We start from the raw sequence: 71,272 nt of genomic DNA on the forward strand, positions 1-71,272 counted from the left end.
CACCCCCCAAAAGGGTTACGACCCACAGGTTGAGAACTACTGGTCTGGAAGGACAGGCTGACTTTCTGGTTGCCTGGAGCTACTAACCCAAACACTCAAACTTAGTACAATAGGCGATCACCTTTGTCACACTCTCACAGTATACACACACACACACACACGCATGCATGCATGTGCACACATACACAGACACACACATATACACATGCATGCACACGCACACAGACAGACACACAGATAGACACACACACACACACACTCTTTAGAAAGATGCAAGACCATTCATGTGAAACTTAGGAAGTGTTCAAACCGGTCTTACAACTCCTGGTCTTGGCACATCACCTCCAGCCTAGATCTAAAGAAAGGCTTAAATAAAGATTGTTCAGCGTGGAGTACTTCTTTAATGAAAACAATGCAGGCCAATCTCAGGATCTGAGAACTTCACTATTTCTTGGGAAAACATTCCTGTTCCCAATTTGTTGGGATCAGGGCTGAAATGTTTCCTTGGAGTCAAAGGGGGTACAACACGCCTTGGGCTCAGGCCAGGCTCAAGGGTCTTAATCACCTGTGGTGGGTTGTCAACCTGGCTGCATTTAGAGCGAACCAGGAGACAAGTCTCTAGACACGTCTGTGAGGGGGTTTTCTAGCTGGGTAAAACCCACTCTAAGTGTGGGTGGTGCCACTCCATGGGCTTGTCATCGCCTGCAGAAAAAAGGGAAAGTGACCTGAAGGCTGAATCCCCTCCCACTTCCTGACTGCAAGCTTAGGCAACTATCACCCCGTACTTTCCCTGCAATGACTGTAAGCCAAAATCAACCCTCCCTTCCTCAAGTCCCCAAGATGTCTGTCTTCTGAGGAGAGGAACCTTTAGGGAAAATAAGCTCAGTGTTTGTGTTTGGGCGGAAGCTCCCAGCCGGTGGCGTCCATATATCCAAAGAGTCTGGATGTTCGGGTGGAAGCTTCACCCCAAACCCCCTCCCCCTCTAAACCCTGATGCATCTCAGGAAGCCGGCCAAATGATGACCCCTCCCCCAGGGATGCTCAAGGCCACTCACACAGGGTATTTAAACTGCCCCCCAGAAAACAGGCATGTGGTTTTCTGGACTTCCTTTCCTGTCTCCTCTCTGGGGGACTGGTAAGCCATCCAGAAGTATTGTTGTATCCAGTAAACCTGGACTTTTTCTGATTTGGTTTGATTTAGTCTGATTTGGATTGTTGCATAGATAGTTTTATCAGGCTTCATGCGAATCCTCTGTTAGCCAGGAAAAGGGGCTTGGCAGATGTAATTAAGAGCCTGAGATCCTGACACAAAGAAGTCAATTTGTATTGTTCAGGTGTGTCAGGAGCTGTAAGCAGAATGCGTGAGGAGGGACAGAAACTAGCGAGGGAGGAGGTCAGCTGACATTAGTTTTGAAGAAAGAGAATGTGCACAGGAGCCTTCCAGAAGCTTCTGTGAAACTTCAGAAGCTAAGGGGTGAGGAAGGGTATTCTCCCCTCAGCTTTCAGAAGAATCAGAATGCTGCTCACCCATTTGTGGCTTCTGACACCAGTTTCGAGAAAATCAACACGAGTCTGAGGTGAATTGTTCCAGCGGTCACGAGAAATACGTCTGACTTCCAGGACTGGGTTCTCAGCAGCCACAGCCCTGCAGACGAAGACTCTTCGTGCCCACAGGTTACAGGGAGCACAGGGAGACTAACAAGTGTGAGGTTGTTGGGGGGTGGGAAGTGGGTGGGGGTGGGTGGGTGCCCATGCAGGTAATGGGGGTGATGTCAGTCTTGGTGAGGCCCCTGCAGGTTTCTCTGTGTGAACAGCCAGGAAGTTCCTCCTCGAGTGAGTTAATCTTCTTCCACAACCCGCAGGGTCCTAGTGACGGTTCCAGGAACTTGGCCACAGTCTCAGTGATCATTGACAGGTTAATCCAGGCCATTCAGGACCAGGACCGTGTTGTTTCCAGGCTGTGCCCAGACCTTTAACCTGTGAACGCGGTCTAGGGCTGAACCCAGGACATTGTCAACCCCAGCAGTGAGAATAAGGCCACTACCACAGTCTGAGCTGCAGCTGAAGCTAGCTCGATTTACTGCAGGGAGACAATGGGCCAATAAGGAAGTACAAAACAAAAATCTTGAAAAACCATCAGGTGATCATCCACCACGTGATTAGGAGGGGCCTGCAGAGTGAGGGAGGGTCAGGGTCATTGGCTGGGGAAGGTCAGGTTCCAGGAAACAGAGCTATTATTCAAATCACTGTAAATAGAAACTTACTTTTAAAAATGGAGTCAGGCAGGTCCCTTTCTTGGCCATTTGGGTTTGTAGAGTGCAGTACAGCCAAGTTTGCTGTTCTGTCCTAAGCCAGAGCTCAGTGGATGTGAACTTGTTTTGTAATGTGGGTAAGCTAGTCACCTGAATTCTCTGAGCTACGCTTTCCTTATTTGTAAAAGTGGGACACGTAACCCAAAATTGAAATTTATTTTACGTTTTATAGTTTTGGAAGGGGGCCTTTTAAGTTTCTGCACCCCGATAAGTCTCTCCGTCGATGTGACGATGCAAATCAGACTAAATCAAACCAAATTAGAAAAAACCCAAGTTTAATGGATACCAATGCTCCTGGACGGCTTTCCAGCCCCACAGAGAGGAGATTGGGTAAGGAAGACCAGAAAACCACGTGTTTGTTCTCTGGGAGGCAGTTTAAATACCCCATGGGACTGGTCTTGAGCATCTCAGAGAAGGGATCATCATTTGGTGGCTTTTTCGGGGGTGGAGTCTGGACTGAGGTGGCTCCAGGGGAGGGAGTTTGGGTGGAACTTCCATCCACACCTTCCAGACTCTTCGGATGGGGGGGGCTGGAGTGAAGCCTTCACCCAAACAGGCCTCACTGTGTAGCTCTGCCTTGCTGTCCTAGATGATGATTGAAAGACCCCCGGTAGGGACCTTCCCTCAGGTGGAGACCCCGGACCCACAGACCAGGCCGAGACCACGAGTCGGATGCAAACTGCAAGAGGTTTATTAAGTAGACACAGGTACCTGCGGGCGACAAAGTCTTTCGGAGGACTTGCGCACCTGCAGACTGGGAGGAGAACTTTTTATAGGAAAGAGGGCAGCAAAAAGCAATTTACAGAAGCAGAAGCTTGGTTATCGGAATGAGGCGGGGGGCATGAATGGTTTTCCTCTCCCAGCATGGATGTCTGGCAGCAGGCATCCTGCTCTTATCTTATAGGTATCCTACTTTGAAGTCATCCTGCTTTGTAGATGTCCTATCTTATAGATATCCTGTTTTCCTCTCACGAGAGCAGGCTAGCTGCTGATCCTGAGAATCTTTCAAGCAAACAGGACGTTCTCCCGGGGAGCCTGCTAGCTGCGGGTTCTGAGGAGGGGGTCTGTAGGATCTTTCAATGATATGATAGCCAGGCTGGCCTCCAACTCACAGAGATCTGCCTTCCTCTCCCTCCAGAGTGTGGGGGTCAGAGCTGTGCAGCATCTCGCTCAGCTTGCCAAACTGAGATTTGGAAGCACCTATTACAAGTAGAGGCGAATGAACAAGTGACTGAGACTTAAAAATGCCTACAGATCAGCATCTCCTTAGAGCTGTTGTGTGTACCCTAAATACTGGCCATGCTTGTTGCTCCTCCCAGACTGTGCTGAACGTTAGACCTGCTGCCGGAATTTGATATTTAATATGTTAAAGAGAAGCAGCCACAGCCGGGCGTGGTGGCATACGCCTTTAATCCCAGCACTCAGGAGGCAGAGGCAGGCGAATTTCTGTGAGTTCGAGGCCAGCCTACAGAGTGAGTTCCAGGAAAGCCAGGACTGTTACAGAGAAAAACCCTGTCTCAGAAAACAAAACACTATATATATATATGCAGTTATAGCACCGTGCCTCTGGCTGTAATCCTAGAAGCACTCAGGAGATTGAGGCACCAAGAACTAATCAAATTCAGGGTTTAAAATATTTTCAAACAGGGACTGGAGAGATGGCTCAGAGGTTAAGAGCATTGCCTGCTCTACCAAAGGTCCTGAGTTCAATTCTCAGCAACCACATGGTGGCTCACAACCATCTGTAATGAGGTCTGGTGCCCTCTTCTGGCCAGCAGGCATATACACAGAAAGAATATTGTATACATAATAAATAAATAAATATTAAAAAAATATTTTCAAACAGACAAAACCAAGCAAAAACAATGCAAAGAATCGGTTAAATAAAGAGTTGGTTCTTTGAGAAAATCAGTAAGACTGGCAAACCCTTATCCAAATTAGGCAAAAGACTTATCCAAGTTAAGAACATTAGAGATGAAAAGGAAGACATAACAATAGACACCAAGGAAATCCAGAGACTCATAAGGGTATAACTTAAAAACCCTACCCCACTGCCTTAGTTAGGGTTTCTGTTGCTGTGAGGAGACACCATGAACACAGCAACTCTTATAAAGGAAAATATTTAATTGGGATGGTTTGCATTTTCAGAGCTTCGGTCCATTATCATCATGATGGGACATGGTGGTGTGCAGGCAGACATGGTGCTGGCTACATTTTGATCAAAGGCAACAGGAAGTAGACTAAAACACTGGCATGCTTTGAGCATGTATGAGACCTCAAAGCCCGCCTCCAAGTGACACACTTCCTCTAACAAGGTCACACCTCCTAGTAGTGCCTCCCTTTGGGGGCATTTTCTTGCACACCACCATATACACCAAATGAGAAAACATAAGAGAAATGGATAATTTGCTTGATACATAACAGTTACCAAAGTTAAATTAAGATCAGATAAACAATTTAAGCAGACTATAACCACTAGTGAAATAAAAGCAGGCATTAAAAGTCTCCCACTTCCTCCCCCCAGAAAGCCTAGGGTCAGATGTTTTAGCCCAGACTTTCAAAGAAGAGTTAATGCTAATATCCTTAAGTCATTCCAGAAAACAGAAACAGAAGGAACATTTCCTAGTTTGCTTTACAAGGTCATAGTTCCCCAAACCATATAAAGACCTAATGTAGAAAGAGAATTCATTACAGACCAATTTCCCTTATGAACATAGATGCAAAAATTATCAATAAAATGCTTGCAAACTGAATTCAAGATTATTCTTCATGCCCAAGTAGGTTTCATCCCATAGATGCAGGGATAATGGTTCAACATACATGAATTGATAAATACAATCTACCACATAAACAAATTGAAAGACAAAGTTCACATAATCTCATTAGATGCAGAAACAGCCTTTAACAACATCCAGCACCCCTTCATGATAAAAGTCCTGGAGAAATTAAGGATACAAGGGCCATATCTAAACATGATAAAGGCAGTTTACAGCAAGTCCATAGCCAACATAAAATTAGGAGAGAAACTCAAAGCAATTTCACTAGAATCAAGAGCAAGACAAGGTTGCCCACTTTGTTCACACCTGTTTAATATAGTGTGTAGTGCAACACCTGCTCTACGCGCTACAGTATGATTCGCTAGTCGAGCAAGGGGCTGGAGATTGAAACACACACAGAGACAGGGAAGCCAAGAACGCCCCCTTTATTGTGTTCCAAAGCAGCTTATATAGGGCTCTTCCTTGACTAATGGCTGCACCCCAGCTATTGGGTATAAGCCCACCAGAAACCACTCTGCTGCCATCAGGAACTCCTGAGGGTCTCGTGCTCAAAGCAGCTGCAAGCACAGGAAAACAAATTGTTTACTCTGGCAGGCAAGGGGTCACAGGTCCACAGTCCCCAATTGAGCAAGAGCAGAAGGGTAACTGAAGGAGATCAAGGGGGTATAAGTGGAAAGGGAAAATTTAGAGTATTTCTACTTGCAAATAATATTATAAAAATCCCACCAGGAAACTCCTACAGCTAATAAACACTTTCAGAAAAGTAGTTGGATACAAAATTCACTCACAAAATCAGTAGCCCTGCTATATATAAATGGCAAACGGGCAGAGAAAGAAATCAGGGAAACAATGTTGGGTTCACTGGGGTCACAAAAGATGGGGGACAGACCACCAAAGTTTATTAAACCAGAAGCAAACTTTATTCCAGGAAAAAAATTAAAAAGATAAATCTCCATGGGGCACAAAAAGCTTACCAACTAGTTGAGGCCACAGCCAGAGATGGACTTGTAAGACTGTGGCAAAGGCTGGTTTCTGAACTCCTCCTTTTTATAGCAAGAAGCAACAAGCATGAGGCAATAACAAAGGAATTTTTACAATCTTGAGGTAAAACTCAGATGTATAAATTGCCCTTCTTTGCAATTTCCATTAACAGGGTTTTTCAGTTAAACTAGTGTTTGTATTTAGCCCATTGTTTCCCTCTGGCACTTTTTGATGGTGTTTACCAAAGCTCTATGCTCCCCCATACAGCCAGTTTTGTGTAGCAGGGAAAGGTATGGGAAAATGCACAGGTCCATCTCATCTTTCCAAAGTTAACTCTGCTCACATCAGTTGCTGGTCTCGAGTGTCCGGGGCATTATCTAAAAGCTGACTCTCGGTTTGCAGACAGAGCTCTGGGTTGTAAAGCAGAGCAACCCACTGTTAATAGTTAATCCTGCTGAGAAAACTAAGGTGCTGAGAAAGCTGCTGACAGCCTGCTCTCATTCTCCTAGGCTTACAACTTCATATTTCTTTATTTCTACATTCTTATTTCTGTATTCTTATTCTTGGACTCTTCATTCCCCCATCCCTTAGATTTGTAACTGGAATCAAATCTTTGATTTATTTTGATTATCTTCAAGTCTCTGACTTGGCCTTTTCTCAGCCTGTTTTGGGGGAAGGGATGATGTATTTTCTTCTATAGCTGCTTTAAGCTGAAACGGGGTGTGGATGGTAAGGGCCCAGAAAGGCTAAAAGGTTAGTCAAAGGTTAGGAGGGAATTTAGGCAATGGGGCACTTATCATAAGCACTGATTTGACCTAGCTGAAGACAAGCTGCATTTGTAACGGCTGGATTGGTCCCTATTAGTTTTTAGTAATTCCCAGGCAGTCAGCAGCTGATGCCTAGACATGTCTCAGCCAAATGGAGACCTGCTGGAACAGATAAAGACTAGAGGCAAAAATTAAAGTTTAGGAAAGTGTGTGTGGGTCCCTGCAAGTGTGACAGTCACCAGTAAAACAAGCTGCAGAGAGGCAAGAATGAAACAGTTTAGCTCAATTTAGTTCGTAGAGGCCGATTCAAACTTCTGGAGTCTGACGCTGGGCAGTTTATTTTAGCCATATTTAAATACAGTCCAGTTTTGTATGAAGTTTCCTCATGACAATTAACTCAGCCCCATGTATACAACAAAGCTTAAGACAGGTCTATACTGAAACTCTTTACAAAGCACATATGGCTTTTTCCATAAAGGGGTTCAGTTAGCTCAGAAACAGTGCTCCGGATGAGGGTCTAGGGAGAAGACTGAGGGGCTAATCTGTGGGGTCAGGATGGGCCTGGCCCTAAGATCACACAGATGTTACACAGCTGTCGTAAAGATGGGTTTGTGGACTGAGAAACAATGCCCAAGACTAGGGAGGAGATGGGTCTCGGATAAACAAACATAATATTTTGGGGTATCCGGGTGAAGCCTGGCCCTGCAGATAGCAAAAGATCACCAAGTTGTAAACTACAGCCTTTCCCAGCATCTTGGGAGGAGACCAGGTAAACGTCCCCTTCCTTTGCAGAGATAAGCCTGTGTGTTTAACTTTTCCTGGTTCCATAGTGCTTATCTGTGTGCACAAGGACCTCTTACCCTCTACAAAAGAAGTCAGAAACTCACAGCGGAGAAAAGATATCATTTTCAACAAATAGCAGTGGTTAAACTGCACAGCTGCATGTAGATGGAGCCACCCTTGTCACCCTGCATGGAGATGATGGAGCCATCCTAGTACCTTGCATGGAGATGATGGAGCCATCCTAGTACCTTGCATGGAGATGATGGAGCCACCCTTGTCACCCTGCATGGAGATGATGGAGCCATCCTAGTACCTTGCATGGAGATGATGGAGCCACCCTTGTCACCCTGCATGGAGATGATTGAGCCATCCTAGTACCTTGCATGGAGATGATGGAGCCATCCTAGCCACCCTGCATGTAGATGATGGAGTCATCCTAGTCACCCTGCGTGTAGATGGAGCATCCTTGTCACCCTGCACAGAACTCAACTCCAAATGGATAAAGACATCAACATAACACCAAATACACTAACTCTTGTAGAAGAGAAAGGGGGAATAGGCTTGAACCCATTGCCACAGAAGACAACTTCCTCAACAGAACACGATTAACTCAGGCACTAAGATCAACAATTAATAAATGGGACCTCAAGACACTGAATAGTTTCTGTACATCAAAGAACGATGTCATTTGGACAAAGCAGAAGTCTACAGAATGAGAAAAGACTTTCTACCACCTACAGATCTGATAGAGGGTTAATATGCAAAATATACAAAGAACTAAAAAAAAAACTAGATACCAAAAAAAAAAAATAATCGAAAAACGAGATAGAGATCTAAGCAGAATTCTCAAGAGAGGAAACTGAAATGGCCGAGAAACATGTTTTCAGCATCCTTAGTCATCAGGGAAATGCAAATCAAAACTACTTTGAGATTTATTTTACACGGGCCAGAATGACTAAGATCATATTGGCGAGGATGTGGAGTAAGAAGAGCACCATCCATGGCTGTGGGAGTGAAAACTTGCGCAGCTACTGTGGAAGTCAGTGTGACAGTCCCTTAGGAAGATGGGACTTGATCTGCCTCCAGGTCCAGCTATGCCATTCTCGGGCACAACCCAAAGGACGCGTCGTCCTGTAACAGAGACACTGACTCAGTCATGTTCACTGCTGGTCCATTCAAATATCCAGAGATTAGAAACAACCTAGGTGCTCCTCAGCAGAGGATGGATAAAGAAAGTGTGGTACATTTATAGACTGGAGTACTACTCAGCATTAAAATGAAGGAAATAATGAAATTCTAAGGTAAATAGACACAAGTAGAAAAACTTATATGGAGTGAGATATGTCAGACCACAAAGACAAATATGGTATGCGTTAGCTTATATGTGGATATTAGCTGTTAAGTCAATGATAATAAAGCTATAATATGTAGACCCTCAGAGGTTAGGTATAGAGTGATAGACTGGGGGTACAGATAGATCTTGTTAAGAAAGGGAAATGGAACAGATGGATATAGATAAATGGAAGGATCAAAAGGAGTAGGGAGAGGAGGATGGGGTAGGGAATATGGGGAGATATATATATATATATATATACACAAATAAAATTAAGGGCCATTTGAGGGGTAGTATGGAAACCTAGTACAGTAGAAGTTTTCTAATATATATATATATATTAGGGTGATCTTACTGAAATCAAATAACAGGGCAGATAGATCTATAACTATTATCTCTTGTCCCTAAATGTAGCTTTCAATACCTGGGTTGGGTTACATCTAATTGAGTTATTGGTCAAAGATGTCCCAGGGAATCCCCAAACAAGCCAGGCTGTTGCGAAGGTTATAGGTTGCTCTCTACAAACTTACTGAAGACCCCATTGCTGAAGACACCACCTACATAACTCATTGACCATGGAGAGGTGGGACTGGTGCCTACATAGAACCTTCACCCTTACATGCTGGTACAGAAAGGTACTGGATACGCTACTCAAAGAGAAATGTAAACCTTCACCCAGCCACAAACCCTTTGATCTACAATCTGACCTGCCGGTAAGATATGCCAAGGCAATGGTGGCACAAAGCCTGTTGGAGTAACCAATGTCTGATTTAAGGCGTACTCTGTGGAACCCATGCCTGACACTGCTTGGGTCACTGGAGACTAGATAACCCAGGAACCTAGAGTAAAACCAAATACTACTGTAGTCAAATGTTTCTCCCCTACCTGCTAACTCTCAAATAACAGACTCAGAGGCTGAATATGAACTATAAATTTTTGGCCAATAGTTCAGGCTTATTACTAGCTAACTCATACACTTAACCCATATTTCTTATCTATGCTTTGCCATGTGGCTTGTTACCTCATTTTCTACATATCCTGATCTCTTGGCAGCTGGTATCTCCCCTGACTCTGCATTTCCTCCTCCTTGAGTTCTCTGTGTCTGGCTGTCCCACCTATGCTTCTGCCTGCCTACCGGCCTGTCAGCTTTTTATTAACCAATGAGAGTAATAATACTCACAGTGTACAGAAAGAATATTCCACAGCGTATTACTGTTGCAAAGGAAAAAAGTATATTTATTGCTAGCTAGTTTTGTGTGTGACAAGATAGAGTCATCAGAGAGAAAGTAGCCTCAGTTGAGGAGATGCCTCCATGAGATCCAGCCATAAGGCATTTTCTCAATTAGCAATCATTGGGAGAGGGCCCAGCCCATGGTGGGTGGAGCCATCCCTGGGTTGGTGGTCCTAGGTTCTATAAGAAAGCTGACTGAGCAATCCAGGTGAAGCAAGTCAATAAGCCGCCGAGAATCCTCTGCAGCAGATGGGAACAAATACAGAGACCCACGGGCAGACACTGTGAAGAGTGTGAGAGACCTTGGAACACCAAGCCCTAAACAAGGGTGTTGAGCGTTTGCCAGGCCCAGAGGCTCAGACCTGTAGTCCTGGCTCGCAGGCAGGAGGATGGTGAGGTTGAGGCTAGCCTGTTTTACATAAGGGACCTTACTTCAAGGAAGTCTCCATCAAATCCCTCGCTTCAGGGCTCAGAGATCCCTGTAGAAAAGGAGGCAGAAAGAGCGTAAGGACCAGAGGGGACCGAGGACGCCTAGGAAACGCAGCCCTCTAACAACATGAGCGAGGCTCGAGCGAACTCAGAGACTGAGGAGGCGTCACAGGGCCTGCCGGTGTCTGCACAAGATCTCTGCGCCTGTCTATGGCTTCCAGGTTAGTGTTTTTATGGGATTCCTGGTTGTGTGAATGAGTGGTCTCCGATTCTGGGGCCTTCCCTTGGGCTTTTCTCTTGCTGTTGGTTTGTTTTGTCCAATCCCAATGTGTTAATTTTTTTTTTTTTTTTTGGTTTTTCGAGACAGGGTTTCTCTGTGGTTTTGGAGCCTGTCCTGGAACTAGCTCTGTAGACCAGGCTGGTCTCGAACTCACAGAGATCCGCCTGCCTCTGCCTCCCGAGTGCTGGGATTAAAGGCGTGCGCCACCACCGCCCGGCTTTTTGTTTTACTTTTATTAGATTTTATTTCATTATTGTCCCTTAGGAGCCTGCTTGTTTTGGAGCAAGAGACAGAAAAAGGGGGTGCATCTGGATGAGAGGGAGGTGGGAAGGAACTAGGAGGACTAGATGGAGGGGAAACCTTAATCAATACGTTATGTGAGGGAAAAAAAATCACTTTTCAATAAAAGAAAAAAAAATAACACCGTTTTGTACTCTGCGAAGATGACGGACGTAGAACGTAGAGCTCACTGCTCGCACGCAGAAACAATAGAACAATGCTAATGATTTAAATGTCCCAGTCAGTGACTCCTGAGAGGGCCCTTGAAGTAGATCTCTTTTTAAAAAAAAAAAAAAATATTTATTATGTGTACAGCATTCCTTCCATGTGTGCCCGCAAGCCAGAAGGGGGCGTCAGGTCTCATTATAGATGGCTGTGAGCCACCATGATGTGGTTGCTGGGAATTGAACTCAGGACCTCTGGAAGAGCAGTCAGTGCTCTTAACCACTGAGCCATCTCTCCAGCCCCCTGAAGTAGGTCTCTTATGTAAATCAGGTCTGGGCCTCCGTGCCTGGCTAACGCTTAACTCCGCTGAAAGTTAATTCCGCAGGGCTGGTCTCTGAATTAATGTGGAAAACCTCTCTTTTAGAACGCTTCACGTTTGGGGTGCTCGTGGAGCTAGCTGAAGCTGCTGTGTCAGTTAATCCTCAAAAGTGGAGTGTGGTTTAGATCTGAGATGCCATAGAAACTGTGGCTCACAGGGTCATGGGTGCGTGACGGGGAGAACGCGTGTGAGCCGGTCCCCGCACCCGCCGCCTCCCCAACCGTTACTCCACCCGGCGTCTCAGGTGGTTCAGGCAATGAGCTCTGCGCCCAAGATGAGCAGGTATTTTGCAGACTCAAGTGGCTTCTAATGCTAGGTTGGAGCTAGGAACTTACCAAGTGTTGGGGATGACCTGCCCTGGAATGCATCCCACAGGGGCGTTCATGAGGTCACTGCCCGCCTGAGGTGACCAACTGGCAGATGGAATGCTCAGTGTTTGCCTGGTGCGGTCGTCTCCAGCCACGACAAGTTTTAACTCATCTGAACTGGGCGTCGCCGGAGTCACGACCTCGCCCTGAAGCTGTCTCTGTGAACTCCGCAGGGCTGGTCTCTGAATTAATGTGGAAAAACCTCTCTTTTAGGACGCTTCACATTCAGGGTGCTCGTGGAGCTGAGGCTGCTGCAGGCATGGCCATTGCTTGTGCCGTGCTTGTACCCGGTCCTGTGAAGGAGACCGCAGCGAGGTACTTTGGGCTCTGCTTTCCCACCGGCTACCGCAGCCTGGCTACTGCGGCTGGGGTGTAACGGGGCCCTAGACAGCTTTGCTTTCTGTATGTCAGTCGTGCCATCATGATATCCTGTGTGCGCTTCATGCAGGAGTTGCCACTGCTGTATGAAGTCTGTGTAGGTCTTTGACCAGCAAGCAGTTTTGTCCCCTACCTCCTCTGGAGTTAGGTAGAGGGCATCCTTTCAGAGGGTCACGTGACTGGACGTCAGGCCTATCTACTGCTCTATCTCAGCGCCTCTCACAGGGCCTGGCCTCTAGTAAACACTTGCTGAATTCATATGTAGACGGGAATCCTCTGAGGTTATTGGCTCAATTCGTGTTTGCTGAATTGTGGCTCCTGGGCCACATTCGCACAAACCGGGTGTTATCAAACCATTCACTTATTCTGTCAGAATTCTGGAGGCCCCACCTCTACAGCTATGTTTGGGCTTCCTGAATAAAATTTTACAGTTCCACCGCTCAAGGATGGCATCGCTTTGGAAGTACCTCCTTACCTGTTGTAGGTGATAAATCCTTCTCTACTCTTCCAGGTCTCGGCTGTGCTTGTTTTGGGCTTTGCGCTCCAGTCTGTGACCTATGGTATGGGAGACATGAGGAAAGCCATCGTGACAGTGGGAAGCGTAGGAAGTAGGAAGGGCTGCCTGACTTGGCACCGGGACTCTCGGCAGACCCCTGGTCTGCCTGCTGTGTTCATGATCTAGTTCATTGGAAGGAGAGTCGGGGAAAGGACAGGCATACGGCATGCTTTCTACCCACAGGCTACCAAGAACACTTTTGGGGGACCCATCTCTTTCTAACTGGGCGAGTGAATCTTCCACTTGGCAACCAGCTTAACTGCTCCCTGGTCTTGCTGATGGGAAAGTGGGAGAGGGGTGGAGGAGCAGAAAATCTTTATGGACTTGTGGGGGTAGGACTTAAGGAAGTAGGAGGCGGTCTGCAAAGATCAGGAGTTAGATACAGAAAAGGTCAGAGGGGCAGACTCCGCTTTAGGCTACATGCTAGTTAGGGTCCCTATCACAATGACAGCACCAAGTCCGCAGGGGAGGAAAGGGTTCGTTTCAGCACACTGCTGTAGCCTATCATCTGCGAAAGCCATAGCAGGAACTCAGGGCAGGAACCCGGAGGCTGGTCTGGAATTTACCACGCCCACCTTATGCAACTTTGGGGTTCAAACCCAGAGGCTTGTGCCGGCTAGGGAAGTTCTCTTTTGGGTGCGCTGTATCCCCAACCTGGGCCTTAAAACACACCACCCAACTTACGAGGCGGTGCTGAAAATAAAGCAAGGCAATATATTCATTTCTTGTGCTTTCACCATCCTGTGTTTTCCCAGGCCCGTATGGCTTGCATGTGAAGAACAAATCCTGGGCCAGTGAGATGGCTCAGCTGGGTAAAGGATTTGCTTCTTGGGTCCCACGCGACAGAAGGAGCTAACTGGCTGACTTGCACAAGTTGTCCCTAATTCCACACATTCACGGGGTGTGTGCACCCCTACCCATGCTCATACAAAATAAATAAACAATAACTAAAAAAAGGTCAAATTCTGTCCCCTGAACACTTGCTGTATCGCCACAGAAATCGCTAGACTACCTGCTCACTGTGAACCAGGCACCATGTTAAGCACCGCCCACACCGCTTGCTGTGAACCAGGCACTTTGTTAAGCACTGCCCACACCGCTTGCTGTGAACCAGGCACTTTGTTAAGCACCGCCCACACCGCTCTCAGTACAGTTTCCTGTGAGGAACCCTACTCACACTTAGCCTCTGACTACACAGAAGGTGCTCAATAAATGTTTGCCATAGGCATGGTAGTGCATGCCTGTGATCCCACTCAAGTAAAGACGGGGACTGCCTCCAGTTTAAAGCTAGCTCAGTCTACACAGCAGGTTCCAGACCAGCCTAGGAGTATCTAAGTAAGACCCTGTCTCAAGTAAAGTAAAATGTCTGAATGAATTCAGCAAATTACTCAAGTCACGGATCTAAATGTGTTTCTCAAGGCCAGGAATTTCATGCGCCCAGGTGTTCACTCTTTGTCCCCGACTTCCATCGTTATCCCATCTGTTGGTTCTCTGAGCTTCCCCTTCCCCAGGTAAAGAGTAAGCCTCTGGGGCTTGGCAGTGGTCCGCACCGGGGTACATCTGTCCAGAGGCAGGACTGGTGCCAGCAGTTGCGGTGCGGCTGCTCAGGGGGTGTTAAGTGTCTGGAAAGGAAGGAGCTGGAATTCTGAGGTACCCCACTCAAAGCAGATGTGATAGTACTAGTCCTGACCCAGGACACCCATCTCTGGACTAAGATGGGGGGGGGGTGGCGCGCGCGCGCGTGTGTGTGTGTGTGGGGGGACGGGGGGCAGAAACCAGCCTGGAATCCATCTGACCCCGAAGGAAGTCTGTGGGGCAAAGTGGGTTACTGCCAAGCTCCAAGGTGCCTCAGGGGCCTCTAGTTTGCAGTACAGCGTGGAAATAAAGTTGCGGCAAGCTCATGGAAGTGACAGGCAATTGTATCCAGGGACAGTGCTCCTATAGTTCAACTCGAAAGCCGTACTCTTGACTTCTGTGTCTAAGTCTTTAAAGGAGAGGCACCTCCAGGCCCCTCTATCACAGATGGGTGTGATGAATGACCTTGACCTGTGGGGCCCAGGCACCTGGCCACACATAGTGGGGGCCCAGGCACCTGGCCACGACAGGTGTTAGGTATATTTCTTCAGATGAGCCTCTCTGCTGACAAATAATTCCAATCAGACCAAATTAGACCAAATAAAAGATGCCCATGTTTAATGCAGTGCTCTGGGGTGGCTGGGGGAGGCCATGCGAAACCCGAGACCACCTGTTCCTCTTTTGGGCAGCCTGTGGGAGTGATCCACTATTTGGCGGGCTTTTTGGCCCTCCCTGGGGAAGGGTCACTGCTTGGTGGGTTTTCCTGGAGGTGGAGTCCGAACCAAGGCGACTCCCAGGGGAAGGGGGCGTCCAAAGATGGATGCCAGGTATTGCATTCCAGACTCTTTTTGTAAGGGCTGACAGGGAGCTGAGGAGATGCTAATGACCAACAGAAGGCAGCACCGGGTTCCAGGAAAAGTCCTAAGCTGAAACCACACGGGGAGGGCCGGCATCTAAAGGGTGCCTGACGGTCCAACCATTAGATAAGATTAGATAAGAATACCAGGTATCCCTGAGCCCAGGACTCACCTGTTCCCCTTTTGCCAAGACCCCTGGACAAATGTCAGCCAACTGGAGTCCTGAACCCTGGAAATCCTCTCACCCCAACTTCTATGATGAAAATCCTACCCCAACTGGGCTGGGCACTCTCTGTTCTCTGGACAGATGGAGAGCCCAAGCTTATGCTTGAATAAAGGCTCTTTGATTTTTTTTTGTTGTTGTTTTGTTTTTGTTTTTCAAGACAGGGTTTCTCTGTGGCTTTGGAGCCTGTCTTGGAACTAGCTCTTGTAGACCAGACTGGCCTCCAACTCACAGAGATCCGCCTGCCTCTACCTCTCCTGCAATGGGATTAAAGAGTATGTCACCACACCCAGGTCACACACATGATTTTTAAAAATTAAAAAAGAGAAATGCATGTGACCCGTCACCACGCTGCCCCTGCCACCGTGGACTGTCCTCTCACCATGAGGACATCATGGCTCTTGTCATGAGAGCCACTGTGAGCCAGAAGAAACCCTTACTCCCTTCGGTTGCCCTTGTCACCCCAGTGAGAGACGACCAATATGCCTTCCACTATTTCCGTCTGTCTGTCTGCTTGGCTCACTGCTCCTCCCGCTGAGCTTCCTGAGTGCCTGGACTACACCCTGACCTGAAAGGTTACTGTGTGATCAGAAGCTGTTTCTCTACCTGGGAAAGAGCGCTGTAGAGAGGGAGCCACTTGCAGGGGTGAGGACAAGTGGGATAAACATGTAAGTGACCACGTGACTGTCATGTACTGCTGCCTAAGCAAGCTTCTATGTGTCAAGTTTCTAAATGTCTTAAAATAGAAACTAGATCCCACATCACCTCATGAGATGGTTCTGTTACGTCTGTTTTACAGGGAGGAAGTGGAGATGCAGAGCTGCTTTGTGTCTAAGTTTGCACAGCAGTTGAGTGACGAAGTTGACATTCAAGCCTAGTGGGCTAGTCCCTGACTCATATGAGTGTTTTTCTGAGGACCTGGACATGGTCTGTCATTCTTCCTATGGCTGCTAGAACAACATGATTACCTGTCTTTGGGGCAAGTATCTCTGAGAAACAATATTCACAGGTATGGCTCTATGAACAACTAGCCACCAAGTAGAGGCTTTCTAGGCTGCAGAAGCGACTGTCTGGGGGTCTAGAAACATGTGGCCATCTCCCCCAGGGTCTCCTGAGGGTTGTGGTATCATGAAAGAGAGACTTTAGCCAAGGTCTCAGTAACCACCTGTGTCTTGCATGAATTCTCTGCAGACTTTGTCACCACAACACATTTACTGTTGGAGACTTACTAGTCTCGGCTGAGCAACCAGGCCTCTCCCTTGGCAGCTGCAGTCTCTCTGGTTTCCTCTGTGAATCTGTTGTGCATTGCCTTCATGGCTGCTATCTTTGTTTCAGCTCTAAAAGGAGAATCTGAGTGGGAAGGGCTGCCGTTTCACTCCGTTCCACAGACTAATTGCTGTGGGGATACCCCAGAAGAAATCAGGGAGGCCTTGCCACGGGAATCCTACAGTCCGCTACAAATACACACAGGTCCGATAATGGCAGGAGTGTGGTATGAGCATTCTCACCAACGCTCACACTCTACAGCTCTTGGGGAAGATGGCAGAGGATTAGCTATGTCAGGGTGCAGGGATCAACCACCAGGTGTGACTTCCCTTCTCAGTTGTGTGGTAGTGTACTTGCAGAGGGAAACTGAGGCGGTCGGGGCAGCTCAGTGCCATGAGGTCACCGGGTTTCTTGGTCTTGTTGCTTTGTTCCACTGTTCTGTAGGAGCCATGTGAGGCCTGGGTCACGGTCACTTAGGCCTTCCAGATAGAGGGGAGGGCGGTGAAAGGTCTGAGCAGCACACAGCACAGGCCTAGAGGTGGCTCATACAGTCTCTGGGCTAGAACTTTGTTACCTGACCATTTCTGGTTACAAAACCTTCCAGAACCAGATGTGGTGATGCTTGTTTTTAATCTTAACACTTGGGGCTGTGGGGCAGGCAGAAGCAGGCAGATCTGTATGAGTTTGAGGCTACCCTGGACTGCACAGTGACACACTACCTTAAGATACAAAAATAAAGGAGGCCAGAAAATGTAGTCCGGGGGTAGGGGCACAGAAGCTTAATGCGGGCAGAAGTGGGTATTATCTCCATTGCCCTTGCACAATGGCTTGGGCCTTGGCAAAGGAACAACGGAAACATGGAAGGAGAGAGATCTGCTCTCCACAAACACACACCGTGGCCCCAATCATGCTCCCTCCTCATGGAATGAGAGGAAGAAGAAGGAGGGTGGAGGAGGAGGAGGAGGAGGAGGAGGAGGAGGAGGAGGAGGAGGAGGAGGAGGAGAAAGAAGAAGAAGCAGAAGCAGAAGAAGCAGAAGAAGCAGAGGCAGGGAAGGCACAAGATGCATTTGGAGCCAATGCTCACCCAACATTGCTGTAGCTTAGGGTGTGTATAGGGGTTGTGGTCCATCAGTGGGTGACTGGAGGGAGGTCTTGGCATTTCTATTTTCTAAAAAAACATGGTTTTAAATTTTCACATTTTCTTATCCATTGTTAAGTTCAGAGTTGTCAGTCAGACATGAAAATGCTTTTAAGCAAGTCCTTGGTAACCTCTAAATGAATCTTGTTGAGTTTGACATCTCTCTGTCCAAACCTGAGACCAAAGGGGCCTCACACACTTCCAGTCACACTTGGCACTCATAGGCTGGCTAGCCAAGACATTCAGAGCTCTCATCAACCACAAAGGATGTGTGGTGTGAGCCCTCAACTCTCCTTAGAAGATTTAGTCCTGAGCAATAGCAAGTGAGATGCTATCAGAGTCCTGGCTTCTCCGGGGTGTGCAGTTTGGCTACTGTTTCCAATGGTGATTTTGTAATTCCACTGATTGGCTGCTGAAAAGTTCTATCTATAGCTACATTAATCCAGTCTCCTAGCAAGCCCCGCACGGCTTGGGTTTCATGGAAAGCCTGAGGAAGAGATGGCCACATAAAGAGTACTCGGGCGCTTCCCACTAAAAAATTATTAGGGGGTGTTGCCATGCTGCCTTCATTGCACAAAATGGTTTTGGTGAGGCTTTACCTAGGTCTGTCTTGAATGCCGTGTTGCTCTGACCTGGGCTTTGAACATGTCAGTGAACAATTCAAGGCGCTGGCATGGATGGGCAGGTGTTAGCCAGGCCAGGCTCTGCAAACACAGAGTAGATAGCTCTAAACTTCAGAGAGCTTGCTCTGGGCTAGGTGGTATGTGACATGGCAGGTGGGGCGGGCAGATAGCAACAGGTATTGACACAAATGTGTGTCGAGTGTTCTGACAGCAGGCCACAGGAGCCTGGAAGAGAATGTGGCAGGCCTTCTGAAGGGCTGGGTCTGGAAGGTTGAGTAAATAGCGCAAGGAATGAACAGAAGAATGTTCTGGGCAACAGGAACAACTAAGTGGTCACATAGAAGTGAGGGGGCGGGGTGCGAGGTCAGACAGTGTAAGGATCTCAGAATGGTTCTAGTTTGCCGGGAGGATGGGAGGAAGAGCAGGAGAAGTGGGCTGGTGTTTGCCACAGTGGGTCCTATAGACATTCGAGGAGGTTTGGATTTCTGCCTAAAGGCAGGTCTATGCGGTCCTGGCAGTAATGAGCGCTGTGTCGGGATGCTTGGTGTGGAGGCCTGACTGCTGTAGACAGACATCCATCCTGGGAGGAGGGCAGAGCGGAGAGAGTCTGCTGTGGAACTGATGGCTTGGGCGGCCAGGAGCAGCAGAACAATGAAGGTTTCGGAGTTGCCTGCGTGCGGGTGGCCCTGAGCACGTGTAGTTAAAGACGGGGACGGACGAGTTTGTCCATCCCCGTGGATGCTGAGAGGTCAACCTGCTGTGTGACCGGACACTTCCATTCAATCAAAACTGGGGGGGTGGGATTGGAGCGATTGAGAGCCCTGGCTGCTCTTGTAGAATAGGTTCCATTTTCGCATCTCCAGGGTGGCTCCAACCACCTGTGACTCCAATCCCAGGGGATCCAACTTCCCTTTTGGGCCTCTGCAGACACTGCACACATGTGGGTCACAGGAGACAAACATGCAGGCAAAACACCCATATACTCCACACACAAATTAAAAATAAAACAAAAATGAGCTGAAAACAGAAACAAAAACAAACTTGAGGAGGGCTAGAAAGATAGGGGTGTGAGAACACATCCCACTGGGGTTCTGTGCTGTCATAGACTGAAGTGTGACTTGTCTTTGAGAAGCCCACGCCTTGAGCTCAGTGTCTCACTTTCTTCCCAAGTGCCCTCTTTCTCTTAATCCTTATACTGGGAATATATATTAAAATATCTTTAATAAGCCTCAACTCTGCTTCATACTGGCTAGTTCTAAATTTTTTTTTGTGTGTGTGTAGAAGCCAAGAATACAGTTTTACTCCAGTTGAGGTTTCAAAAATATGGGTGCTCCCCAGGCTGGGAGGTGGACGGGTGGAGCCCTGCTGGACCACGCGGTGGAATGCCAACTGTGGGCCTGGATCCCACATCTCTTCTCTTAGACCTCTCCACAAGCCCAGGAGGAAGGGTTTGCTTGCTCATTCACATCTAGCCTGGCTGGAGAAGGAATTTAAGTCTGTGGGTATCATTATCTAATTTTATTGTGAGACTCAAAGAATTAGAATGAATACCTCAAGGTTGGGGTGCAGCAAGAGTGGGTGAGGGGCTTGAGGAGAAATCCTCTGCCGCTGGTGTACACCACGGCCGCCTCTGAAGATGTGGGTGACCTGGGGAAGGGATCACGACTCTCACAGGCGCTTGGCCTCAAGCCCGGGTCCTGCCCTGCGCTGTCCCTTTGGGATCCCTGGGTCGGTAGAACACGGTGACCTGATAATGTCTGGACACAGCCTGGTGCTTGTTTTGCTGTTTTTGTTGAGGATGAAGGCTTCTTGCTTCTCCCAGTTCTTTTTATTGCCTGCTGCCCCAAGCACTGGAGGGGAGGCCTATAAAGAGTCTCCACCAGAGCAAGTTTGTCCCTGTCCCTGGTGTGGAGAATTCTCGGCATTATGAATTAAGAAGTTTGAATAAGGGAAGGGAACAGGTATGTTTGGGTGTGGGAGGGGGTCAATCCCTGACGTTTATTAGCGCGAAGCTAGTACAGCAGGTTGATATGTGTCATCCCCAAAACAAACCCGTCTTCTGACATCTAGTACCTGTGGGTGTGACTTTATTTACAAAAGGCGACTTTGTAGGTATATGAGAATCTTCCTTCTTCCTTCCTTCCTTCCCTCCCTCCCTCCTTTCCTTCCTTCCTTCTTTCCTATAGGGTAGAAGATCCAAGCCCACTTCCAAATTTGAAAAAACCTACCCAAGCCCACCAATCTCTGAGCTCAAAATCCCACCAATCCTTGGGTTACCCTGAAATCTCACCAATCCCCACCCTGGAAACCTCCTGGAAAGCTCTGCCCCCCCCTAAACCCTATATAAAGCCTGCCTCCTGCTCCGCTCCCTGCTGCTTCTTGCCAGAGTAGAAGCAACCACCCTCTTGTGCCTTTACCAATAAAGCTTTTGTGTGAAGTTTGTTGTGTGGTGTGACTTTGTGGTACTATGTGGCTCCTGATTGCTAGGATGTTATTCCCTTCAGAGCTGTGACACTTACCCTTCTTTCCTCCCTCCCTCCCTCCCTCCCTCCCTCCCTCCCTCCCTCCCTCCCTCCCTCCCTCCCTCCCTTCCTCCCTTGAGTCTTACTGTGTAGCACAAGTTGGTCTGAACTCATGGTCCTCCTGCCTCTTGAGTGCTGGTACCCAGGAGAGCACTAACACACCCAACTTAGATGCTGTAATTCTTGTCCTAAGTAGATGAATTTGAACGTTGTGTTAGGATTCAGGCATTAAGCTGGGCCCTGTCGTCTGGCAGGGTGTATCCAGGCAGTATCCTGACCAGCCCGGGGTCCTAGACCTATGCAGGTGAAAGGTCCCTTTAAGAGACAAGCTTCTCCCACTCCTGATCTCTCTTTCCTACTGCTTTTCCAAGAGGCAAGCAGGCCTTTGCTTCTCTCCCTTCTTCCTCCCCCACTTCCTTCCCTTCTACTCTCCTCTCAATAAACTCTATTTCTCTCCCTCCGCAAAGGTCTCTCTCATGTGCTTCTCACCCATCAAGGGACCTGCTCATGCTGTAAATCATAACAGGTTGCCTTAGTTTTGTGTGATAAAATAACTATTCTGACAAAGTGGAGGGGGAAAGGGTTCTTTAACTGACAGTTCCTGATTATAGCCCAGCATGGTGGGGTGTGAAGTCGGCAGAGACTTAGAACAGCTGGTCACATTATAGTCACAGAGAATGAGAAATGCATGCACGCATGAATGCTAGTGCCGAGTTCACCGATTCCCCTTTATCCAGGTCAGGATCCCCTGATCAGGGAATGGTGCCACCCACAGTGGGCAAGCTTCCCACATGGATGAGCACCATCAAGATAACTCCTAGTACCCTTGACCACAAGTCAACCTGATCTAGACAATCCCTCACAGAGACTGTCTTTCTGGGTGATTCTGGAGTAGGCCAAGATGTCAACTCAGCTATCACAGGGGTCGAGGAATCTGGGATGAGATCCTTGCTCCTTTAGTTTTTGATGTTGGGTAAGGCACTTAGCTTCCTTAAGTCTAATGCCCACATCTGTAAAGTGGGGATAAAGGGCACCCATGCCAGGGCTGTCACCAGAACTAACTGCACAAGAACGGACGGCTTGATGCCTTGGTTCCTCACAGCGGCTGTGTGGGAAGAGGGAGGAAATGACCAGAAGGCTTTTCCTCAGCTCTAAGCACCCATGGAGTTCTATGGACTCCGTGTTTCTTAGGCTTTCCTGTCTCCTGTCGGAATCACTCAGGGAATGTGGCCTGCAGGCTGACATGGTGAACCCCAGAATCTTTATTTCTGATGAGTTTCCAGAGGTGCCCAGATAGCTCACTGTGAGTGACACAGCACCAAAAAGCTCCTCTGCCTCCCCAATCCCGTGGACACCCCATCTCCTTGCAGCGCCTCTGCCTCCCCAGTCCTGTGGACACCCCATCCCCTTGCAGCGTTTTTCCTGCCTGAATATCTCCACACCCAAGCAAGCTGGGATGAAGCAACAGCCAGGAGAAGCTGTGCAGGAGAGGTGACCTTTTGTCTCAGAAACACCACAGGGGCTGCATGGGGCCTGGGAGGTGAGTCACGCAGGTCCTGTCTTTAAGAAGACTTAGTGGTCTGATGTTTAGTGAGGAAGGTGGCTGTGACAGGCACAGTTGCTGTGAGGTTACCAGCAACTGGTGGCCTCTTTGCTGTCTTGGTTTTGCTACTGAGAGAGAGCTTAGGTGCTGTAGCTTCCAACTGGCTTATCAGGAGGAGGCCACCGTCTTCTGTCTGTCCCCATTCCTGCTCGGTTCCAGTGGGAGTAGGGTCACGTCATCCCCTGATTTTCAGAAACAACTGTCACCCAGACATGTGATACATCTGTTTTTAAGAGCTTTCTTTCATTTCTACCCTACGCCCAGACATCGGAAGAAAACAAAACAGACAGAGGGATGTTAAAGAATGGGACCTATGTCTGGGTTGAGTGACCCCCAGCAGTTCCAGAGCAGGGATCCCATATGGGTTTGCTGTTGGTGGGGGCGGCCCCCACACCATGTTCTGTGAGCTACCGGGAGCAAAAACCACAGGGTTGGCTTTACATGGCTCTTGCAAAGAATTAGAAGGTCGAGGCTTACTAAATTAGCCCAAACAAAGGGGACGCTGCTCCAGGGTCCTGAGCTGTAGTGGTTGTTTGGCCACCAAGGGTGGGAATGGCTCTCTGTTGGGATTCTGAGTAAATCTGGGGAAATCTAGTTTTTCAGCTGAGAAACAAAAACCGGCAGATGGCAATGGCTGTCCGTAAGCTCCTTTGGAGCGCCTCTGAGGCTTATCCTCTGTCTTTTGGTCTTGTTTGCACAAGAGAGATGATTGTCTACCAGCCTACACAGATGTGTCCTTGCAGCTGGACGGTGTCTAACTGACTAAACAGAGGAAGCTGCTTCCCAGCAGGCCCTGGGACTCCTGCGGTCTGGAACTGATCTGGAACAGACTGGTTGGATGGAGGCTCTGTGGAACCAGAGAACACTGATAACCTCTTTGTTTTACTCAGGGACGCTCTTCCAGATGATAATGAAAGCAACGGTTGATTGGAAGACACACACACAAGCTAGGCAGTCAGTGTCAGGAAGGGAGCAGAGTTCGCAGAGAGGATGCAGGGACAAAGTCCTCCGAGACCCAGCTGTAAAAGATCCCGTGTAGTAAATGTGGTTCCCCCACTCCGTTGTGCTTCCCCACCTTTCCGTAGATGTGAGCCGGTGAGCTGCACGCTCCATGGTTTTCCCAAAGAGCTGGCTTCCAGAACCACCCAGGCCTGTCTTCTCTGCTACTTCCTCCTGGTCCAGGAAGGTCTTTGCTTTCATCCATGATTGCTTGTTCCTGACCTCATGCCCTGTGAAAGGCCTTGTCCTGGCTGTAGGCTCACATGGACATCCAGGTGTGAGGTGGTCTCCATGCATACCGTGAGATGGGTCAAGAGGAGGGGTATCGTTTCTAAATTCAAGCCTCAGTTTCCCGGCTAGCCTCTGACCTGTCTGCTAAGGTGAGACTACAGGTGCCACTCTCTCTCACAGCGACTTTCTTGTGGGCCTCAGTGCCTGCAGCCTGAGTGGTGAGCACTTGGGAGGCTTCAGGCTGTGGGGCCAGTGGAGCAAGGCGTGCACAGGTTGGTGGTGGGGGATGAGGTCAGAGAGGAAGGGTCCTGGTCAGACTTAACCCTCAGACTCACAGTGTGGGTCTAAGCTGAGTCCGCCAGGAAAGCTATTATGGGTGGGTCTTGGCAGTGGAGTGTGGAGATTCATCGAGGCAGATCATGTGGTGTAGTGATGAGGCGAGCAGGCCTGCTTTTCGTCCCACCCAGCTCCCGCACGGCTAGCTTAGCCCCGAAAATAGTAACACAGAAACTGTATTCATTTAAACACTGCCTGGCCATTATCTCTAGCCTTATACTGGCTAACTCTCACATCTTGATTAACCCATTTCTAGTAATCTGTGTTTACCATGATGTCGTGGCTCACCGGGAAGATCCTAACCCACGTCCGTCTTGGGCCGGAGCTTCATGGCGTCTGCCTGTCTCTGCCTTCTTCCTCCCAGCATTCTGTTCTGCCTTCCCCGCCTACCTATGTTCTGACCTATCAGGCCAAGCAGTTTTCTTTATTAATTAACCAATGAAAGCAACAGAGAGATAAAAGACCCTCCTACATCATTGTGGGGCTTCTTGTCCATTCAGACTGCCTATCCCACCCATGTCATCCCTCTAGCCTCTGGGTTATTATTATTACTTTAAAAGAGAGGGTCCCACAGAGCAGTTCAGGCTGGTCTGAAACTAGCAATCTTGCATCTGGTTTCTTAGTGCTGGTATTCTGTATGAGGCACTCTATCTGTCTGAACTGTAACTTTAAAAAAATTACATGTATGTGCATGTGTCTGCTTGTCTGTGTGTACACTGCATGCATACAGGGCCTGTGGAGGCCAGAAGAGGGGGCTGGAATCCCTGGAACTAGAGTTCCAGGAGGGTTTAAGTTCTCCAGGGTGGGAGCGGGGAACAGAACCCTGGTTTCTCTTGGAGCAGCATGTGTTCTGAAGCCATCTCTCTAGGCCTGATTTAACTCTTTGGTGGCCTCAAGGCTCCGCCCATGACTACAGACAGCTTTTATGGGCTCCCTGATCCTGCCTGCTCCTTTCTTGGGACTACTTCTGGCGTCTCTTTTCAGGTCAGGCTTCCTCGACATTTGGCTTGAGTTCTTTATCTCACTTTTAATTACATGTGTGGGGTGGCCTGGAAGCCACTGTGTGGTTACAGTAATTTTGTTTTGAGGTGCCACTCCGTCTCACCTCTGGACCAACCTGATCATGTGACCCAGGCTAGGCCAGCTGGTACCATCCATCCCTCTGGGCTTCAGTGACTGGTTCAGGAATGGGCAGGTGATCTATATGGTCACTTAAGGTGAGGTCACGTGATTGCTGTGGAATCACTGGCCCACTCCTGCCGGTCTAAACTGGTGACCATGTAAGCTTGGGTTACCACAAAGCAGCCCGAGAAGCGTGGTACCAGAAGATGACTCTTAGTGACATAATTTCAGCTCTGAAGCTGTACCTGAAGCAAAACCCGTGTGTCTTAGTCACTGTCGTTTGCTGTGAAGAGACACCATGATCAAGGCAACACTTATCAAAGAAAGCATTGAAGTGGGGGCTTGCTTACAGTTGCAGAGGGTTAGTCTGCCACCATCACGGCAGGGAGCAGGGCTCCACCTCCGCACCCACCTCGGCACTGGGGCACTGGCGCTGTGAGATATTCTGACCTGCAGGATGAGAGAGAAGCTGGCCTGGGGTGGGCTTTTGAAACCTCAAAGCCCACCCCCCAGTGACACACTTCCTCCAACAAGACCACACCTCCTCATCCTTCCCATCCCTCTGGAGCCATTCCTACTCAGCCACCATGCTAGCCTTGGACATTCTGGCTTCAGGACCCAGCCAGTTGATAAACAGAGAACTGTTTGGGGCTGCGATTGAATAATCTCAGCATAGTCTGGCCTGTGTTGTGCCGGGGCTGTGTCTGTGCCGAGGACCTGGTTCGGTGCCTAGCATAGGCAAGGTCAATGAATGAGCAAAGAAATGGAGAGGTTTCAGAGAGGCTCCCTTCCTTTTAGACCTGGAAACGAGACAGCAGGTGGAGGCTGTTTCTGCGTGATAATTACGCGGCAGAGTCCCGTGGGAACCAAGTTTCTCTAGCGTAAGGAACTTCAGCTACAGGAAAGCGTTGTCACAAAAGGACTCTTCAGGGCTCGTGAAATTCTCGGAGGATCTAAACTTCTCTAAGCGAAATTCCTTTGCCTTAGGGTTCTGAACCCTTAATCTCACTCTCATTGCCTTGTAAGAGAATAGCTATGAAAACACACACAGAGAGAGGTACCAAAGTTACCTTCAAAGGGTTTGGATGGTGTGAGAGCCAAAGTTACATTTTAAGTTTTAATTACTGTGTCTTAGAGATCCATGAAACAAAAATGTCTTGGATCTGTGTGCCCCTTGCCCAAGGACAGAGAGTTCCTGAACTGCTGGAGGCCATTGTTTACGGGCGATAACAAGGCACGTGTTTTCACTCCCCTAAAGAAGTTTGTTTGACCCATCTGTTCTGGATGTGCTTGATCTCAGGCGGGTAGGAGGTTCACAGGCTGGAATGACGTCAGGATGTATGCTTGCCCCTGATTGGACCTAATGGGAAACACAACGAATTATAGGTTTTCCTTCTTAAACCACAGCAAACTGTGATTCTGGGTCTTTCCCCTGGAACCTGGGTCTGAATCTGGCCAGAGCCCATCCACCTGACTAGTATTTAATTAAAGCTTGCTTCAAATTTGGCTTTAAACTGTGGTAGTGATCTTATTCTCGATTGGTGGGATTAACAATAGGAAGGGACCCAACGGAGAGGAGACAGGACTAGAGACTTTTGAGCCCCGCCAATATAGGACCTTTTCTCAAATGAAGCAAGGGTCTGGGAAGATGGCTCAGCAGGTAAGGGTACCTGTTGCCAAGTCTGATGACCGAGTTTGATCCCCCAAGCTCACACTGTGGAAGGGAAGAACGGAGGTCACACTGTCCCCTGACCTCTATGTATGCTGTGGCATTGTCTGCACGCATGCACACACAGAGACAGACACGCAGGTGGACACACTCACTAAATATCTATACTAGAAAAAGTAAGAAAAGGAAAGACCCAGTATCAGCTTTTCACAGCTGGGGAGGGCGTGCGCCAGCTGTTTCTCTTTGGGGCTGGGGGCGTCTCTGAAAGGCTGGCGGGACTGCCTGTGTTGAGAGGTGGACAGAGGGATGCGGAGGCTAGGGGATTATCTGGAAGGATCTGCCTTGGGTAGGTCACCAGATAAGCTGACTGGGAACAGAATTAGGCAGGCTTAAAACGAGGCTACAGCAGCAAAGAAACGCTGGTCCAGAGACCTGCCTGTTCCTAGAAGACATTGTTTATCTCACACCATGTCATATACCTACTGTCTAGACGCATGCTCCTTCAGCCTCTGGGCCTGTGGATGTTGTGGGAGATTGTTCGTTCACTCCCGGCCGTTCTGACTAGAAACAATCACACAGAAGCTGTATTATTTAAATCATTGCTTGGCCAATCACTTAAGCATATAGCTGCTAGCTCTTGTATCTTTGGTTAACCCATTTCTATTAATCTGTATATTGTCACGTGACTGTGGCTTACTGGCAAGGTTCCAATGTGTCTGTCTGGTGGCGGCTACATGGCTTTGTTGGGGGAGACTGCTTGTTTGTTCCCAGATGCCCAGCCCTGAAATAATCACTCAGAAAATGATATTATTTACAATACTGTTTGGCCAATAGCTTAAGCCTATTTCAAGCTAGCTCTTATATACTAAACTAACCCATCTCTGTTAATCTGTGCTTCACCACAAGGTTGTGGCCGACCAGCAAAGTTTCGACAGGCTCCAGCGGAGGCGTCTGTCTTTGGCAGTGGCTACATGGCTTCTCACTGACTCTGCCTTCTTTTCTCTTGCTCTATCTTTTCCAGCCTGGCTATATTCTGTTAAGTCCTTGACTGAAAGCAGCTTCTTAATCCATTAACCAATCAAAGCAACACATATACAGAAGGACTTCCCACATCATGTGGATTTTTTTCTTTTTTTTTTCCAAGACAGGGTTTCTCTGTGTAGCTTTGGCTGTCCTGGAACTCACTCTGTAGACCAGGCTGGCCCAGAACTCACAGAGATCCACCTGTCTCTGCCTCTCGAGTGCAGGGATTAAAGGCGTGTGCCACCACTGCCTGGCATAGCCTGTGGATTCCTGGGTGAAATGGAGAAGCTGGAATCACGCCCTGGACTAATGTGACTTCCAGGTCTGGTGTTTTTTTCCAAGCCATCTTCTCTCCATTGTTCCTCTGCGAAGCCCACTGAGAGAAGGAATGAAATGTCACCAGCCATATAGTGTGCACCTTAAGACACCCATGGAGAGGCTGTGGGTTAGCCGGGGCGCAGCTGATGGCCTTCCTGCCTTTTCCTCACACAGTGCTTCCTTCTTCTGGGTGCCCTCACAGTTGGAGGCTTTGGCAGGACTGAGAACTAGTGCTGTGTCTGGGGAGAGACTGCCAGCCTCCACCTTAGAGAGTTTCTAGGCCCCACCTAAGTGGCAGTTGTTAGGGAACCAGCAGCATGGATGCAGAAACCCAGACTTGGTCTGGGGTGATGAAGAGTGGTGCAGGTGGATGTCTGTGGGGCTGGAGGACACGTGTGGGCTCGGGTCCAGGTCATTTCCTACGTCTGGAAAGCAAGACGCCAGTCAGAACATTCAGCAAGGGCCTTGAGTTTAGCATCTGTTATTGTGGCAAATGGAGATATGCACTGGCACAGGGCATGAGGATGGGACTGAAAGGGACTTAGCTCCTGGCGTCCAGTCCTTTTGGTAGGGCAAGAACACTAACAGTGGCTCATGGACAGATGGAGAGGACCCTGAACTGTGTGGGACCTCTATCATGTCTGTGCTAAGTTCTGTAAAACCTAGGGTAGACACCAGGTAAACAGGACTAGTCTTTTGGGGCAGAGGGAGAATTTCTGCCAGATACGGTTTCCTGGCCTCAAATGCCTGTCAGCAGACGCCTGCACTCCTCTGCCAAGGCCATCGTCTTGGTCTCCAATTGCTTCAGGAGGAACCACTTTCTCTCTCCCGCTCCATCTTAGATCCTCAGAAGTGCTGCAGGAACAGATTCCAGAGGTGAAGGCGAGTTCTTCTAAGGTGGCTGGCTGCATCTGGCCAGAAAGTGCCACCAAAGCCTCCCCTAACAAGATTCAACTAAGCGATGCTTATTCTTTTTGCCTTAAAAAACAAAGTTGTGTGGATCAGAACGGGGCTTTTTTTTACCCAGAGGAAAAATAATAGCCATCGTTAACAATGGCAGCTGGGAGTTGATGAGAAAATAAAACCGCGGTTTTCCCAAGAGACCAAAGCCAAGAAGGGAAATGTGGTATTTGGTGCAGGTCTGCCCCCTATGGACCAGATTCTCAATTTAGGGGTTAACTGAAGGGCTCTGACTGCTATGACCTTGATGCCACCCTTGCCCCTTTTTACTGCCACCTGATGCCACTCCCCAGGTAAGGCAGCCTCAGGGACTTTCTCCTTTCCTGGCTCCCTAGGCTTGGAATGTGACCTGGGGACTCAACCATGTACCCGCTGCAGTGAGAATTTTAGACCAGGAAAGGGGAAGTTTTAAGAGACAAGCTTTCCTTTCCTGTCTGGGAGCAGTGTGTATTTCTAGCCCATACCGACATGTAGCAAGGCAGTCTCCATTTTGGTCACACTGGAACAACGATGAGCACACGATGTCCAGAGTTGTCTCCGCAGGTGGTGAAATAGCGTGATGCTTTGTCTGCCTGCGGATTCTGATGTCCGGTTATGACTGAGCCAAAGATACTGGCCTAAAAGACCAATTACGATAACTCCTTTGGAAATGGCCTGTCTTACTAGCCCGACTCCTGCCTGATCACCAGTGGCCCTGGGCTCCCTTGCTACACACCTGGCACAGGATGGTGAGTATTTAAACACATTCCTGTGTGCTTTGAGTCCTTTCTGAGTGTCATGTTGGGTCTCCTGCTATCAGATGAAGCTTGGTGGGACCATGAAGCAAGCCATGAGGGGCAAGTCAGTAAGCGGCACCCTCCATGGCCTCTGCATCAGTTCCTGCCTCCAGGTTCCTGTCCTGCAAGTTCCTGCCCTCACTGCTTCTGCTGATGAACTGTTATCAGGAACTGTGACTGAAATACACCTTTTCCTCCCATGGTTGCTCTTGGTCATGGAGTTTCTTCACAGCAAATCCTGTTGGGGCCATTTGGAGTCCTGGCCTCCAGCTGCTCTTTCCTGCTAGAGATCTTTACTTTCCTTCTGATTTGAGTTACTGAAAGCTGTGTCAAAGTTGTTTACCAGCTCTGCTTCACCAGCACGTGTTGCCTTGGCCTTGAGGATCAGAGGATAAGGTTTTCACCTGTTGGCCCACCTGACTGTTGGGTATGTAAACCTCCGTGGTGCTATTGAAGAGAGGGCTTCTTACCAGTGACTAGAGGCCCGTGTCTCTGTGTGTGTTTGTATGTTTCAACCTCCAGCCCCTTGCCTGAAGCTCGCGAACTGTATGGTAGCGCATAGAGCGCAGACAGGCGTTGTGCGCTGCAAAACCCTAACTAAAACACTTAGTCTTGAGGCGTGGTGGTGTGCACCGCGGAGCTCCGCTTGGCCTGCTCTCGTCCTCACTCACCGCTGTTTGCTTCCCGCCAAGGAACAAGTCGGTCAGGAAGCCCGCACCGCAGCCATGGCTTTCAAAGACACCGGGAAGACGCCCGTGGAGCCCGAGGTGGCGATCCACCGCATCCGGATCATGCTCACCAGCCGCAACGTGAAGTCGCTGGAGAAGGTGTGTGCCGACCTGATCAGGAGCGCCAAGAAGAACCTGAAAGTGAAGGGGCCGGTGCGCATGCCCACCAAGACCCTGAGGATCACTACGAGAAAAACACCTTGTGGTGAAGGCTCCAAGACGTGGGATGGTTTCCAAATGAGAATCCACAAGCGCCTCAGTGACTTGCACAGCCCCTCCGAGATAAACAGATTACGTCCATCAGTATTGAGCCAGCCGTGGAGGTTGAAGTCACCATTGCAGATGCCTAAGTCAACTGTTTAATAAATTGACTTAATCGGTTAAAAACAAACAAAAAAAAAACACTTAGTCTTACAGTAGAATAAATGAAATAGCAGGGTTGCTGGGCCTCGCTTCAGACAGATGAATCAGGCTTTCTGGACTTGAGGCCTGGGTACAGCACTTCTGAATGTTTTCCTGTTGATCCGGTCTAAAGCCATCTTACTGCAGGAAAGCATCTTACTGCTGGGGTAAGCTGAGTTCTTTACTGCACAGCACTGCGGGTTGGTGTGTAACTGATATTACAATATTCTAATGTGCTTTCTTGTATTACAAAGACTAAGTCATGAATGATATATGCTCCTGTGTGGGTCCTGGGGATTGAACTCAGGTTATCAGGCTTTGGTGGCAAATGCTTGTACCCCACTGCACCACCTCAAACAACCAAGGTTAGCCCCCCACCCCCACGGTGACACAACTAAGTGTCAGCCCTTTTCTATTTGTCATTTGTGTTCGTCAGTGTAAATGTTTACACGGTGCAAAAGTGAATCAATGTTTGAATGCTGTGCAAAAAGATCTGAGAGCTCCTGGAGGGATTTCACTTTGAGAACTGACTGTGTCTAAGAAACACCGCAGAAAATGAGGTGCAGTGACAGCAAGATGAGGCAGTCCCCGAGGAAGGGCGGGGCAGAGCACCTCAAGATAGAACGGAACCAGGAATACCTTCATGGCGGCTCCTGTAGGTTTGTCTCCCTCAGCAAGCTATGAGAGCATTTTTCTACACGGTTTAGTTGGTGTGTATGTTGATATACTGAGTCAGAGTCTATAGTCCTGGCTGTCCTGTAACTCATAGAGATCCTTCTGTCTCTGCTTCCCAAGTGCTGGGACTAAAGGTGTGTCCACACCTCAGCTGTGGTGTGTGCCTTTCACCAGACTATCCCAGAGTTCAGGGTGATCTCTGTAGGTTAAAAGGCAGCCGGAGTCACATGGTAAGGCCCTGTCTCAAAACGAACAAAAACCCAAAGCTACAATTTAAATAAAGTTAAGGTGGCCACGTTACATTCATTAATGATGAAATCAAAAGCAGTGGTGCTGATTTTTCTTATGGGGAGGATCTGCGGGAATGAACGGCTGCTCCATGATTTCAACAGATGGAATTTATCTCCGAAGGAAACAGAATGCTGTAACCAAACACTGTGATGGTCACTTTTCATGTTCCATGACTTAGGCCTAGCAGCAAGCTCACATAAAGACGCCACTGTTCACACAGACCGTCCACACGATGCCCACACTCAAGCAGCACTGTGGGAACCCGGTCTCAACCCTGGTTCTAGAGTACTTCACTTATTACAGAGGACAGCATAGGTTGTTAGGTTGGCAGCAAGCACCTTCACCTGCTGGCCCATCTCACTGCCCTACTTTCCTTTGAGACAAAGGATCACACAGCCCAGAATACAGCTAATCCTCTACTTCCCCATACTGGAGCCGTGGTGTGTGTCACAGTGTCATCTTATGCAGAGATGGGACTCAGACCCAGGGTTCCGAGCATGCTAGACAAGCACTCGGCTGACCAACACTCCCGCCATCATTACGGCCTTCCCATGTGTGCATTTGCTTGGTTCTTATTCCCCGCCCAGCCTCCTCCATCCCTCCTCTCCCCAAACAGCTCCCCTTTCTGCTTTCATGTCATGTGTATTCCTTTATTCTGTCTCGGTCCCCTCCCCACCTTCAGACCAATGTGGTCTTTTAAATGTGGCACAAACCCGAAGACAGACGCCGTGAGGTCTCTACGAGACACTGAAGATCGTGAGGTGACAGACACAGTGCAGTCCTGGGGAGCAGTGTCTCACTCTGTAGGCCAGGCTGGCCGTGAACTCGTGTGAGTGACACAGTGCAGTCTTGGGGAGCAGTGTCTCTGTAGGCCAGGCTGGCCGTGAACTCACACCCTCTTGCCTCAGTCTCTCAGGTGCTGGGCTTACAAGTGTGCACCACTGTGCTCAACCTTCACGAGTCTGAGTGCATACGTGCATGGGGGGGATATATGCTGTCAATCAAAATTTCCATGTTTATTACATAATTAGAGATATATTTTTGAGGAATAAAAAGATTTAAAGATAAAAATTGTAAATATATCTTGATACAAAAATGTGGGCATCAGCCATTGAGACTTCTTTTGTTGCAACTAGAATTATTTACAAGTGCATAAGTGTGTCATGGTCAGGAAAAGCTTGCTTTTCTTTCTCTCGTTTTGTACTGCTGGGAACGACTCTTACTGAGCCAGACCCCAGCCTGGGCATAGCCTTTTAGCATAGAGGGTGCTAGGTGGCTGGAACAGAGCTAACGTAAAACCAAGCAGCTCAGATCTGTGCTACAGTTTACATCCTTCAGAGTGCCCTGTGTCACACACCTACACCAGATAACAGACATATGGGGAGCAGGCACACAGTTGAATTTTGGCAGACTGGAAAGGCCCTGAAATGTCTTTGGGGCTGGGAAACAAAACAGACATACTGTATTTCTTGAACATGTTGCAGTGATGATACAGTTCCTCCCCTCTCGGTGTGGCCAAGCAGGAGCCCAACAGGCTACACTGGTTAGCTATGCTTCAATAATGTATCAACCTGATCGTACTAGAAAAGTCCACAGGTTGCCTGAAAAGGTTGCTGTTTATTTGATGGAATTATGGAGTTTAACTGAAAAACCCAACAACAGTCCTACTTATTTGAAGGACTTTAGTCATTTTAGATACACCGAAAATCTTTTATATATAAATAGATACTTACTAATATAAAACTAACTTGATATTTCAATGAGCACAGGAGGGGACTATACTACAATGGAGACGTTACTATTCCTGTCACTATTGTGCATAACACTGAACTGAGAGACACCATGAGGCACATACGGTGGAGGGGCTCACAACGCACTGCGCCCTCGACAACCCTTAGTGCATCAGTGGCCATCTCTCCTCTCTCAGGTTGAACTCATGGTGCGACAGTGACCTCTCTGCCCTGGCCAGCGGGTGTCTGTCACATGACACGAGAATGCACTAGAGAGCGTGAGCAGCTACTGCTGCAGCTGCGACGGAAAGGCTGCAGATTTACACAAACTGCCACAATTTAAATCTCTAGCAGGAGATAGGCTAGTAAATTCGGATATTTTAACCTACTAAGTAAGATGCCTGTGCCAAAAGGAGGACTGTCACGGTGTCCCGGGACATTTTCCGGTGAGCAGAACGTGCTCTCAGAAATGCCGTTGTTGGAAGGTGGACGGCCTGCGCCCTCAGTGTTTACCACAAACCCAGCGGAGCTGATGCTCTGTCTGCAGGTCCGTCAGCTCCTCAATAGTCCTCCAGCTACACTGGCAAGCATACGCCCGGGCTCCTTTCTTCTGGACCAACTTTGCTTTCAGTTTGTGGAATTCCGGCATGTTGTTCCTATGGCAAAACAGGCAGGCTTGAGCGGTGTCTGTGCCTGGTGTTCCACGACACAGAAGAAGAAAAGTCCTGCTAGTAACGGCTGTGCTCTTGGGCCGCACTACTGCTAATGGCAATCTTCGAGATGCGACTTCTGAAGGATCACCCAGTCACTACTCAGAGACGACACGGATGGGAATGGAACGGACCCCTCCCCTGTGCCATAGAGGCAGTGGCAGGAAAGGCGGGCTGCTGGCTTCATTACAGCACACTTCTCTATGCTGAGCTCATTTCTTTCACTTGTTTAAATCACCTGCTTATTTATTATATCAGCAACAAAATACCTATCCTGAAGTGTGAATAATGCAAAAAGTAACTGAAGACAGTTATTAAAATGATAACCATTGGCTTTGATTGTATTATAAGAATATGGAAGTTACTGTAAGTTTAGTTATTAAAGAAAATCAATTATGATCTTTATGCATTGTTTATGAACATAAATTATTGGAAAATAAAACTGGACAAGCTAAAAATAAAATATTGAAAAAAACTCAAGAGAAATGATGAAAGGCAGAGCACAGGCTAATGATGCATGACAGTCTCCACACTGCCCCCTGGTGGTCAATGTGTGCTAACTCAGACGCTTCAGACAGAACCTAAGAAAACCCTAGAGACTTTCAGGGCCAAGTGTCTGAGCTTAGTAAGGTAACACTCCTACCAGCAGTAACCTAGCTAAGGTTATGAAGAGCTAGGGCAATAACAGTATAATATGGTTTTATGAGAATGAAAAACAAGCCCAGTAAAACTAAGTCAACGAAATGAGCTAAAACATCACTGCACTGGCTTCTTCCAAGCTGCCCTCTTGGGTACCTACAGCCAATCCCATGGGTTCAGATGAAATTCCTCCCAGAGCTTCAGAGGCAGTTTCAACAGTATCTGCAATCCAGTGTTTAGCCCCTTCCATCTGTGAACTAAGGCGCTTGTCCTAAGACGCTGTTGGTGATGCCTCTGGTACATCTGCTCCGTTCTGCCATTCTCACTGCTGCGATCCACAAAATGTAACTCCTGTGCTACCGTACCATCTCTTCATCAATCCTAATGATTCTCCACTGGCCTGCTTTCCCTACACAGTAGTCCATTAGCCCTTAAAAGCTAAGGGATATAAACCCTTATATCCTATAAACTGATCACCAAGGAAACAGGCAGAAAATGCCACAAGTTCAACATCTTGGTCTGCTAAGGAAGTTCCAGGCCAGCTATAGCTACACTGCAAAACCCTGTCTCAACATACAAAACTGATGTCTGCATGGGCCTCTCTCCAAATGAAGTTTTCAGCCGTGAGTTGAGCTCCTTGCTATTGCTGACTCCTACACTGCGCCAGCCCGTGCCATCTCTTGTTCAGACTTTTCTGACTCCCACCATGCCATGCGATTCACCTCTCTCTGTGCCTTTAAAAATAGCCCGAGTGCCACGGCCACAGTTGTGCTCAGAGTCTGGATGCTGCAGGTGAAGTGCACCCACCATCCTGCCCTCCAGCTCCACTGTCACCCTTAAGTGCATGTTCTCTGCCCACCTCCCTCTTAAAGCACCCTGACAAGGAGCCAGAGAACGCCTGTTGGTAAGAAACGCTAAGGAGTTACAGGACACAGGCGCATCAGTGGCTGGCGCCTTGGCTGAGATAACCAGATTCTCTAGTTGTTTCATTCTCCTGTTTTCTAGACATACATACTCTTAAGTATCTTGAGGACTCAGGTTGTATTCTTCACTGACTTATGTAACTAGCTAGCTTATTATTATTATTAGTTTTAATAATTTAGTACAATAATCCTAGTAATCACTACTTTGAGTAAATTATATGTTAAAATGAGACTACCAATAATCTGGAGTAAAGTGACTGGTGTCTATTTTTTTGTGACAAAGTCTGATCTTGAATTTACTGTCGTCTTGCCTCAGTTTCCAGAGAGTACCCATGTCTGCCATTCTAGAAGAGTGAGACACCACACATTTCTCATGTCATTTTGTGCCTGTGCTCACTACTGTTTTGATGATACACACACCTTACTATCCTAAGTCTATAACAATTCATGTTCATGACTTATGAGAATCAGACACTTGTTAGATTAACCAGCAGACAGTGAACAGCAAGACCCAACCCGAACCAAGCGAACAATGGCATTCTCAGAGCTCTGGGCTGGTGTGGAGCACACAAAGGTTGTGGGCACAGGAATCAGTGGGGCAGTTCTGTGTCCTTATTCAGAACACACCCTTATTTAGGCTGACAGCAAACCGAGGAAAAGGAGGTGAGAAGGAAGGGAGCTAGGGCCCACATGACTGGACAAGCAGACCAACAATACAACAAAATGAGACATGAAAAGCCCTTGGTACATTTTCTTTTTTTCTTTTTTTTTTTTTTTTGGTTTTTCGAGACAGGGTTTCTCTGTGGTTTTGGAGCCTGTCCTGGAACTAGCTCTGTAGACCAGGCTGGTCTCGAACTCACAGAGATCCGCCTGCCTCTGCCTCCCGAGTGCTGGGATTAAAGGCGTGCGCCACCACCGCCCGGCTACCCTTGGTACATTTTCAAGACGTGGTGGTTTGAGAGAAACCCCAAAGGGAGTGGCACTAATAGGTGTGGCCTTGTTGGAGGAGGTGTGTCACGGTGGGGCAGGCTTTGAGGTCTCTTAGCTCAAGCTTCCCTCAGTATGACAGTCAGTTCAACTTCCTGCTGTCTGCAAGGACTCTCAGCTGGTTCTCCAGCACCATGCTTGCTTCTATGCTACCATGCTCCCAGCATGATGATAATGGACTGAACCCCTGACATGTGAGTCCCCTCAACTAAATATTTTCCTTATAAGAGTTGCTGTGGTCATGGTGTCTCTTGGCAGCAATACAAATGCTAAGACACAGGGTGAAATTCTTCAGAAACATACCTGAAGAACAGGTAATCACATGATTTGTCCCACATATAGTCAGTGTAGCTCACTATCCGGAAATCACAGGCTATACAACGCAGCTGGTCACATGCTCTGGTCAGAGAGAAAGAAAGATGCGTTAAAGATGAGCTGTTTAAATAGGAAAATACAGTGGCATGCTCCATATAACTGAATAAGCAACAGAAAGGTCTGGATTAATGATTGCAACTGTTTGCATTAAAGGACTGTTTATGTGTTTAAGCTTTCTGGCTGGATATGGTGGCACATTCCTTTAATCCCAGCACTTGGGAGATATCCGGTACTGAGTTCAAAGCCAGCCCATCTTTCTATACTGATTTCTAAGCCAGCCAGGGTTATACTACACAGCAAGACCCTGTCTCAAAAAAATTAAATAAAAAGCTTCCAGGTTATTTTTCACATCTAGCTTATAAATATTTTACACAATACATAGACAAATGAATATTATATGGACATACAGTGTCAGATTGACAGATCAAAGAATATAATTGCCACACTGAGAAACTGTCTTCAAGAAAGCACCATTTCTGGAGCCATCACTGGTTTGCTTGTCTTAGATTCTAGTGAGAGGTAAACTAGCACTCACTGTGAATATACGTTATTGTTTGTTAGAAGAGCAGGGCAATGAGATTAGGAGTCCTGGGAGGAGATGGGTAGGGATTCTGAACAGGGCAGCCTGGACTAGCCTCATTCACAGGGCATATCTGAACACTGTGTACTGACGGCAAGGATGCAATGAAGAGCAAGGTTGTGAGTGCTGGCAGAGCGGCCCTCAGGGACTGTCAAGAAGACCACGTGACAAGCAGGTCTCCTGGAGGTACCATGTCGTAGCATTATGTGCAGAGATGCTAACCATAAGGAAAGTGGTAACATATAGTAAGTTTAAAAAGAATTATGAATTGTTGTTGCAGCAACAGAAACAGCCATTATTTGAAATATTTAATAAACAAATTCAATGGATACATTTAATAAAAACTAAAAGTTGATGAGTTGTTAAGACACACCCAGGGAGAGGAGAGAAGAGGGAAGAGAGGAAGAGGGAGGGAGAGAGAGAAGAGATAGAGAGGGGAGAGAGAGGGGAAGAGAGAGGGACAGAGAGAGGGGAGAGAGCGCACATGCGCCGTCAACTGGTTCACTCCTACATACTAAGTACTTACAAGTGACAACAAAGTGAACAAGATAATTTCTGTGACTAGTGAGCCAGTGCAGACTCTGGCTCTGAGCAAAGGAATAGCCAAGGAATTTCCTTGTGACTCAATTTTTCTTTTTATATTCCAATTTTGCTTTTGTTCTTTTCGATAGTGTGTTGTTTCAATATATTTTACTAATATACTTTTTTCAGTAATATTTCTGTAACAAATAAAACAAACCAATTATTAGACTTTTTCCTCTGAAATTAAAATACAGGCTAGGAAGGTGGCACATGCCTGTAGCCCCAGTACTTTTAAGATGGAGGCGGAGATCATCATTGGCTAATGGTGAGTTCCAAGGCCAGCCTGGACTGTATGAGACTATCTCAGACTTTAGATACGTAACTTCTAAACTGGAAAACTTTTGGTCTCAAAGTTTCCTTGAGAATGAATATTTCTAAGAGTATCAATCACAGCCAAACATTTACAGTGTTTCACAGGAACTCCTTTTACACTGTTTGTGGTTGCTGAGGCTGTGCAGTTCCTGTGGCATTTCAACCCAGTTGTATTCTAAGACTTGAATGATGGTCCCCACGGCTCCTGTAACTGTGTTCTTATGCAGATGTAGTTTATTACATGTTCACAACAGAGTGTTAACTTTAATGCCTTAACACATATGTGCAATTTGGCTGAATTATTGCTATTGTGGGAACCATAATTTAGATTTTTATGACATTTTATGTGTAAAACCTTAACCATTATGTTTAATATAGTTTTAAATTTAAATTTTATTGGTTTATCAAATCTATTCACAGTACTATATTTTCTCACAAACACTGGCTTTCATAGGACAATGTGCAGCTAAGACATTACCCTGCTGCTGTGAGCACTCTGTGATCCCAACCAGTGCTGGGGGGTGGGGGGATAACCCAGCCTTGCAAGGAGTTTACAAATACATCAACCTACAAGTAAGGAGAGAACTTATTTGGCTTGAAAAGGATGCCTCAGCTGGGTGGTGGCAGTGCACACCTTTAATCTCAGCAGTGAGGAGGCAGAGGCAGGTGGATCTCTGTGAGCTGGAGGCCAGCCTGGTCTACAGAGTGAGTTCCAGGACAGACAGAAACCCTGTCTCAAAAAAAAAAAAAAACATAAACAAAGCCCCCAAAACAGAAAAAACCCAAAAACCAAAACTAGCTACCCCCCCCAGTCAAAATAAAAATAAAAAACAAACAAACAAAAAAACCAAAACCAAAAGGAAAGGATGCCCAGTCTGATCTAGACCACTTGTCCATGACACCACGTTCCTACCACATTCCACATCCTTCCTACCCGCTGGGCAAAGACTTCAATGTCCACACTCCGCTCACAGTCTGCATTAGCCCTACACTGGAGCTCAGTGCAAGAATCCAATGAGTGAAACGAACAAGCACAGCACAGCTGACTCCCTTTATGTCCTAAACATGAAAACTGTACGTACGTACACACACACACACACACACGTGACTACTCATTTTATGATAAGGTCATGTTCCAACAAACCCCTCCTAAGTGAAAATGGCATGTAGCATATGTAACTATCATACATCACAATACAAAGTAAGCTTACTGGTTGCTAACCTTGTGACTGAGTGGTTCACTGTCCCTGCCCAGCACCCAGAGAGAATCACACTACATACTGGGAAAAGAAAAATTATTAAAAATTAAAATATGGCTAATGAACTGAATGTGTTAGTCACGTTGGAGCCATTGTAAGTCAAATATCTGTTAGCATAAAATAATACAAAATTATGATTCCAATAAAGAATAAATTAAGTATTTTCCTGTAAAATATGGAGGGACTATATACACTAAGGAAGTGTTTCTATGTTTATCTAACTGCTAGGCAGAACTGACCATTTTATGGATGTGTTTAGTAGGAATGTCCAAAATAGTTCTTCCACATATCTGCCCAGACTCTACAGTTCTTAGTTAAATCCAATCCAATCTGCACAGAGGGCTAGAAAGGCTTGATACCTGGACAGTTTCAAAGTAATATTGGCTGGCTAGGTATGGCATCACCTGCCTGTAATCAGCACCTGAGGGCAGAGGCACGAGGATCAGGGTTCTAATTCTTCTTGTCTGTATGGTGAGCCTGAGGATAGCCTGGGCTACAAGACACTTCACATCAAAACAACAGCCCAAGCAGCAGCTCTAACAGTGGAGCAGCTAAGAGCCTTCCTTTTCACATAATGGAGCCTGACACAAGAATCAGGTTACCAACATGAGCCCTTGCTTTCTAACAACGCATCCATTGATGCTGGGACATCACCTGGGAGCCTTTTCTGTCCAGGGCTGGGAGAAGAAACAGGATTTTGCTATGCAGCTATGGCCGGCCTGGTCTTACTCTGTAGTCCAGGCTGCTCTCACAGTCTCCAGTGCTGGTGTTAGAGGCATATGACGTTATAGGCTAGTAGTCCAGGCTATTTGGAAGGCGTTCTTCTCATTCACGTATCTGTTTCTGTGTGTGGATGTGTGGATGTCAGAGGACAAGCTCCAGGGTTAGTTCCCTCCGTCTACCATGTGGGTTCTGGGCTCCAGCTTAGGTCACGAGGCTTGGCTGCAATGCATTTCCGTCCACTGAGCCCTCTGCTGGCTCTGTTACTCACTGCCTTCTCTACCACAGACATTTATTCTTCAAATTCTTTCAACTCTACGCTGGAGAAAAGAGGAGGACCACGCACTTTAGTGAGCACAGTAGTGAGCTTAGAGTGAGAGAGGCGCAGGTGGCAACTCGGCTGCCACCGGATAGGAGACAGGCATTTCGGCTCTGCCATCTTGAAGGCTGGATGCGTGTGAGCTTTGAGAAGTGGGGTGGGTGGGAGCAGAAATGGCCGCTGTGGTTCCCGGCAATGTGACAAAGTCGCCTGCAGGTGACACAGCTCTGAAAGTGAGAGAGCACAACGGAGCTAACAGGTAGATGGGGCAGACAGCAAGACCGTAGCTTCCTCTAAGGTCTCTGCGGGGACAGGTCTCGGTGCACAATGACTAACTGCTCTCAGCTCTTTAGACAGCAGGCAGCACTCAGCTTCCCAACTTCACTTTGGTCCTGTGGCTACTCCTTCCTGGATTACTAATCTAGGCTGGCATCACCCCAACTCTCCATTTCTTTTTGTGGCCCCACTTCTATTATTCACTTGACCTAAGTTTTTCTTCTTAAAAATGAATAAAAAGAAAAAAGTGCTTTAGGAACAAGAAGGGAAAAAGATAATGAGCAATGTAGGTAAGCGGCCCCTGCCGAAGACAGAGTCAAGTGTAGCAGGCAGTGCAGACATTTGCTTACAGTCAGTTTTCTCCCAGCCTGTGAAAACGGTAAAGGAATGTGCTAGAAGGGACAGGGGTTTGCAGTGAGTGGCACCTTGACTCTACGTGAGGGCAGGGTCTTAAAGTGGGTGGGAAGAGACAAGAAATGGCAGGTTTCTGTTTTAGAAATGTAAAGCCCAGCTTGAGAACTCTGGTTAACACAGACCTTTACTTTCTCATGTCTTCTGGCTCAATCAGTGAGGCCACGGCACTGCATCTGCTCTACAGCTGCCTCAGTTTACCTACACGAGCCAGCCTTTCACATCTGCACACGCCCCTGCTGCTCTGTAAAAACCTGGGTAGGGCTCAAGTGATCCAAGTGGGGCTCAGAAAAAGGCAGCACGACAATGAACAATAAATACCCGACATTACAATATTTTTAAGAAAATATAGGTCTTGCTGTGTTGGCTCAGGCTGGCCTGGCCTTGGATTTATAGTGATCACCCAGCCCCAGCCTCCCACAGGCTGGGATTACAGGCATGTGCCACCTGCACAGCTCAGCCTTGAATAGTTACTTCCCAAGGATATTAAATGAGTTACCAGTGTCCCTGGACTGGCTGGTACAATGCACAGCTCTCATTGTAGAATGGTCTGGTGCCAAGGCAGCACACTCTGCCACAGGACAGCCCAGCACATGCACACTGCATTTCCTGCAGCCTACCTCGGCGAGGTGTTTGTTCCAATCCCACATGGAATGGCGCTTCCACTGAGATACACCGGACTGCAACTAGATGTGTTCAGGAGATGGAAAAAAACAAAATTACAACAACAACAACAACAAAGAAACACGAGAAGTCAGCTGGTCTGCAGTCTATGTTCTAGTGATCGTGTTACATGCCTCCCGCAGCAAGCCAACCATTTCAAGGAGGAGGTATTTATTACAGCATCACCCTCCACAGGATATAACCTGCATCCACAAACACTCAAGGAGTTAAAATGAGTCACGGGAAAGTGAGTGCCAATAATGTAAGGAATAAAGTCAATACTAAAGCATGTAACACAACATTAATTTTGAGAAACCGTTAACACTTTTTTAACACAGCAGAAAATTATTTATAATAGCAATAATCTCCTATTTAATTTCCTTTACACTAAATGGGCCATAGATCCTAAGCACACCCCAGATATTGCTAGTGGTCTTTTGTCTCAAGGCCAGCTGGCGCTCTGTCCTTAATGCCACTGGTGTTGAAATGGCGACAGAATCTACTGGCCCATCCTCGCGGCATCCGCTCACTCAGCGGAGAATTCACCACAACAGTCTCCACTTACCTCTTACTGAGGCCTTGAATGGAAGCTCTGACAGATGTGTTACTTGAAGATTTAGATTTAAATTTTTGCTAAAAAACAAAACAAAAATAAAAGACCAAAGGCTTAGAGAACTACTTTATAACAACAGTATTTTAAAATGATGTACTAAGCATTTGGTGGTGTTTTTTCCGAATACCCACAACAGCGATGGCTACTTTCTAAAGGCAGGAGGGAAGGAGAGCGCCTGAGGAATTCGCCGTCTAAGAACTGCTCTGCTGCCCCAGCACACCGAGACTTAGCGTCACTTTCTACCTCTGCAGTGATTTCATATGAAGGACCTGCTTAAAACTTCATTCTGGAAAAACTCAACTGAAGAGGGGGGAACAACCCTAAGCCCAGTTTTAAAGGTTTTGAATGGTACTTATCTAAACTAAAATTAAATTCCTGTACAACTTTGGGATTATTAATTCTGATCAATTGTAATGATATCAAGCTACATATGAGCATGGAAAAGTCGAGTTACCTGGTCATAGCATACAGTAGTTCCTTATGTTCCGATAACATCGCCATCGTGAGTAGGCATTTATTAAGTGTTAACTGTATGAAGTAGCAGACATCATAAACCAACCACATACTAGGACCACTGCCAGCAAGAGAAAGCAAGACAGGGGAATGGCTCCTAAAACTATGCACAGACATGCCTTCATTTCATAGGGCGGCTGAGGAAGTTTAAGAGGCAAAAAATTTCACTTATCCATCTCTCTTAATTTTGACTTGATGTTACACAGGAAACTATTTTGCTGCACCCATAAAGCTTCAACAGGCGCTCGGGCAGCACGCTCACCCCCTGCACGGTATTACAGGGGCAAGGTTTAAGCAGGGTGACATTGAGGGGTGAGGAGATGAGGAGGAGAGGAAGGGAGGGTTAAGCAAAACAGTGTATGAAAAAGCCACACGGAAACCTACTACACTGTATGCCAATTAGGAAGGGTCAGTTAATTTAAAGAAGTTCAGAGAATAAAATAGAGCAAAATACCGACATGTTCAGAACGATGGGTATGAAGAGTCCCTCACACAGCAGATATAGGTGGCTGTTACTTTTGAATGTTTATAAAGCTAAAACAGACGAACATCTAGAGTATTAAAGTACTGACAGTTTAGTCAAATCCACTGTTTTGGGATGACACTGATGTCATTGCAGTCTGGACACTAAAAACGCTCCTGTACTGACAGCCACCTGCTGTAGGCCTTTGAGAAATGTGTCCTTAGACACTACCTAAGACAGCTGAGCGACAGCTAGACCTGTGCAGGGTGACTTCTCCACTAGCAGCTTTTCCCATTTCTTATCTTGCTGGGACGTCAACAGAGACAGTTTCCAACATATTACCCTCTCCAATTGTTTAAGTGGAATAACTTCATGTGTACTTCTCAGAGTTCAAAGGACTACATCTGGATAGCTACTCTGCCTTAACTTTTGAGACTATTCTAGTATCTTAAATAATGACAGAATTACTGTACACTTAGAATGTCACTTACACAAGGTTTTTTCTCAAAGTTTGGCTCCTCAAATATCTCATTAATAAGACTGTCAAGGTCATCTTCTTTTTGACACGTTTCTGCTGACCTGGAAGAAAACAGGCACAGAATAAACCCTCACAGACAGACAAGTCAGAGAGTGGAAACACTACCGCTGGAGGGGTTAACACAGGGTGTTTTCAGGTATGGACATACATCACACCCTGCACGGCTTTGGGACGGACCTGACTGAGGTGACTGGGGGGTGGAGAAATGACAGACCTACACACAGAAAGGCTGGGACCGGGTGGGTTGTGTGCTTTGAAGGAGACAGGCCACCAACATGTGGAACTCAGTGCCCATTACAGACAGCAAGAAGAGGGGGCGGCTGAACAGGTTCTATATGTGCTGGCTCTAACCAAGATCAGCTGTCAACAAGCCTCATCAGGAAGGCTGTGCCATTCCTGAGGGTCTGAGGCACTAGGATCCTTGACATGGCCAACCTTGTGTCACTAATGCACTTTCGGGACTTCAACCAAACCCACAGAATAAGCTGTTTGTTGAGAACAAGATATGGTTTATTGGCACAAATTCACATATGGGCCTTACTATTATGCACTAAGATATCTAAGCTTATTAAAAATGGGAATGCACTTTTCTAAATTATGTCAAGCACTTATACACAGAATATAAAATATATAGGTTATAAATTCTAACACCATAAAGGTTTCAATTTTAACTCAAATAACTCTTTCTTTCCTAAAGAAGTCAAAGTTCATGTCAGCAAATGATCCAAAAGTGGAGATCCCTCCCCAAAGCCAAAGAACCATTGCTATGTGTCAGAATATCTCAACTGCACAGGTTTTTCAAGGGAAGCCACCATGCCATTATGAATACAAATGGCTGCCACACAGAACACCCGTCTGAGGGAACTCTGGGCTGGGGGTATAGCACACAGCACAGCAACGGGTAGAGTACCTGTTTAGCATGAACACAGTCCTGGGTCCTAACGTCCAGCTAGCACCACCCAGTCTCCTGCCACTACCCCCCAAAAGTAAATATTTACTACCTGTCAGGCAGCCAGTGTCTTAAGGCTTTCATTGTTTCTGTTTCAGGTGAGGAAAAGACACTGAGATCCAGCAGCGTGTACAAGGCCGTACAGACAAAGGGCAGTTCACAAACCACATGTTATGAGACAACTGTTCTTACTGTTTTTATGTTGTGGACACTGTTGATCAACTTCAGAGTTCACTGGACCATTTTATGATTTGTCTTAGAAGATTATTTCTTTGGTTCAAATTCTTTAGAAATGCATTTACTTTGAAACTGAATACTAGGAATGTATCCCTTGTGCCAAATGGTTGATACAATTACCTGCAGACTTAGTTGTCCCGGATCTCACTTTTATCCTTCATGCCTTTCTCTGTCTACACTGGCATTTTCCTCTGCCTTCCAAGTATGCTAAAGACTTTCCTTCCAAGAAAATAGCAGTAGCAGCAGCAGCAGCAGCAGCAGCAGCAGCAGCAGCAGCAGCAGCAGCAGCAGCAGCAGCAGCACAACTCTGCCACTTCTTACAGCTGGGGCAGTCTACAGCCATCATTTGATTCACTACCAGTAACCTACATGGCTCCCCAATCTTAGAACTACTGATACCGGGTCAGATAACCCTGTATGTTGAGACAGGGTGCTATTGGACATTACAGGCTGTTTTATAGGGTTCCTATCTACCTCCTAGGTGTTTATAGTATACTTTTTCCCAGTTGTGATAACCAAAAGAACTTCTCTGGCCATTGCAAAATCATCACTGGTCTAGAGATACTAAGCTAGCTGAAGTCATTTAATTTCTCTGAACTTCATATACTTTACCCATTGAAGCAGCATCTTTCCAACTGCTTTCAGGTCTAATGTTCTATCTCTGGCTTTTTCTCCACATCTCTCGACTACAGTGCAATTCTTACCTCAAATCACTACATTCAGGTCTCTCTCAGTTCCAATTCTCCTTAATCTTTCAGAAGCACATGGCACAGTTGTGTCTGTCTTTAACTTTCTGGTTTTGAGAAAGGGTCTTACTATGCAGCCCTGGATGGCCTGGAAATCAGAGATCAGTCTGCCTCTGCCCCTGCCTCTGCCTCTGGGATCAAAGGTGTGCACCACTGAACCCAGGTTATAAAGATGGCCTCACGAGATTTCCTTTTGTTTGTTTTTTTTTCAATTGTTTTATTTGGTGTCTTTCTTAAGTGAAGAAATGGGTGGGTTCCGGGGAAGCGAGGCTGAGGGACAAATCCGAGCACCTCAAGTTATGAGGGAAAACAGCAACAAAAGGCAAAGGTGAAATCCCAGCAAGGGATTCTAGCAACTTAGCTTCTGCGTGTTTTGTGGGTGGCCACATCCTCCCCTTCCTTTAGTGCAAGAGGTATTACTACTGTAAACGATTCTTCTAGCCACCAACACCTCAGTTTGGAATCCACCTGTCTTCTTTCAAAGCTCAGGGATAGAACGAGGCAGATACCCATAAAACAAACACAGAACCTCACAGCAGAACCCTCAAACGAGGTCAAAGGTTGTCCCGAAAAGCGCCTCAACTGAAAAGGCTAGACCATAAAACATTCAATACAATGGTGTGTCCAGGACCCAGCTTGCACTGCTAGGGGACAGCCAGGTCACTTACCCTCTACGGCTGATCCACTTCTCCAGCATACAGACAGACAGAGCTACTAGCACTGCTGTTTCCAACCACTGATACACTCCTGGTCCTTTACGAGCTACCTGCCACACACGGCTGAAACCACTAACCCATCTCTGCCCACTAAGGCTAAGAATACTGCACCTGTGCACAGATGGGAAGCTGCTCACAAGCTCCATCACGCTCAACACCAAGTCCACTGATCCTCGGGAGTTACCAGCCAGCTCTGCACTGAGGGGCCGCTACCACATGCTTCGTGTGTCTGTAGATCTTTTCACGTTAACCTCAACAATTCGCAGCTGGTTCTGGTTACTCAGTAGTAGTATTCCATGCGTGCGATTAAACAAGAGCCCCAAACCACAGGACAGCACATGTGATGGGGATTAAAGTGTAGGGAACAGAGAACCACCAAGGGGCAGATCTCACAGAAACCTCAAGGAGCCCTTCTCCATCTAGCGCAGAAAGCAACTCACTAACTTAGGTTTTTCCCAATTGCCCCTATCCTTGGACCTCAAAGCACACTGAGTGCTTTTTCCTTTGAACTTGGGGTCTCCAAATGAGTGTGCAAAGTCCATGAACACAACCTGGCTGAAAACAGATGGCCCAACAAACATACACTGTCTGACAGTTAAATTCATGTTACAAAAAAACTAACTTGAAGATTTATTTCTGTAACATCTCGCCCAGCTCAAAGGTGACAGCCTCCTCTTGATCGCTGTCAAAGGGGTTATTCTCTGTCTCAATGAGCTCCCAGAAGTGGCTCCTTCACTGGGCCTGGCATTTGCCTTTCCCAAATGTTCTAGGCAAGCGACACATTTCCAAAAGACTCTAGCAAGGGTTCGTGCCGATCCTAAGCCTTCACTTGAAAGGATAATGCACTGATGTTTATTTTCTATTTTTGTTGAGACACCAAATACTTAAGTGTCCTCAAACTTTGACCTGGATATCAGACATTTGCTGGGCCCCGTAACTTGGTGCCATGGGCAATGGGCAAGCAACTGGGCTATTTAATTCCGATGTTTACAATGGATACTTCTTTAATAATCAAGTCTAATCTTCTCTAACTCCTCCTTGCGCTTACATCAGACAACAGTAAGATAGAATGGTGTCCTAACAACTGGCCTAGGGTTGCCTGGTAACGGGGTGAGGCAGGACGTTTCAGTCCCGGCACCGCAGCCTGGAAGGGAAGGCTGCGTGGCCGGGGCAGCATGGCCCTCGGAGGGGCTTAGGGGAGGGACGCTGCCGGATCCCCCGTTGGGTGAGGGCCGTCAGGTAGGGTCTGGGCTCCCTCGGGCTCCCTCAGGCGCGGGGTCCGAGCGGGGAGGGGAGGTAGCCTGCAGCCAGGCCGCTCCGCGGCGGCGGGCGGCTTTGGGCCCAGCACGTCCGTCCGTCCGCCCGCCCGCGTTCACCTGGGATCCTCCTCCGCCTCGGCTCCGTTCCCGTCGCCGCTGGGGGGCCGCTCGCCCAGGCCCAGCCTCAGGGGGTCGGGGCTGCAGAATTTGCTCTCGACTTCATCCAGGAGCGCATCCAGGTCTTTCGCCATTTTGAGCGGGCGCGAGCCGGCGGGTGGTTTCCACAGCAACGCGGGAGCTCAGCGAGCCGGCCCGCCAGTCTGCATGCCCTGCGCGTGCGCAAACCGCCCTCCGCCACGGAACGCCAGCCGCCGCGGCGCCGGGCGGCGAAGGGGTCGTGGGTCTGGGCCCGGGTCTGCAGCCGCGGGTGGGTTCCGTGGGCGCAGCCTTTTCCGGCTGAGCTCCCCTCGGCTTCGGCGCAGCCTGTGGGCCCCTCTCGACCCTCTTCGATCCCACTGCGGTGCCTGACCCCAAATCTGGCGTCACCACCTCCCCCCCCCCCCCCCCGTCCCGACCCCGGGTCACTTCCGCGGTTGTAAATGTCTTTAATTATTCCGGGGGGAATCGGTAAAAATTTGTGAAGCCAAAACTACGGCCTGTGACAAAAACAAACCCTTTCCCGTAGTCGGCAGGATTCGAACCTGCGCGGGGAGACCCCAATGGATTTCTAGTCCATCGCCTTAACCACTCGGCCACGACTACTGGCGGTGCTAATTTTGGCAGGAAGATTCTATGTAGACTCTGCTCTTGCCGTGCTCATCCCGGCCGGGATGGCAGGAAAACACCGCCAGGGCCGTGTTGGTAAACCGGGCTTCGAACGTTACAGCGCCGGTCGCCCTCGTGGTTTGGACAATTCTTAGAACCCTTTGGATTCTGTCACGGGCGAGTCTGGGATGGAGAGGGGAGAGGGAGGGATGGCTGGAACAGCAGGCGGCTCGCCAGCCTCCGTCCTTCCCGGCCCCCTTCCCAGGTTCGCCTTTCTCTCATTAGCAGTTTAATGTGGCATGCATGGTGAGACTGTCTCACCAGGTTGTAAACCATTTCTTTGAAAAGGAATGTAAACCCACCGTATTTTCAATTCCTATGCTCTGAACAGGTCGTTCTCTGTTTTGTCCGTTTTTGACAGTCTCACCATTAGCTCAGGCTAGCCTTAGAACTTGAGCTCCCTCCTACGTCAGCCTCCCTGGTGGTGGTTTGTATCATAGCCCTGTTTTACAAGGCCACTACGTCAACATAGCTAATTGCATTTCTCAGTTCTAAAGTTGAATTAGCAAAGAATCTGGCACTCTGAACTCTGGAGACATTTGGGCCAGATGATTTAATAGTTTTATTCTTTCGAAATATTTCTAATTTTCTGAGAGCAAGATGCAGTGGTGCACGTGAGTGAACGGTAGGTGGTAGCTTACTGTAGAGAGCAGTGTGGAGTCGCACCTGATGGCTATGTGTAGAAAGCTGCGTGGAGTCGCACCTGATGGTGCTGGCTTCCGCCCTCCGCGATCCCCAAAGCGAGTGCTCTCTGTGATAATCAACTCCTAATCAACTAGGCCTGACTTATGCTATTATCACGCAATGATTGTCAGCTGCTTGCATATGCGTGGACCTATGGGCAGTGCCCACCTGGCATGGCAATCTGGGGTTGGCGGCCCAGGTTTGCCGAGAGAGAGAGAGAGAGAGAGAGAGAGAGAGAGAGAGAGAGAGAGAGAGAGAGAGAGAGAGAGAGAGAGAGAGAGAGAGAGAGAGAGAGAGGAAGGGAAAGAGAAAGAAGTTGTGAATAAAGTCCTGAATAAACTGCAGCGGGAAGAGCTCCGGTGTTGGGTCCTTCTTGCTGGCCGAGGGGGACAGTGACAGCTTACCAGTGGCCTTTTAGTGCAGCCATTATTTAAACGAAATTCTCTAAATCTACAGTTCTAGTAAAGCTAACGTTTAGCACATTCTAGCTATCTCTCTGAATGGTTTTGTTGCTGCTGAGGCTGCTTACATCATAAAATTCTCAAGGACTATGGGTTTTTCCTGGGCCTGGACCTGGCAGGAAATCTGTTGTCACGACGACTGCCTCCATGGATTAACCTGTGGTCGTGGCTTTGCGTTCATCCTCCCAGGGGCCCCGGGGTGGTTGAAGCTGTAGGCAGCTTTTTACACACACTCCACGCCCAACGCATTTCTTTCCCCCAGGCTTTTCAGCTGTCCTGACAGCTCTTTTGATTGCTCTCCCCGCTTTTCTCAGACTGGTCTTTTCTTACTCAGTCACACAGAGGGAACTTCTAATCCACCATTTTACCTTTGAAGTCTTTTTTTTTTTTTTAACGAAAAAGCCTTTCTAAAGATGTACTTTATTCGTTTTAATTATGTATTTGTGAGCGTGGCTGTGTGAGTGTGTCTGGAGCTGGCGTGGTGGGCGTCCGGGTGCTTGGAGTAGGACTGCGGTGGGAGGAACAGCCTCCACCTCGGACAAGGTGTTTTGTACACTCTCATGATTGTACATGGAACCGACTCCATCAGAACAGAGGAAGAAGCCCCTTGAAAAGGCCTCGCTTAGGGCTGCTGTGAGGCTCAACTGTGAGCGACTCTGCCCTTCCCGAGGACCTGGGTTCGATTCCCAGCAGTCATCTTGTGTGACTGACACCTGCCTGTAACTCCAGGTCTAGGAGGATCCAACATCGTCTGACCTTCACAGGTGTTTATGTGTGTCTGTGTATGTGTGTGCACGTGCGCGCGCCTGCGAGTTAAAAAAATAGTTTTTTTTTTAAAAGGCTGCTCTAGCAACTTTATTCTAGGGGAAGTAATAACTATTTGATCTCCAACTGATAGGATTAAATTAAGGATTTGTGAATCCTTGTCCCAAGGTTTTGAAAACATTCTGATCTTCATATTTCATTAAGGAGAATAGGCAAGGGCCGCAATCTAATTCACATGGTGAAAGGACCATGCAATATATCATATGTATTTAGTTTCCAAAGATGTTTAAAAAGGTTTTTATATTTTTGAGAATTTCATACAGGATTTTTTTTATATCAATTCCTGTCCCTCATGCAACTTCATGCTCTTTCTTTCTCTTAAGAAAACAAAAATGAAAGAAGCTACTGGAAATGATGTGTATGTATGGTTTGTGTTAGCCAGCTTCTCCTGAGCATGAAGCCTGCACTAGAGTGTGGTTGATGTACTCAGTGTCGTTCCATTGAAGAGAATGGATCTCCCGCCCAGCAGCTGTTATCTTGAAATGCCTTCCCAACCAGAGGTGGGATTTTGTGCTCTTTTGGCTACTCCATGCTGGGATTTGGTCTGGCTTGAGTTTGTGCCGGTCCCGTATGTGCTGTCACAGTCTCTGAGAGTCCGTGTGTGTGTCCACCCCGTTGGGTCTGTGCACCCCCTCTGGCTCTTAAACTCTTTTCTTCCTTGTACCGGCTAGTTTTATGGCAAGTTGACCCAAGCTAGAACAGTGATTCTCAACCTTCCTAACGCTGCAGTCTTTTAATACAGGTCCTCGTGTTGTGGTGACCTCAACCATAAAATTATTTTTGGTGCTACTTCATAACTGTAATTTTGCTACTGTTATGAATCATAATGTAAATATCCATGTTTTCTGATGGTCTTAGGCGAAAGGAGGGAACCTCAATTGAGAAATTGCCCCCACAAGATCCAGCTGTAGGGCATGTTCTTAATTAGTGGTTAGTGAAGGAGGGCCCAGTCCATTGTGGGTGATACTATTTCTGGGTATATGGTCCTAGGTTCTATAAGAGAGTAGGCTGAGCAAGCCACGAGGAACAAGCCAGTAAGCACCACCCCTCCAAGGCCTCTGCATCAGCTCCTGCCTCCAGGTTTGAGTTCCTGTCCTGACCTCCTTCAATGGTGAACAGTGGTTTGGAAGCATAAGTCAAATAAACCCTTTCCTCTCTATGGTGGTTTAAAAGAAAGTGGCCCGCATATGGAGTGGCACTATTAGGAGGCGTGGCCTTGTTGAAGTAGGTTTGGTCTTGTTGGAGGAAGTGTGTCACTATGGGGGCAGCTTTGAAGTCTTTTATTCTCAAGTTATGCCCAGTGTCGTAGTTCACTTCCTGTTACCTATGGCTTGAGATGTAGAATTCTCAACTCCTGCTGTAGCACCGCGTCTGTCTGCATGCCACCATGCTTCTTGCCATTCTTGCCACGACAGTAACCGACTAAACCTCTGAAACTGTAATCCAGCCCTAATTAAATGTCTTCTTTGATAAGTGTTGCCGTGGTCATGGTGTCTCTTCACAGCAACAGAACCGTAACTACAACACTCCCCGCGGTGCAATTGGAGGTCCCTCAGAGATATTGGGAATTAGGGAACGCTGAGAGGTCGCCCTCGGAAGGTGAGGGTATTGGGGTATGTGTTTTGTCCTTCGCTTGGGTTTTGGTTCCAGGCCGTGCAGGCAAGGCAATTTCGGCCCCCGCCGAGATAAAGAGGTAAGCGGACATTCCCGGTCCAAGGGGACATATTGAGGAGTAAAGATGGGAGCTGTTGGCAGTATCTTTTCTTCTTTGTTCAGAAAAGAGTTAGTAGTTAGGGAGGAGTGAAAAAGATCTTTGTTGGTGGTATTAAAGGGGACATGGAAGAACACCACCTGAGAGTTTATTTTGAACAATATGGGAAAATTGAAGTGACTGAAGTCATGACTGACAGAGGCAGTGGGAAAAAGAGAGGTTTTGCTTTTGTCACCTTTGATGACCATGACTCTGTGGACAAGACCGTTATTCAGAAATACCATACTGTGAACGGGCACAACTGTGAAGTAAGAAAAGCCCTATCCAGGCAGGAGATGGCTAGTGCTTCGTCCAGCCAAAGAGGTTGAAGTGGTTCTGGAAACTGGTGGTGGTCATGGAGGGTGGGCAGAGTTAGCTGTGCCAGCAGGAACTCTGAGCATCTGCAGAGCTCCAAACCAGGCAGGAGCAGATGGGCTAGCCACTCACTTCCTCTTCTTCCCCACTCGTCTGTACTTAGATCTTTCTTTGTCTTTGGATTTCATTGGACTTCTGCTTCGGTCTTTCTTTCTACTCCTTTCCCTTTCAGAAGGATCTGTCTGGTACTTGGGTTTGTGGCTGTTGCTATAGTGACCATCCCTTTCTCGAGATGGGCTACGACTGCGGTTCTGACGTCGGTCTCTCTTTTCACTTTTCTGTCTCTCCCAACAGCTTTCTTCATCTTCATAATGGCCAAAGCCCATTTCCCTGTAGATATCCTGATTAGGATTTTTGATTGGCATATATTCTTCATCTTCCTTTTCTTCAGAGCAGGGACGGGTTTTCTTTTTGTGTTTTTTACTGGTGTGTGAGTGACTTGACTTTGAGTCTTCTGCCTGCTCATTTAGTATAAGATCATATTTTGCATCCTGTTTGGGCTTTACTTTTTCTTTCAAAACCAAATTGGATGGTTTATCCTGTTCCTTCTCATATCCTGGAAATCCCTCTTGGTGTATTCCCCACCTTTCCTTTCCATTTAACCTTTGCCACAGACTGGCTAAAATCCACATGTATTCTCCTGGAGTCTATAAGTACATTGTCCATTTTGAAGAATGCTTTCTCACGGTCTTCTTCCTTTTCAAATTCAACAAAAGCATAACAGAGGGATTCTCCTGTTTTCCAGTCTCGGATAACTTCACAACTTCTTATTGGCCCAAATCTCGAGAATATTATCTCCAGGTCCTCATCTGTGGTCACTGGATTCAATTTACACACAAACAAAACATTTTCTGGAGGCTTAATATCTGCATCAGGTAAGTCTCCCACCATCTCTAGAAGAATAGCTTGAGTTTTAGCCTCTTTTTCTGCCTTTATTTCTTCTACGTCTTCAGCTGATCTTCCTTTGAAGTCATCAGTTTCTTCATCTGCTGCTATTCGACCACTATCTAATTGTTCCCTTGTAGGTTCTGGTGATCGATCAGGAATTAATAAATCGGGAGGGTCATCAAACGGATCATCTAAAATCACAGTATGATTTATCCTGATATCTTGAAATGGTACAAAATCCTTGTCGACAAAGGTCTCATTGATTTTCTTAACTATGTCCATGCCTTCTGTCACCTCCCCAAACACTGTATGAACGCCATCAAGGTAATCTAGATTTTCTCCTGTAGTAATAAGAAACTGAGATCCATGTTGATCACTGCCATTGTTCACCATGGACACAGTGCCTTTCTTCTTGTGCTTAATCCGCGGCACTATTTCTGCCTCAAAAAAGCTTGCTTGATCACCATACAGTTGTCCAAATATAGACTCTCCTCCACGGCCAGTCCCTGTAGGATCTCCTGTTTGTATGATAAAATCCCTCTGTACATTGTGAATAAGGCAATAATTGTAATATTTTGTTTTGCACAACTTCAGAAAATTCAAGCATGCGCGCGGCAGCTCCTCGGTGTACAAGTCGATAATCACGTCGCCCAGTGTGGTCTCCAGGAGAACTGCCACGGCGCCGGCTTCTCCTTTTGGTTATCCTGAACTAGTTCCTTGATGGGCCTCTTTCTTCCTCATAATCTGCCTTTATTAAGCACGGTGTACGCTGAGGGCCTAAGAAAGAGAAGAAACGATTTGAGCGTCGAGTTTGCGGCAGCTATAAACTTCATTAAGAGTAATATTCCAGATATTCACTTCAAAATAAAATATTTTCTGGTAGAAATAAAATTACTTAAAATAACAAGACTATAAAAGGTTAAATGGAAAGGGAAAGGTGGGGAATACACCAAGAGGGATTTCCAGGAGTATGAGAAGGAACAGGATAAACCATCCAATTTGGTTTTGAAAGAAAAAGTAAAGCCCAAACAGGATACAAAATATGATCTTATACTAGACGAGCAGGCAGAAGACTCAAAGTCAAGTCACTCACACACCAGTAAAAAACACAAAAAGAAAACCCGTCCCTGCTCTGAAGAAAAGGAAGATGAAGAATATATCAATCTGTCAATCTATGGGGACGTGATCTCTTAGCAGAAATGGGGGCAGTCTTAACAATACAACCTACAAAGGTGTCCCCCCCAGAAAGCCACCTCGGTGATGAAAGCTATGGATGTAGCCTGTTGGCTAGGGTGAGAGGAGCTGATTGTGTTTTTCCTCCAGGAACGGACAAGCCCATTTGGGTTTGTCCAGAGCGATATGTTCGGGGTGTGGAAAATGATGAGAAAGGATCCTGTGATGGGCCTGAGAATGACACCTGTCGTTCTCTTGATGAGCCTCCTGGTGAGTCCCAGTCAAGCAGAAAGCACTGTGTGAAGCCTGGTAAGGAACCCCCTTGTACTGATCAGTGAGCCGAGCTAGTTCTTTGTATTCATCTTTCTATTCCTCAAACTATACAGCTGGAACTGCGTTAAGCAATATGGCGATAGAACAGGCTTCTATTAATCAAACTTTTCCTTTGTGAATGCTTTATGCTTTGTTACATTTTGGGGGCTATGAATATTACTTTAAAGGAATCCTATACAAGTGAGTGTAGTTCTTATCTTTCTTTTTTGGAATATTTCTCTGAGAGCCCAGGCACTATTAAATCCCATGTTTTAGTTTTATTTCTCTTCCCTCTTCCTTTTGCATTCTGGAATGGCTCCTTTGGGAAAAGACATTCTTGGTTGTTCTTTCAGAAACTGTGGCCTGAGCGACTGCTGGGATGACCACTCAAGGGCTGCCTTGTTGGTTTGGGTACTAGCCATCATACCACTGCCAATTACCAAAAAGGCTAAGCAGACTGAGATGACCCTGTATCGAGAGAAACGAGATTCTGGAGAGACAGCTGCAGTGATTGCTGTCATCGCGGTGTCTGCTGCTGCAGCCATGGTTGCAAGACTGACAATGGTACAAACATCATTGGTGTTGGACACCGTGGATAAACCGGCGAGACAAGTCAATGATGCTCTCCAGACTCAGAATGTCCTGAGTGTCCACATTAAATTTGGACTTTCGAATTTAGAGTTAAAGGCCATTTTCTACAACTCTTTGAAGAGGTTGAAGATTATCTAGCTATACTGAATATAATCTCTATTTCAAAATACCTATGTTGGATTAATTCAGCAGCATTTATAAGCAAATATCTTTTAGCAGCTGTTGCTCCTTCCTCAGCATTAAAACAATTCAAACAGAGCATAATAACATACAGTATCAAGATTCTCTGTGTATTTTTCATCTTTACATGGCTTTATTTTAACCTCTATTTGTTTTATTTTTACTTTTTTGAGACAGAGATCTGCCTGTCTCTGTCTCCCAGTGCTGGGATTAAGGTGTGTGCTACCACACCTTGAAGTCACTGAGGTCTGTCTGCCTCTGCCTCCCAGGCATTCAGATTAAGGGTGTGAGCTACCACACCTTAAAGTCACAGAGGTCAATCTACCTCTGCCTCTCAAGTGTTGGGATTAAAGGTGTGTACTACCACACCCAACTATTCTTTCTCTTTTAAGAACTTTAACCTTTAGCCTACACAACACACTGTAAACCCTTTAGAGGTTTTCTTCGACTTTGAATCTTTTACTGTATCTCTCTCTTTTTCTGACTACACGAGTCTTTAATTTACCAAGCAATATGGTTAGAATTAAAGCCATGGCTTTGACGGCTAAATCCATCCCACTTCTTAGCTTTCCAGCCTTGTGGTAGAGGTACCGGCTGTAGCCATGTTACCGCCACAACTCTATGGCATTTCAAGGTCCTTGCCAGCAAGCAAGCTGCAACCGTGTGTCCACAAACACTCAAATGCTCCTTAGTCGGGGCTGCCTGCTTGAAAGAGTCAGAGTTTGCCCTGGCAGGATGGCCCAGAAAGCCGGCATTTTAAAGCGGTGCAGCTTTTTTCCCACTACAGCTGAAAACCAAAAAGCATGTGTTCAGCTTTTTATCAACACTGTTTAAGTGTTTCGTGGCAGGACCTCTTAAAAGAGCTGCAAGGTTTTGCAGCTAAAGCTGAGTCAGGAAGCCTCTCTTAGATGAGAGTGCTTGCTTGCCTCTAGCAAGTAGAGCAGACCCGAGAAATTGCTGCTACCAAGAAAACCTGCTTTATTCTTTCCCAAGCTTTCTCAGGCTTTCTGTGGATGTAGTTAAAACACGTGGGTGCCAGATGAAGGCGAAAGTCACAAACAATCCCACACCAGTTTGGAATTATGATTAATAGAATGGTTATTTATTTAAAGGGGAAAAACTTACAGATCACTGTCCCAGACAACAGCCTTCTGCGCAATCAGGAAGGGAGCCTAGTCACAGGAAGCGGAGCAGGAAGCCAGACAGTGAGTGGAGGGCAGTTGCTGCTTTTTTAAAGAGAGAGAGACCATGCCCCAATGGGCTGGTATCTTAGCAGCTATTGGCTGAAGGAGCAGAAGGAGCTCCCGCAACAACCACATAAACAAACTGAAATAAAAAAAAAAACCCTACATGATCATTTCACTAGGTGTCAAAAAGTCTTTGACAAAAATCCAACACCTCTTCATGATAAAGGTCTTGGAGAGACCAGGGATAGAGGAACATACCTAAACACATTAAAAGTATTTTGCAACAAGCCAACATCAACTTAAATGAGAGAAATCGAAGTCATTTTACTAATATCAGGAACAAGACAAGACAGTCCACTCTCTGTAGCAATTCAATATAGTACTTGAAGTTCTAGCTAGAACAATAAGTGAACCAAAAGAGATCGAGGGGATACAAATTGGAAAGGAAAAAGTCAAACTTTTGTTATTTGCAGATGATATGATAGTATATATAAGCGACCCCTCAAAATTCTACCAGGGAACTCCTACATCTGATAAACACCTTCAGTAATGTGGTGGGATACAAAATTAGCTAAAATAAATTCAGTAGCCCTCTTATATACAAATGATAAATGGGCTGAGAAAGAAATCAGAGAAACAACATTCTTTATAATGGCCACAGTAATATAAAATATCTTGGGGTAGCTTTAACTAAAAAAGTGAAAAATACCTGTATGACAAGAACTTTAAGTCTTTGAAGAAAGAAATTGAAGAAGAAGCAGGAAATGGAAAGACCTCCCATGCTCTTGGGTAGGTAGTGCAAACGTCATAGCTCTGGAGGGAAAGCATCACGACTTGTTGGGAAGTCAGGCCATACCTGCACCTGTGAAGGGAGGTATCCTGGAAAGGTATCCTGACTTTCAGGGTGTCAGGCTGGAACTGAAGCTGGGCTGTGATGGGGAATAGTCTCTCTGCAGGATGTAACAATCCTGCTTCTCTTCCAAGAGAGCTGTTGCAGCTGAGCTTTGCTCTGCCCCCACAAGGGAGCTTCTCAGCAGAGGTATCCCATTTCTTCTTCTGTGCTGTTCCCCTAAGAGAAAGTCCCAGCAGAGGCATCCATTTCTTCTCAGCTTTGGTCCAAGATGTTATTGCTTCTTTTCTCTGCAAAAGGGGAAACCCCTGAAGAAATGTAGCGATCTCCTCTGGATCCAGCAACAAGTTGTTACATTTGCTCGGTTCCCAAGAAAGTTTCTCAGCAGAAGTATTACTACTTTTGCTGAGCTCCGCTAAGGAAAGAAGGGAACGTGCCAGTAGAGATTCTGCTCCACACCAGCAAAAGATCTTCACCCAAACTCTTTCAAGAAAGATTTAACTGGGAAGGAGAAATTCAGGAGAGTGGTGCTGCTTGTAGAGTGGAGAAGGATAGCCGATAACTGAACAGGCAGAGGACTTATATAGGGTTTCTTAGGGGTGGAGTTTTTCTAGGGAGGGGATTTTCAGGAAGGGAATTGGTTAAATTTTGATCCCCTTGAACTTGGACAAGCTCAGATTGACTAGTTTTCCTTTCAGGGATTGGTTGGTTTTGTGTTCAGTTGGCCAGTGGCAGATTTGGCTCTGGTTTTAGGATCAGGGTGTGTTTCTTTGGTTCTGGGTTTAGGGACAAAGTGTGTCCCCCCTCCCCCCCCAGCTCTGGTTCCAGGGCCAAAGTGTGTTTCTTTGGCTCTTGTTTCAGGGTCTGGGTGCGTTTGTTTCCCTGACTCTGGTTTCAGGGCTAGGGTGGATTTCTTTGGCTGGCCCTTTTACCCTACAGGTAGGATTAACATGTTAAAAATGGCAATCTTACCAAAAGCAATCTACAAATTCAATGCAATTCCAATCAACATGCCAACACAATTCTTCACAGATCGCCAAAGAACAATACTCAACTTCCTATGGAAAAGCAAAAAAGCCAGGAAAGCTAAAACAATCCTGTACAATAAAGGGACTTCTGGAGGTATCTCCATCCCTGACTTCAAGCTCTACTGTAGAGCTTTAGTAATAAAAATGGCTTGGTATTAGGACACACACCTTTAATCCCAGTAACCATGCTAGTTTGCCATAGAAACTGGGTGGCAGTGGTACACACCTTTAATGCCAGTACTAGAGAGAAATACAAGATGGGAGGAGACAGCTCTCAGTCTCATTCTTAAATTCCTGGAGGCAGGATCGTCATTTTGGGCTGAGGTAGTGGTAATGAAAGATTCTAAATGCATTTGTAAGCCCCCCTCAACCCTAAGACATTTTTCTAAAACCTTACACTCACTCTATCTTGGAAAAGGGACAGTCACCCCCCCACACACACCTGCTGGATTGCTTATCTGTTTGTGTCCTTGTGAATAACCACATGCTGGACGGCTCATCCTCCCGTGTCCTTGTGAATAATCTTCAAACATAACTCCATTTTGGGAATTGAGGCAAAGACAACCCACAGATGTTGACTCAGTTCCTGATGTATTGATTTAGTCACTGAACCAAAGGTCAGGATGGACTACAGATGCTCTCCCTTATCACCTGACCACGCAGCTATTCTCCTGCCCTGGAATAGATCAATCACTACTAGTAACCCTTTGAATAAGCCAATCCAATAAGTTGGAAAACAACTTACAGGTCCCCCCCCCCTTGTGTCTGTGGCTTTTCGCTTTAAAAGATGGGCTGTAACAGCTATCGAGGTCCTTCATATCCCGACCCTAAAGGGCCCTGTCATGACAGAATAAAAATCCTCTTGCTTTTGTATCAATATGTGGTTATGTGAGTGGTGTCTGGAGCAACTCCTCCCTGATGTTTGGACATCTAGTCCAACAGTAAGAGCCAGTGGCTGACTGTTTTGCTTTTTTGACCTTCAAGTTGAACCCTAATATCTGTCTCTGGGTTTTTATTAATCATGCTTCATTGGTCCTGCCTCATCTTGATAGGCCATGCTTTGTTGACTCCCTTGGAGGCTTTATCCTTTATGAGGAGTGGATGGGGGGGGTAAAACAGAGGTGGGGAAGGGGATGGGAGGAGAGAAGCTAGGGGAAATTATGGTTGGTATGCAAAATAAATAAAAAATTGACTTCCTGAGTTTTTCATTTAAAATTTTATTTTAGTTTGGTTTTCTTTAGTTATTCTATTTCTTTGTTAAGTTATATTTTTATACTTGAATTGTTTTTATTATTTTCTTCAACTGTGATTTCATGGTCTTGAGCCAGGGATTTACTTATATCTTCTTTAACTTTCTTGAATGTATTTTTATTTGCTATATTGAAGTCTTGTGCTTCAGCTAAATTGCTTTTATCAGGGAATATTATAATAGAAATGTTTTCTGGAGAAGACTTGTTGTTTCTGTTGTTCTTGTTGTGTTTTTCTGTGATGGGATTTAGGCACCTGGAGTTATGATGTTTGTGGTGTGTCTTAGCATTTCTAGTGCTGTGAAGAAATACCATGACCACGGCAACTCTTATAGAGGAAAACATTTCATTGTGGCGGTTCATTTACAGTTCAGAGGTTTAGTTCCTTTTGTCATGGTGGAAAGCAAGATAGCATGCAGGCAGACATAGTGCTACAGAGGGAGCTGAGAGTTCTTACATCTTGACTCCCAGGCAACAGGAAGTGATCTAAGGCACAGGGTGTGGCTTGAGCATAGATGAGACCTCAAAACCCACCTCCACAGGGACACACTTCCTTCAACAAGACCACACCCACTCCAACAAAGCCATACCTCTTAATAGTATGCTTCTTTCAAATCACCGCATGTTGTTTCTTTTTTTTTTTTTTTTGGTTTTTCGAGACAGGGTTTCTCTGTGGTTTTGGAGCCTGTCCTGGAACTAGCTCTTGTAGACCAGGCTGGTCTCGAACTCACAGAGATCCGCCTGCCTCTGCCTCCCAAGTGCTGGGATTAAAGGCGTGCGCCACCACCGCCCAGCCGCATGTTGTTTCTTAGTGGTCATATCTGGTTTTGTCTTTGTTGGGTGGACATCTGGTTCTTTGGTTGCTGTTATCCTAATTTATCAGGTTGTGGATCAGCTGAATAATGCTTGGTTTTCAATGTTGGGGCCATTTTGAGTTTCAGGGTTCATGCTCAGATTGGTCTCTGGTATGAAGTTCTAGTTGGAACTCTGGGTTCAGACTTAAAGCAGTCCTGGATCAACTCAGCATGTGCTGAGGCGATAGGCTAGCATTCATGGGAAGGGGAGTGACTTTGGGGCTCTCAAGTAGGGTTCAGGGTCTGGTTCCATGGAGGGTTCTGGAAGTGGAATTAGAGGTGTCCTGAGTCTCATGGGACTGGAGGCTGAGGCTGGCTGGAGCGCAGGTCCAGGGGAACCTTAGGAAGACGGGAATGGAGGAAGAAAAGGAGACAGGTAGCCTACCTGGGTCCCTGGAAGAGAGCAGGATAGAGATAGTGGAGAATCCCAACGGCTAGGAGAAGGACTGATGGTGGTGGCAGACACACAGTCAGGAGCGCCCTAGGTCTGTGTCATGTGTCCAGGGAAGTACTTTTGCAAGAAGGTGTCCAAAATAAGAAAACAAGTCCCGGTGGACTTTTCCAAATAACTGGAGAATGTCCTGAGCCTGTGTTCAATGAGTCAGAGGTGGCGAGGCAGCTGGTTTTTTGTTGTCCCTTGTAGCTCCAGGCCAACCCCTTCAGTTACAAGGTGTTTAATAATCCTCCTGACTATTCACATAATGAATTGCAAGGCCTCTTTGAATTCCCACATACTTAGGTATAATTTCCCAGCCCCACTGTTCTCCTGACTCACCACAGTCCCGCTAAATATATGGCCGCTGCTGGGTGGCATGGGGGGAGGCATCCTCGGGGAGCTGTTGCAAGGCTAGCGTCAGATGCTAGTGAAGGCATGGGGCAGCGTGTTAGCAGCTCTGGCTCTTTCAAGTGGTCCTGGATGTCGTGTAGGCGATGTCATGTAGGTAAATTCAGTCCAGAGCCTGCAGGCTCTCTTTATTGGAATTTGTACCTTCATCTCTCACAGCTGTGGAGAGTTTAGACTAATCACAATTCTCCCTGGGATACTATCATCCTGGTAATTTGAAAAAGAATCAGGAGCCTGCAGGCTTGGAACATCTTGAGAAAACCCTGGGTCTGAATTATGTCCTCACACGTGGGGGCCACTACTACCAGCGTCTCTGTGGAGAGCTGCAGAGTGCTGAAGCCAAACTTTTCTCTGGCGAGATTTCAAATGGCTTGAGAAATCTGAGCTCTCTCTCTCTCACTGCAAAGCAGATTCTTTCTCCTCTGTCAACCCTGTTGCTGTCAGTGTCCAGTGTTAGAGGCCAGAAACGAGCCTGGCTGCCTAGCGATAAGGATGCCAGGTTAATAGCCACCAGGAGCAGTCAGGGAGCAGCCGCACTTTGATCCCCAGACACGCTGAGAAGGCCTGCACCTCTGCAGTCTCTCTGGTCTCAGTACATTTCTTTTAGCAGTCAGGATAAAGCCTCTCACTTTCACTAGACATGCTTGTGTGTGGGACCCTCAGACACCATTTGTCACTGCCCCCGTGTGTCGACCTGGGAGGACTGGGTTCATGGCTAGCACTGGGTAGCAGCAGTTCCTGACAGATGGGGGCTGGTGAGCGTTGGTCACCTGTTCAAAAGGCAAGCTTTCACAGAAGTGCTAGGGGCTCAATACAAATATTTTACTCCACTCAAATGAACATTTTAGCTCCAACCACATAACAAGCAACGTACAGGGTAGCTCTAGGAGGCAGGAGGTGAGCATGTACCTCAAGACATCAACTCTCTGAGAAGTCAGAGCCTGGCCTCTCTCTGAGGCATTGCATTGAAGAGTTCTTTTCAATTTGTTTTGCGAGCATAGCTTCTTCTCCATGGGATGTGTATGTGTGTGCTTGTGTGTGGTACTGGGGACATAGGGCCTTGTGCATGCTAGGCAAACTCTATACTGCTGAGTTGTATCTCTAGCCTTCATATTAGGTTTTGCTTTTTGATTTTTTTTAACCCTTAGAAAGTCAATCGGATTCTAGAAATACAGGAGCCAGAGAGGAATCCCAGCCTCCTATTATGGTAAAGACGGAGTGAGAACCGTATTGGTGGAGGTGCCTGGAGATGTCTCCTAGGCCTCAGCTCAGGAGCGAGAACTGTCAGTTACAGGCTGTGTGGCCTCTTGTGGAGAAATCCCACTGTACCTTACGTCTTCCTCAGACTCTGCGTGGTCATCGAGCTTTATGCTTTAAGGAAGATGTTGTGTATCTTACAGTGAATCATCCAAGGAATATTTGGGGGCTGGGTAGGTATTTGGGGTAACGCATACATACCTTTCATCTCACAAATGACGTAATCTAAGGCCAGAGAGGTAAAATAATTGAGACATTCTTTTTTTTTCCTTGGAGACGGTCATTGACCATGCATTGCATCCTCTTATTTCAGGATCAGGCTGTTCACTTGGGACAAGATGGTTTACAGTGGCCACAAGATAGATGACATCAATTTAATATGAGATTGCCATATTTTAGAAAATTACTTCTGCATCTTAAGTCTGATGACCTGTGCCACTCAGCTATACCTGTGGCCCTGGAGATTAGGGACTGGGTAGACCTCATATGATGGACATAAACAGGAAGACAGGAGCTGTGGCTGATGTCTACAGACCTCATATGATGGACACACAGGAGCTTCTGAAAGACAGGAGCTGTAGCTGATGTCTGCAGACCTCATATGATGGACACACCGGAAGACAGGAGCTGTGGCTGATGTCTGCAGACCTCATACGATGGACACACAGGAAGACAGGAGCTGTACCTGATGTCTGCATGAGTTTTCTGTGCTCCTTAGACATGAGCAGCACATATGTGGCTTTTGAGAACTTCTGGACTGAGATCCCATTTTGATACTATTTAGGCATAATGGGTGGTGAGTCCCCATTTTATGCTGACTGTGGGAATTGTGGATCAGAGCCTTACTGATAAGAACTGAAGCACAATTAATAACACCTCAGGATCTACAAACCACTTATGAGTGAGTCCATATGATAACTACTGAAGCACAATTAATAACACCTCAGGATCTACAAACCACATATGAGTGAGTCCATATGATAATTGTCTTTCTGGGTCTGGGTTACCTCACTCAATATGATGTTTTCTAGACCCATCCATTTGCTTCAAATTTCAAGATGTCATTATTTTTTTCTGCTGTGTAGTACTTCATTGTGTAAATGAAAAATTTAAATTGTGTAAAGAAAAAAATTTTCTTTATCCATTCTTCAGTCAAGGGGCATTTAGGTTGTTTTCAGGTTCTGGCTATGACAAACAATGCTGCTATTAATATAGTTGAACACATGTCCTTGTGATATGATTGAGCAAAGAAAAACCAGCCTACAAATCACAATCCCAGAGAAACTAGACAACAATGAGGACCCTAAGAGAGACATACATGGATCTAATATACACGGGAAGTAGAAAAAGACAAGATCTGAGTAAACTGAGATCATGGGGACCATGGGAGAGGGTTGAAGGGTAGGGAAGAGGAAAAGAGGGGAGCAGAGAAAAACCCCCTCAGGGTCAGAAATTAGGGTTCAACCTGAAGATCCGAGAAGCAAAACAGCCAGCCACTGGCTCTTACCTCGACCTTGGTCTGAAATAGAGATCCTGCCTCCAGGAATCTCAGAATGAGATTGTGTGAGAGCTGTTTCCTCCCATTTTATAATCCTCTCTCGGGGTTAGGATTAAAGGCATGTACCACTGGGATTAAAGGCATGCACCACCCGATTTCTATGGCAACTAATGTGGCTACTGGGATTAAAGGTGTGTGTTATCATAACCTGGTCTCTAAGGCTGACAAGTGGGGCTGTTTCACTCTCAGATCCCTGCAGGGAAGCTCATTAAGACAGAAGGTAAACACAAAATAGCTTCAGGAAGTCCCTAAAACCAATCAGATTCACTAGGTCCCTTTTCCCTAAGTGTAAACAATGAAGACTTTGGAGAGTCACTCTCTGACCAGCTATGCTGCAGAGAAGATTCTGAGGCCAGACCAGCTGCCTGAACGAAGCAGACATCAGCCTACCTGCCTGTAAGAGTTTTCATCAACAGAGTAGCTTGGAAGAGACACTCTCCAGCCTGAAGTGCTGCCTGCAGGCTGTGCAGTATGCTCCAGGTTCTCAGCTTTGTGAGCTGTCAATGGTGTGGGCATTGGTGACACAGCTGCCTTTGAATCATTTCTTCTCTAGTAAGTAACTCCTAACTAATATTTTTTCTTCTTTTTAAATTTATTAATTTTTTTTTAAAAAATACCAATCCAAGTTCCCATTCTCTCCCCTCTTCCCATTCTCCCCATATACCCTCCCACCCCACCCTCATCTAATCCTCAGAGAGGATGTGGAAGGTCCAAGAGATTAGGATCCCAAAAAGCCAGTACATGCAGTAAGGATAAATCCTGGTGCCACTGCCAGTGGCCCACAGTCTGCCCCAGCAATGCAACTGTCAACCACATTCAGAGGGACTAGTTTGGTCCTATGCTGGTTGCTTCCCAGTCTGGCTGGAGTTGGTGAGCTCCCAATATCTCAAGGTAAACTGTTTCAGTGGGTGAACCCATCATGGTCTTGACCTCTTTGCTCATATTCTCACTCCTCCCACTCTTCAACTGGACTTTGGGAGCTCAGTCCAGTGCTCTGATGTTGGTCTCTGCCTCTGTTTCCATCAGTTTGCTGAATGAAGGTTTTATGGTGATATTTAAGATAATCATCAATCTGATTACAGGACAAGTCAAGATCGGGTCCCCTCTTTTCTATTGCTTCTTGTAAGTAACACCAACGAAAATTATGGTTCACCAAACTGGGTTTTGGTGGTATTCATGCTTTGGTCAGTTGTGGGCTCCCAGTCTAGGGTGAATAGACATGTTTTTTCTTTCCCCAGTCTTCTTACACAACACGTGTTTTGCACTTTATCTCCTGGAAGATCCTAACACTTGTTTTCCCCAGGTCCAGTAGATACTCCAACATGGGCTCGAGAGGCTGCTCCCCGCTTCTTGTGCCACTCAACCCTCTCTAGCCCAAATGATTCTGAAATACATCAGTTTGATCTTTAGTTCTCCCAGGGCTTTCAGTCAAGGGCCCTCCCTTGGCTTCTGATATCAACAAGCCATGATGAAGCATAGTGGTTATTTTTCTCTAAAACGGAGATAAAAAACTAGATAGAGCATTGCCAAAAGTGAGCCACCCTTGCCTCGTATTTCCCCCGTTTCCTCCAGTGCACTGCCCTGTGCTCACACGCAGAGTCGGCAGTGGGCTGCCCCACCTAACTATCAGATCTCCTCAGTGTGAACAGCACTCTCCCTTACCCGCGACAACAGCTTTCCCCAGGACTCCTGCAGGAATGATGGATTCGTGCAGATTCCCAGGAACTTCACCCCTAGAAATCAATAAGTCCATCAATCATTGTAGGGCAGCTGAAAGTTTACAGGCCCAATATTTCTCTTCTGCTTTGTTTTATCTTAATCCTGTTGCGATTCCCCCCCCCCACACACACACACCCTCAATCTTCTCTGTGCTATTCCCTGACTCAACTTTAACCTGCTAGGACCCCTCTCTTCGGTAACTTGTTCCATATGTTGCATACGTGGGGTGCACCGGGACCCCTGCCTGCTTCTGCTTCCTCATTGTTGTGTGACATCCCTCCGTGTTTGCGCCATTGGAAATGGCTCAAGTGGAAATGTGCTCTGCAGCTCCCATCCGGGTGGGACCCTTCTCTTTGGCGTGATCCGTGTGGTCTGTCGTTTGAAGAGTTGTGCGGGGGATTTGTGGGGTTTCTCTAGTGCAGTGGGAAGCAGCTAGTCCGTCTTCACAGCTCTCCTGTTTCCTCCGAAAGCCACGTAAAGGAAAGCACCACCTGGATAAGAGAGAAAATGCCAGTGCCATTCTTGCTGGGGTCCAAAGAGACCATTTTAGCAGAGAATATATCTATGATTTTCCCGGTCATTTTCCTCTCCAAAACTACTCTGAGATATCAGCCTTTGGAATGGAAGCCGATGGTTTTAAAAACTGCCCTGTCTTGTTTCCTGAACAATCCCAGCCATGTCTGCTCAGGTTTCTTTTCTGATCCTTACCCACTGCCATCTCTCTGTTGCCACCCGGACCCTCTCACTTCTCACGACTAACTCTGTCCAGGTGGCTCACGGGTCTCTGTGATTGAGATGTGTCTGTAGACCGCTGGCAGGCCTTACCTCTTGGTTCTCGCCACCTCCACCCACATCTCTCCGAAGCAGGAGAGGCTGACTCTGTCTTGCCCTGTTTGTTCTGAGGCTGCCACGCCGCAGGTGCCAGGAGCTCCGACACAGTGTCCAGTGCCTGCCAGGGCTTCGGTGATGGCGAGTGTACTCTTTGTTGTAGGCCTCTGAGGCCAACATTTCCTACACAGCGGACAGGAAGCTGCCTTCAGAAGGGTTTGCCAGAATCCAGGGCTTGGAGCCGGGTGGTGGTGCACGCCTGTAATCCCAGCACTCGGGAGGCAGAGGCAGGCGGATCTCTGTGAGTTCGAGGCCAGTCTGGTCTACAAGAGCTAGTTCTAGGACAGGAACCAAAAGCTACGGAGAAACCCTGTCTTGAAAATCAAAAAAAAAAAAAAAAAAAAAAAAAAAAAAATCCCTGGCTTGGAGCTCTGAGGATGTGGTCAGCCAGAACGGCTCTGCCAGGGCTGGTAAAGAGGAGTGGGAAGCATAGTAAGCTCCTTCTCACAATGTCAGCTGCTTCCCAGTGTTCTAAGTATGTCCTTTGAGAAATGTCTACATACGTCCCTAAGACCATTGTAAACATGATTCTATTTTCCTTTATTATTCATTTTGTGCATACATGTTTGCGCGGGTGCATGACTATGTGATGGATGTGGAAGCCTTAGGCCAGTGTAGCTTGTCTTCCTCAGCTGCTCTCCAGCTTGTATTTGGGACAGGGTCCTTTCACGGACGGTGGAACTCACTGAGTTGTCTAGAGTAGCTAGCTAGGAAGCACCAGGAATCCTGTGTCTCCTTCTCAGAAGGCGGATTATAGGAGCGAGCTGTTGTGCTGGACTCTACATGGGTGCTGGGACATCCTTAAGACCCTCCCCCTTTCCTGACAGAGCCATCTCTCAATCCCTGAAACTTTAAGAGTTGCTTATATATTTTGGAGGTTACTTTGTTACATAAATACTTCACAGTTTATGTTCTCCCATGCCTTAGGTGGAGGCTGGGCTTGTAAATTTTCAGAGGGAAGCAAAAAGTATTTTATTTTTGACACTTTATAATAAGAATCACCAGAAGTGAAAACTTTGCTTTACTGGGACAATTGATGCTAGTTATCTGGGCTGAAAAAATCAGCTATGATATGATACCAGCCTCATTGAGGCAAAACAACATTGTCTCAGAGTTACCACACAGACACTGTGGTCCAGAGGCTGCATCGCTAGCTGGCAGACAAACTTAGTAATGTGTAAGAGTTTTCCCACACGGTACTGATTTTGGTAGCATGGGCACTGTAGGATTGAAGGGGTCACAAAGAGAAGCTGACACTTGGCATCATGTGGCAGGGTTGGAGTTCCTAAAAGAGTCGAGGAGGCCATTGGTGAGGCTGTAGCTTCTGTGTAAGTGCAGACCTGGGCTTGTTGGGAAGGCGAGGATATTGGGATGACTACCAAGGACAGCGGCAGAGGTGGCGTGTAGCTGGCCCAGTCTGGGAGACAAGTTGGATGGGTGTTATGGACACCAGAGCTGAGGATGGGACCATCAAGTCCATTGGCGCCCAGAAGGTCAGGAGTAAAGCACATGTTGACACTGAACTGTGTGTATTGTTGCGTTTTTGCTTCCCTTGATCTGATTACAACTGTATCCTGACTCTTCCCTCTTGGAGTAAGAAAATATTTAACTTGCTTTTGATATTATGGGAACCTATAGTTAAGAGACATTGGATTTTAAAAGAGAACTTGGACTTTTAAGAATCTTGAAGTTTTAAGAGACCGTGGAACGTTTCAAAGTTGAGCTATGGTTTATATTGTGATATTAACCTATGATCCTACGGATAAGCAAGTAAAGAAAGGTTATGGTTTAACAATGATATTTCCGTGTGTGTCAAGTTGCCAAAGGGTCAGAAGTGCAGGTTAGTTTTGTCAACTTGACAAAAAGTTGCATCACTTAGGAAGACGGAAACTCAATTGAGATTGCTTCCATGACGACCAGAGCCATGTTTGTGAGACATTATTTTATTTATTTATTTATTTGAGACATTATTTTATTCGCTGATTTATGCAGAAGGTCCACAGGGCCCACTGGGAAGAGGGGCCTGAACTGTGTAAGAAGGTGGCTGAGACAGACAGGAGGAACAAACCAGCAGACAGCTCCTTTCAAAGATCCCGCCTAACTTCCCTCCGCACCGGATTGTGACCTGGGAGCTGTAAATTGTAATGTATTCTTTTGGCCACGGTGTTTATCAGAGCAACAGAAACATAACTAAAACAGGACCTGTTGCTGTGAGACACCCTGACCACGGCAGCTCTTATAAAGGGAGACATTTAATTGGGACTGGCTTACAGTTTCAGAGGTTTAGTCCATTATTGTCATGGTGAGAAGCATGGCAGTGTGCAGGCAGACATGGTGCTGGAGAAGGAGCTGAGAGTTCTACATCTTGACCCATAGGCAGCAGAAGGAGGTTGTGTGCCACACTGGGTGTTGCTTGAGCATATGAGACCTCAAAGTCTGCTCCACAGTTACACACCTCCTCCAACAAGGTCACACCTTCGGATAGTGCCACTCTCTATGGGACAGACTGTCAAACACATGAGTCTGTGGAGACTGTTCCTACTCAAATCTACCCTGGATTCAAATGATTTAGGTTCAAATTCACCGACTAGCATTTTTGATCCTTGAGGATATAGAATCTCAAATTTTCCTGTCGTTGAGAATGAGGGCAATCATGGGAATGAAATGCAGCAACAGCACACATGAATGTGTTTCGTTGAGCACTATTTCAATATTAGTTGTTACGCTTCCTAAGTCCTGCTTTCTAGAAGAGTCTAGAAGAGGGTTTCTGAGGACTCAGGGCTTTATCTTTTTTATTTTATTTTTTATTTTTTTTGGATTTTTTGAGACAGGGTTTCTCCGTAGCTTTTGGTTCCTGTCCTGGAACTAGCTCTTGTAGACCAGGCTGGCCTCGAACTCACA

General features: G+C 46.9%; 2 protein-coding genes, 1 non-coding gene and 1 pseudogene across 3 annotated transcripts; 1 reads left to right on the forward strand and 3 right to left on the reverse strand.

The window, feature by feature from the left end:
• Nucleotides 1-30,931: 30,931 nt before the first annotated feature.
• LOC130887940 (40S ribosomal protein S20-like) lies at nucleotides 30,932-31,511 on the forward strand (annotated as a pseudogene).
• Nucleotides 31,512-32,977: 1,466 nt separating this feature from the next.
• Nucleotides 32,978-49,172, reverse strand: Cfap418 (cilia and flagella associated protein 418). The gene is made up of 6 exons (XM_057791131.1): nucleotides 48,993-49,172; nucleotides 44,922-45,009; nucleotides 43,407-43,474; nucleotides 42,799-42,864; nucleotides 37,648-37,743; nucleotides 32,978-34,741 (listed from the first exon to the last, which is right to left on the reverse strand). The coding sequence occupies exons 1-6, from the start codon at nucleotides 49,124-49,126 to the stop codon at nucleotides 34,588-34,590; spliced, it is 606 nt and encodes a 201-aa protein (XP_057647114.1). The 5' UTR covers nucleotides 49,127-49,172; the 3' UTR covers nucleotides 32,978-34,587.
• A 383-nt stretch (nucleotides 49,173-49,555) lies between these two features.
• Trnas-aga (transfer RNA serine (anticodon AGA)) lies at nucleotides 49,556-49,637 on the reverse strand. Its single transcript has one exon. It is a non-coding gene; the product is annotated as a tRNA-Ser (tRNA).
• Nucleotides 49,638-53,837: 4,200 nt separating this feature from the next.
• LOC130888241 (peptidyl-prolyl cis-trans isomerase-like 4) lies at nucleotides 53,838-55,516 on the reverse strand. Its single transcript, XM_057791172.1, is given in 4 exon segments — nucleotides 53,838-54,351; nucleotides 54,354-54,383; nucleotides 54,386-55,375; nucleotides 55,432-55,516. Coding segments are annotated over 4 exon segments (1,593 nt in total). The 3' UTR covers nucleotides 53,838-53,863.
• Nucleotides 55,517-71,272: the final 15,756 nt, after the last annotated feature.

Source organism: Chionomys nivalis, chromosome 16 (assembly GCF_950005125.1).
Source record: "Chionomys nivalis chromosome 16, mChiNiv1.1, whole genome shotgun sequence".
NCBI classification, from domain to species: Eukaryota; Metazoa; Chordata; class Mammalia; order Rodentia; family Cricetidae; genus Chionomys; species Chionomys nivalis.

Bases quoted from the DNA above. Each gene is read 5' to 3' on its own strand.
- Cfap418 (XM_057791131.1), bottom strand. From the start codon at position 49,126: ATGGCGAAAGACCTGGATGCGCTCCTGGATGAAGTCGAGAGCAAATTC. The intron at 43,475-44,921 runs GTAAGTGACATT...TTTGTTTTTTAG, and splicing joins ACTTTGAGAAAAAACCTTGT to CAAAAATTTAAATCTAAATC. The intron at 34,742-37,647 runs GTATGTTTCTGA...GTTTTGCCATAG, and splicing joins TGTGATTACCTGTTCTTCAG to GAACAACATGCCGGAATTCC.